The sequence below is a fragment of the Solanum lycopersicum genome, chromosome 12, assembly GCF_036512215.1.
Source record: "Solanum lycopersicum chromosome 12, SLM_r2.1".
NCBI lineage: Eukaryota > Viridiplantae > Streptophyta > Magnoliopsida > Solanales > Solanaceae > Solanum > Solanum lycopersicum.
In genome coordinates, this window is record NC_090811.1 from 30,282,103 (window position 1) to 30,351,464 (window position 69,362).

General features: G+C 37.3%; 2 protein-coding genes and 2 long non-coding RNA genes across 4 annotated transcripts; 1 reads left to right on the forward strand and 3 right to left on the reverse strand.

The window, feature by feature from the left end:
• Nucleotides 1–33,395: 33,395 nt before the first annotated feature.
• On the reverse strand, nucleotides 33,396–34,762 carry LOC138340296 (uncharacterized). Its single transcript, XM_069292009.1, has 4 exons — nucleotides 34,535–34,762; nucleotides 34,267–34,390; nucleotides 34,060–34,158; nucleotides 33,396–33,661 (listed from the first exon to the last, which is right to left on the reverse strand). The coding sequence occupies exons 1-4, from the start codon at nucleotides 34,760–34,762 to the stop codon at nucleotides 33,396–33,398; spliced, it is 717 nt and encodes a 238-aa protein (XP_069148110.1).
• Nucleotides 34,763–46,433: 11,671 nt separating this feature from the next.
• On the forward strand, nucleotides 46,434–48,555 carry LOC101259224 (uncharacterized). Its single transcript, XR_183373.5, has 4 exons — nucleotides 46,434–46,964; nucleotides 47,926–47,988; nucleotides 48,081–48,121; nucleotides 48,234–48,555. It is a non-coding gene; the product is annotated as an uncharacterized lncRNA (long non-coding RNA).
• A 2,500-nt stretch (nucleotides 48,556–51,055) lies between these two features.
• Nucleotides 51,056–53,735, reverse strand: LOC112940433 (uncharacterized). The gene is made up of 2 exons (XM_026028620.2): nucleotides 51,389–53,735; nucleotides 51,056–51,291 (listed from the first exon to the last, which is right to left on the reverse strand). Exon 1 carries the CDS (start codon nucleotides 52,959–52,961, stop codon nucleotides 51,756–51,758), a length of 1,206 nt encoding a protein of 401 aa, XP_025884405.2. The 5' UTR covers nucleotides 52,962–53,735; the 3' UTR covers nucleotides 51,056–51,291; nucleotides 51,389–51,755.
• Nucleotides 53,736–59,491: 5,756 nt separating this feature from the next.
• Nucleotides 59,492–60,372, reverse strand: LOC104645178 (uncharacterized). Its single transcript, XR_002026338.3, has 3 exons — nucleotides 60,162–60,372; nucleotides 59,943–60,071; nucleotides 59,492–59,772 (listed from the first exon to the last, which is right to left on the reverse strand). It is a non-coding gene; the product is annotated as an uncharacterized lncRNA (long non-coding RNA).
• Nucleotides 60,373–69,362: the final 8,990 nt, after the last annotated feature.

Sequence of the window (69,362 nt, forward strand, 5' to 3'; positions counted from 1 at the left end):
CCTAATAACATCATGACACAAATGGTAGGCTCTAGCTTCACCTACTTCATTTTAGAGGTGTTACAGACATGCATTCTTGATACCAACCAAGTGAAACTTGAAACCTCGTGAGGGATCTTGATTTTCCAAATTAGTTTCCAAGGCCATTCCATTTTCATAGTCTGATAAGAATCTTAACTCTAGTAACAAGACTTTACAATGAAAATCCCTTTCTTTTGCATTTTCCAGATTTGAGTGTCAGGACCTTTAGTGACACCTGTAAATGCATTTAGTGTTTGTAGTTATTTCTACTTTGTCAATATCTTAGTCATTTGTAGTCCTCGTAAATATCAAATAGCAACCTTGAGGGCTCACACCTGTGCCAAATATCTATCTGTTGTAGACTCAATATATAAAGATCTGGGAACATGATCTTCAAGTTCTCTTCTACTAACCAATTCATTCCAAAAACTTGTTTTCACCCCATTTCTAGGGATAAATATGGTCACAGTCTTCTTTGTCTTCCAAGCGGAGCATCCAAAAGTACCATTTGCTACTTCAATGATCTAATTGTTTTGGAGACATATTTATTTGATATGAATATCCTCCAAAAAGCCAAAACTTCAAAATAGAACCTCCTTAGCCATTTCTTCCATAAACTAACATTTTACCTACTCAACTTTTTTATACCCAAACCACCCTGCATTTTATTTAGTGTCACTGCATCCCATTTAACAAGATTATACCCAAGCTTCTCTTTATTCCCTACCACAAGAAGATTGTTCCTGTTTTATTGATTTTCTTTTATATACTTCTTGGCATTGAGAATAAGCTCATCATATAAGTAGGGAGTGAATCCATCACTCATTTTATAAGAGTTATTCTACCACCCAAGGATAGATACTGGCTTTTTCATTTTGGCAGCTTCCTCTCACATCTTTCTAGTACTTCATTCCAGACTTCCACCTCTTTGTTATTTTTACCAAGGGAATTCAAGATATTTTGTCTGGAGGAAGGCTACCTGACAGCCTAATTTATTAGCAAACACCTGCATATTTTCCACCTGATGAACTGGTATAAACAACTATTATGCCAATTGACATGCAATCCTGATATTCCTTCAAAGCTAGTTAAGATGGCCCTCAAGTGTCTTATTTGATTATGTTCATCTCCATAGAAAACTAATATGTCATCTGCATATACCCGCTGTGAGATCTCCACAACCTCTCCCCTATTTGCATTTGCACAAAAACCTTGCATCCATATGTTCTCACTTGCTTTCCTAATCATGGAGTTGAATCCCTCTATATCTAAGATAAATAGGACTGGTGACATAGGGTCACCTTGTTTCAAACCTCTTTGTGATGAAAAAACCCTTCATGATTTCCATTGATAATAAGGGAAAACTTCACAGTAGATATATAAATCATAATCTAGTTGATCAATTTATTTCCAGACCCCATATCTCTCAAAATCTTCAGGAGGAAGAACCAATTTACATGGTCATAAGCCTTCACCATGCGCAGCTTGTATAAGACTCTAGGTAGATTTTACTTCACCCTATAGTCCACTAATTCATTTGCTAGAATTGATAAATCTATTATCTGCCTACCCTTCAAAAAAGCCATTTGGTGCTCATCCACCAATACCCCAATGACATTCTTAATTCTTTCTATGAGAGCTTTTCTATGATTTGTATACTCCACTAATCAGACTTATTTCTATGAAGTCATTCAACTCTTCTGCTCCATGTTTTTAGGAATTAAAGCTACAAAAGTGGAATTAAATGATTTCTCAAGAGTTTAGTTTAGGTGAAATTTATAAATTATCTATATGAAGTCCTCCTTCAAAGTCTCCAAGCAGACTTTGAAGAAACTCATGGTGAATTCATTAGGCTTAGGTGTCTTGTCACCATCACAGCGTTTGACAATATTTAGAACTTCATCTTCACGGTCTTTGCAACCACTCTTGTTACTCTTGGGATATTCTAGGACAATTCACATACTCAAAAGAAGGCCTCCATTGCTCTGTTTCGGTATATAGTTTTTTTTATAAAACTCGATCATATTCAATGTCATGTGTCTCTTTGACCTCTTCTTCATTGATTATTAGTCTGTATATATTATTATATCTCTTATGAGCAGTAGCCATCCTTTGGGACAACTTAGTATTGTTGTCTCCATGTTTCAACCATGGAATCTTAGATTTTTGTCTCCACCTAGACTCCTCAGTTTTCGCCATTTCTTACAACTCTACCAATATTGTATCCCTACAACATCAGCTGATCCCTCTATGAAAAGTTTTGAATCTTGTGCCAGATGAATGTCAGCTAATTCAGATAACAACTTGTTTTTAGTGCGTAGATCCGCAATTACTTTCTTACTCCATTCTTTGAGTTTGTGTTTCAGGAACTTCGGTTTCATACTGAGTATCTAGTCAGGGTAGCCTTCAACTACAAACTCACTTCACCAACTATTAACTAGCCCCTTGAAACCATCCACTTTGAGCCACCAATATTCAAACTTGAAATAGGACTTATTCTTCCACCAATCCCCACATTGTACCATAATAGGGCTATGATCAGATTTCACTCTAGGCATTATTGTTTCCTAATATTTTATTAAGGTTTCCTCCTATTCCCTTGAATATAAGAACATTTCTGCATTGTGGTGGTTTTCCCCGCTATACCTTGTAAAATTCAAACCTTTTAACTGAGGGTCGTGTAATTCCATATCTTCAGTCCAGTTAGAAAAATATTTCATCACATTTGTGATCCTACTACATCCTCTTCTCTCTGCCACGACTCTAATTGTGTTAAAGTCTCCACATGTGACACATGGACCATCACAAATAGTTCGAAGTGCATCTATTTTCTCCAAGCAAAGTAGTCTCTCATCCCTCGTGTAGGGAGCATACAATTCTATGAGGTACACGGTATAAAGGTTTTGAGTTGATACAAATTCATAAGTGATAGAGAATTGAAAATTTTAAACTAAAGTCCCTCTCCAACTTTTTTTATCCCATATCATAAGGAAACCCCCAAAGATACTCTCGGCTTTCAGGTAGCCACATTTCATCCATCGATAAAACCATAATTGCTTAGACATTGCTTCAACTTCCTTGTTGATGTTTGTTTCTTGAAAGTAGTAGACATCCGCTTTCCATTTTTGCATTAGACTCTTCATTATTTTTCTCTTCTTTTGATCATTTAGACCACTTACATTTTATGTCAATAGTTTGAATTTCATTTAAAATTTAAACTTAAATTCCTCCCCTTGCTCCTGTTGCCTTCCACTTCTTCATTAAGGCTAGATTTTTAAAATTTTCAGTTAATTTTTCCCAAATTCCTCTGCTCTTGGAGTATACACTACCTGACCAGACCCCTTATTATCCAACATTGATTTTCGCTCATCGATTCTCATTAAAAGGGTTATGATTTTTTTTAAGCCTTCAAAAGCTACCCCATAGATATTTCTCAGCTCTGGGATATAAGAATCAACCCAATTTGATGCTTTTGTCTTGATAATTTCTTTAGAAATTTGGAATTGAATATTGATTAACCCAAATATGACGATATATGTATAATGAATCTATTGTATCTACAAGTTTTATTTTGCCTCTTGCAGGATATAAGTTGTTCTTATTTTTTTATTCTTTTTATTTCTTGGAGCATTCACGATTACGAGTCATATCCTGGTGGGAAAAATTTTCACATCCCTTTTTTTTATTTCCCTTCGTGTCTTCCTCCACCTCGTATTCTTTTTGCCATGTCTTTAATTTCTCTAAGATCTTTCTTCCCCATGTGAGAAGTCATTTAGACTTTAAGGATTTTTCGTATTATCAGTCGGATTTGTATGTTTATGATGTTGAATGTGTTTTGAGAATTGATTTCATAAGGGCCAGAGACGGACCAAATTTTCCATCAAAATTTGAATTATAAGTGGGACCAGGCCCTTTGTCCTTTATAGCCACCCCATGTTTAAAACTAGCAGCCCCATCCGTCCATCTATTAGCCAGTGGATAATTCCTCAATAAATGCGGGATAATAGGGGGCGACTCACTTTCTTCTCCAATAACACATCTCGCGGGCAACTCTATTCACAATTGCATAGAGAAGGAAGTTTCGGCATTAAGGATTGTCACCTCCTTTAGGATCCTCAAATTGTCGCTGTCAACCCTAATTCTTACCACATTTAAGGTGAAATCTTAGTTGTATCTCTTCCTCTGTTTTTACCCAACCCCCACAAAAATGCCTGATGGATCTAAAGATTGTCTATGGCCATAGATGTAGTGGGAGGCGTACAATACTAATCCAGCTCGAGTTTGGCCCATTCTCTCGATTTGAGGCCACTTTTGTTGGTGTACATTAATGCTTATCGTGATCAACGACACTAACCTACGGTTTGAGTGTCTACGATCGTTGATAATATAGTAGCCCAACCAAGGGTTAGGGTCATATCCCAAAGGAGCGATTTTGAGAATATGTAGTTAATTAGAATTTCATTGTAATTAGTTGTAGGTACGGAGATTTACAAATAAAAACATTATAAATTAAAGGGTTAAACAAAAGTATCAAATGTCAATGGGGGTTTTGTCACAAGTGTAGTAAAAACAGTAAAAATTAAGGGAAATCAAGTATGAGGAGAAGTTCTTGAGGTGTGACTGCAATACAAGTTTAGATAAGTCCTTGGGTATATGCTTTTGATAGGAAATTTGCAAGATAGTAGTGATTATGCTAAGATTTAGATGTAAATAATTTCTCTCTCAAGTAACTTACCCCATTTCAATTGTGTTCCTCTCAGAAACCCATTTTCCGCATGAAGGTCAGCTTATGTCTTACCCGACAAACTATTTCGATATGAGTGTTAGGATATAGGACTAAGGTTCACCCTCTCAGGCTGAACCTCATGTCGACCCACTCATTAGGCCATCAGTCTAGCGGTCTTAGTTATGTGACCTCCCTCTCAGGCAAGATGAAAACACTTGGGTGGTTTTGTATTTGCAACTACAAACCCATAAAATTAAACCACAATCACTAGGGGAAATCACCATTAAAATACATTTAACCTATTAGTAAGCAAAACTAAACAGTAATATCAACACATATTTACTAAATCATATCCCAAAATGGGGGGAGGGGGGTTAGCCGTACATAAAGAAAATACAAATTACACCCAAATAATATTTAAATCAAATGGGTATAAGAAATTAAACCTTGATTTAAGCAAAAGAAAAACAATGGAGAAGACCCACTTCCAACTTGGGGAAGATGTCTCCTTCTTTCTTCAAGTCTTCCACAAAACCTCCCAAAATTTGAGAGAAAATACAAGAAAAATAATATGCTAAGGTAAAAACTATAGAAATGTTCAGTTATTTTAAAATGAAAACTAAGACTAGTATTTATAGTTTTTAAAATTGGTGTTGTGGTGGATCTTCTACGAGGTTAGTCAAGGTCGCCAAATGACTCAGTGACTTGTCTATCTTCTATATCATTGCCATTTTGTGCTTTCCTTCATCATTTTCATGATCTGAACCACTGTGCGGTATAGCACTGCTTCACGGAACTGTTCGCAATGCACCAACTACTCTTTTCATCCCCTTTTTGATCCTCTTCCTTCAGGGCTTCGCGTACTAGAACAAAGGTCTGAGAATATCCCTTCGGCGACTCCCAAAGTCTTTGGAAATGCTCAGACTCCAATTTCTTCCTTCTTTTCAGCCCTTTGTTCTTTTTTGTGCGTAAGTATCTTTTCTTTCACTCAAACTTCAAATACCTGAAAATTAAGAGTTTTTCATTAGATATTGAGACAACATAAGCATTTGATGACACTATTTATACAAAAATAAATCCCTAAATGAGTCCAATATGTGGACTTATCAACACCCCCAACTTAAACTATTTCTTGTCCTTAAGTAAAACTCATGTTCAGCTATTCAGTTAGGATGTCTAAAACAGTGTTACAAAAATTAATCATGACTATACATATTAAGATTCATACTACTTATTGTGACACACCATTATCAAAGATTCTCATGCTCACAATACTTTCTACGAATACAAGTTCAAGCTAAACAACGGTATTGGTATGCCCTCACACGAAGAATGATTCCATATTTACGTACAAGGTTAATCAATTTAAGATTTGGAATCAAATGCAACGCCCACACTAAAAAAGAGGAGTGTAGTGTATGTTTTCACCCATAGGTTTTCCCTTATTTTCCAGTCAACAATCATTTCAGCTTTCTCTAGATAAAAAAGGTGTTTTCAAGTCTTGTATTGGGGCTGAGTGAAAAGATATGGTCATTTAGGGTTAATAACTAAAGATCCTCACGAATTGTGGAGCTCACAACAATTCCTTTTCTTCACCTTCTTCTATCATTTTTCTTCTAAGTCATCCCATTATTCACTTCCATGGATCTCTCGGAAACCCAATTTCTTTTGTACTTTTATTTTTCATTCTTTTTTTTTTCTCTTTTTTTATATAAAGGGTTTCTATTCCGTTGAAATATCATGGGTTAAGGGAGGCTTTTTTTTTTTGCACTTCTGAACTTCTCTTTTTCCTTTTCATTGCTTATGTTGGCTATTCACTAATCCATAACTCATGAGGATTATAGATAGTGGATGAACAAAGACTTAGGTTTTATGCAGTTTGTTCCAAAGAAAGGTAAAGTCCAAGGGGTGTTCTAGGGATGTTGACTCACTCACAAGGGTGGTCAGAAATGAGGTACATGTCAAATTGGCTCACACTCACAAAAAATGCCTATGATTAGTTTAAGCGAAAGCATTACTTAATTGACTGGACTAACGGGAAAAATTCTAGGTTTACTCACGCGTGGTTCGTAGTAAGCTCATCACACAAGGCATCATTACTAAACCGAAATAAGACTATACACTTTTGCTAGTGTGCAATGATGATCACAAGAAAATCAATTAGATATATGGATAATCACAACAAGATGCTAAAAGTTCACATATTGTCTATGTAACTTCATTTGGTCCCATTGTAGTTGCGAATTCATGTTTGTTCGATTGCGATCACTATTCAAGTCATTGGTATTGATTGAAACCGAGACATAAATTTGTACAAGAATAGCCATTTTTCACACAAACAGGTAGCAAAATGTTTTGAAAAATAAAATACTTTCAAAAGGAAGGGTCAATTTTATAATAAAATTGAAATAAAGGAGTCGTAAGCTCAAAAATCGCACAAGAAGAATAAAACTCAAAGAAAATAGAGACGACCCAAATATATACACAAAAAATAAGTATCAACACAAAAGTTTTGGCCTTCACCCCACCACAAATAAAGTTCTTTTGTTCTCAAATGCATGTATCATAAATATCCAAAAGTGTACTCAAAGTAAGACAGGAATAGAGGTAAAGAATCATCATGTCTATGTAGTCTAACCTCCTATTGGGATATCAACACTTTTTCAGTTGTCTGTGTGTGGGAATTAGTGCCTGGGTAGACTTAGGAAGAATAAAATTTCCAGATCCACTAGTAGGTTTTTTTGGTGTCATATCCGTCGGTGTCTAGATCACCTGTTTCTCAACATTTTCCACCAGGCTCAATAAGTTGCTGAAAATTTACTCCTCCTCGTCTCTCTTCTATGCTACTTCCAAATCCTTACCAGTCTCTGGATTTGAAGCTCTATCTACTAGATATCCCATTTGTACATCCTAGTGGTAGTTGGAGGAATCTCCAAAGTCGCAGGGGCACCTCAATCCTCAACCATCTTCATCAGATCATTGAAGCCAGACTTCAGATAATCTACATTCTACTGCAGGCCTACGATGTCAGTTTTTATAGCTGGTATCTCCTATGGTCTTTTTTGTCTTCTCTCGCAAGCTGTAACCCTTAAGGTCAATGAATCGACAAAGGCATGGAGTGGGACAAGTGCAACAGACATGACACTCTTTATCATCCCTGGGACTGATCTCTACAGTCTTGTCGCCCTGGCCTCGACTGATTAGGAGAGACACCCTATATTTAGGTCCATGGCATGAGTGATCCCGATCGGCTCTCCAGAGAAAGAAAGACTTAGATCCTGTGAAGAAGAAGCAAGAAATGTAGTACCTGATGATCCAGGGACCACAGTGGGTGCGGATTCGTGTGTAGATAACAATTCGACATCAATCTCTGGAGAAGTATCTGCTGGAGCTAGTCTTCTCTTGTCAGTCTCCTTGCTCATGTAATCGTCCTCAATACACCGGATGTCAATAGAGGAAAATGGCATCACCTGGATATCCTAGTAATGTCCAATGGCACTTTAGCTCGTAGGTACAACTCTGTGATTAGGACAGGAAATGGCAAGGAAGTTTGCTTCAATTTGTCCCTTGTGGCCATCTCTTGTGATGTCAACAACCCAAAGTTGATACACCTTCTTGACATGATACAACCAAGGAAATCTGCCCTAGGAAGGCGCAAGATTGACTCCTTCTGCGATGGCATAATGGTGTTGTTGATGAAACCAAACCAGAATTTTGCAGCAATGTTCAAATCCCATTTCTCAATACGAACGCCAACCTCGATCCATCTCTCGTTTTCCTCAGAAATCAAAGGAGAAAACCACTTATTCAGTTCATCTAAAGATGCAGTAGAAGACAATCCCTCAGAAGGATGTACAAAGTGCTTGTTTTAGCATTCTACCTCCATCCCTCGGACAATAATGACCTCATTATACAGAACTCACTTGCTTTCTTCTTTCTCTTTGGCACCAATGCTTTATAGGTTCCATAGAAATCCCTGACCCAATGAGGAATGTATGGGCCTTAAGTCCTCGTAAATTGCTCGAACTCATGGAAGCATAATGCTTGCAGGACGTCACGGTACTTGACTTCCAGTCCCTCCATGGACAAGAGATTTTCCTCAATGATGGTTTGCTCCCAATACCCTTCAATCTATTTAATAGTCATAGTGAATGAGCTAGAGTGGGCATGGGGACTGCTGGAGGTGTTTGTATTGGTTCAAGAGTAGACTTAGGAATAGATGTGGTTGACTTATCCCTGATGAGACTAGTAGCGTCTGATTAAACTCACGCATCTAGATAATGGTTGAGGAAAATTCAAGAGTCTGCTCAGTCGTTAAATCAGTGGTTGGTCATCTTTAATCTCATTCCACACAGTAGTGGTTTCTTTTCTTTATCATGTTTTCTTTTTTTTGCCTCTGCCTTGTTGGAATTCTTCTCTCCTCTCTTCACAGGATTTGACCCTCCTTCATTTATACGAATGTCTTGTGTTGCCTCTTTTGGGTATGTGTGTTTTGATTGGTCATGTCATATTTGAAAATTTTTCAACTAATCAAAAATTACAATCAAGTTAACACAGAAAATTTATTGCAAGAGACTTCGCCAATCCACTTGGTGAATCGCCAAACCTCATTTGGAGCTAGGTCGAGCTCACAGAAAAGATCTGTTTAGAAATTTAGGTGAGTTGGCGATGGAATTCTCCAATTGATGAGACACCAAATACTTCCGGCGATCATGAACTTATCCGCCGAAAGTTATAGCGCTGGAGAGTCAAGGAGTGACATGCTAAAGTCAATGAAAAATATATTTGGCAAATCGTTGACTACTTTCGGTGATCGTGAATGTGTCTGTCGAAGATTACAGATCCCTCAATACATAAGACATGAAATGAAGGCGGTATATTGCCAGTAGGCAAACTGCCAAACCATTTGGAGAGCTCGACCCAACTCACTGCAGACTCAACGTGCCTATTTTTCAACCCATTATCAAAACCTACCTTACAACTCTGAAAAACAAAATTGAACCATGCATAAATGAAATCCGCACAAGACCCATACTTTTCATCACTACGGCATACTTAGACTTCTTTCAATTTTACAATCTTTGACAATTTAACTACAATTAATCTTAAGAATGTTATCACCCATTCCCTAATTGAGAAATTTTTGTTATATAGCATAAAGGTTAGTTACTTGGAATTCACCCAACCATTCTAGCAACAATCAAGCAACACATGGGGCAATATTAATCAGATAAAAGCATTACTACTAAGGCATTCAAACATTAAGAAATATCAAGCAAAGATTTTGAATTTAAAGCAGCATTACAACAACCTATTACTATTAGAGAGTCCCAAAAAATGTTAACACGATACAAGTATTGCAAATGAATTCAAAATTTTCAAAAAAATAAATTTGGGGTTTAGGAACCAACCTTTTATGCCGATTAAGTTTCCTTTGTACTACTAGGCGGTAACGAATTCTTATACGAAGCACTAATCACCAACTCTAATACTAATAGAAAGTAGAAGATTTGAGAGTGATACTTTGGTTTGAAGTTGGAAGGTTTAAGAGTTAGGGAAAGTGAAGGAATCGAATTATGAGGAGTTTGGTTTTTATAACCATTTCGTTCGCATCCATTCGACAACGTTAGTCGCACACGCCAACCCACTCGGTGCAACGCCGAATGGTAATTTATTCTACCTTTTAGGTAAAATCTTCATTTCTATAGGGATCAATTTGGTGGTCTGTATTGAGGTAGCGAACTATTAGGCGATATGTCGAGATGCTTCCCATGTTCGCCCAATTTTACAGGCTCCATATTGCCTCTACATTGAACCAAACGGTGGATCTAGTTGGGCACGCCAACCTGTTTGGCACCTCACCGAATGGGACTCCTATTAGCCAACTTATAGTCTTCAACATTTTCCTCCTTTTGACCTACAACATCACCACACCATTATTCATAAAAACAAAATTCTAAGTATTTACAACCTTGGGTTGCCTCCCAAGAAGCGACTTGTTTAACATTGTGGAACGATGTAGGTCTTGCCTCACTCTTTGTAACCCCAATGTGTTGTTTCGATAGAGCTAAGGCACTGCAAACATCAGGAGTGATATGATGTGCTAGATTGATCATGAATGAGATCTAATCAATTGATTTAACACTTACACTTTTTTATCTTATTTCGTCCAACACTCGATCCTAATCGATGATCTTTCGAAGAATTATTTGAAGTGTATCCTCAACATGAATTTTTTCATCTTCTCTAGACTTCTTTAGCTTATGAGGAGGCATATACCTCTATTGGTGTTTGCACTGGTTTTCCACCTCAGATATTTTGGTTGTCAAGTCATTTAGTTGATATACTAGCATATTTAACTCGAAGTCACCCTCGAATTCTTAATCTGCCTCAACCGACTTGCAACCCACTCCCTCAGCATGCTTAGAGGACCTGCATACACAAACAACTAAAAAAAACTAAAATTAAAATTAGTAAAACTACACTAAAAAGAACAAAAACATTAATTGAGTACATCTTCACGTGACACCACTCCCCGGCAACCGCACCATTATTATGCTTATCATAGCCAGTGACACTCACCTACAGTTTCAGTGTCTACGATCGTCAATAATGTACTAACCCAACCAAGGGTTGGGGTCATGTCCCGAGGGAGTAGTTTCGAGAATATGTAGTTAATTAGGTTTTTATTCTAGTTAGTTGTATCTAAAGAGATTTATGATTAAAAACATTATAAATTAAAGTGAGTGACACAAAAGTTTCAAATATCGATGGGGCCTTTGTCACAAGTGTAGTAAAAATAGTAAAATTAAGGAAATCAAGTATGGGGAAAATTTCTTGGAGTGTGACCGCAATACAAGTTAAGATAATTCGTCGGGTCAAGAAATAACAAATTAGACCTAGAATGATATTAAAATCAAATGGGTATAAGAAATTAAACCTTGATTTAAGAAAAGAAAGAAGAATGAAGAAGACTTGCTTCCAACTTAGGGAAGATGAACTCCTTCTTCCTTCAAGTCTTCCAAAAAACTTTCTCCAAACTTGACAGAAAACATAAGAAAATTACTATTCCAAGGTAAAAACTACAATAATGTTTGGATCTTTTAAAAGTAATAACAAAGACTAGTATTTATAGTTTTCAGAATAAGTGTTGTGGGGCATCTTCATCGAGGTTAGTCGAGGTCACCAAAAGATTCGGCGACTCGCCCATCTTGTATTTCATCGTTGTTTTGCGATTGCCTTAAAAATTTTCATGTTTTGAACCATTGGGAGGTATAGCACTTCTTCACAGAGTTGTTCGATGATGAGCTGATTGATCTTTTCATCGCCTTTTTGATGTTCTTCCTTTAGGGCTTTGCGTACTAGAATTAAGGGTGGAGAATATCCATTTGACGACTCCCCAAATGTGCTTGGAAATGCTCGGCTTCCATTTCTTCATTCTTTTTAGCCTTTTTTTCCTTTTGCACATAAGTCTCCATGCTTGCACTCAAACTTGAAATACCTGAAACTTAAGAGTTTTCATCATATATTGAGACAAAATAATCATTTAAGGATCTATATCAAAATAAATACCTAAATGAGTCCAATCTTTGGACTGATCATTCACCTGTCCAAATGGACTTTTGTTTTACACCAGATCCAATCTAGTGCAATCACTTGTTCAGCCGTATCTCTTCTCGCTAACTCGAACAATAATTTACAACCCCCATATCGTAAGTATTCAAACCATAAGTTTGTCTCCAGTTTTATTGGTCAAAACCCTCACTTTCGATAGGGTAGCACAATCATATCCCTTATTTTAGAGCATCAAACTAAGCTTCTATGTAGGAATTCATTATGGGTATTCGGGGCATTATTAATACAAATGATTTCCTTATCCTTCTCCTTGATTAATGTTTTTTTAACATTAACTCCATCTCATTTACTATTTGACCATTTAAAGCTCCTAATTGCTTCTGCAAAAGAGACATTGTTATCCATTAGTCTCTATTAAACTCTATTTTCCTCCACTCTATTTTCTAGCTAGAAAACTCCCTATTTTATTTGCAAAGATGTCCCATTCTATGTTAAAAGACATCTAAGGAATGATTATAATGGACCTCCTTGTACCTCTTATATTTATCAAGCTAAAGTACCTGTCGTGATTGTTGAAATTCCTAGCACTGAAAATTTCCGAAAGGGGGATCTGGTTTCTTCTCCTTTTTCCTTTAAAGATTCCTACAAGATATGGGTGATCCATATCATAGACCTCTTACTAAAGGAGGTTCTTGTGATGACCCTTCTCTCCTTTGTGTCCATTCGTACAATTTCCCATCCATATCGCTTATTCTCTCGATGTCAAAAGATTTGAAATCATCGCAATATAAATATTGTCCTCCATAATAAAGGGAAGTTAAACAAAAAAGGATGGAAATGAGGGTTTCGTATGATCACAAGGACCACAAAAAAAGGGATGATGAGGTGAGTCTAAAACATATTTTGGGAACAGTGTCTGGGAGCCAAATTGTGGAATTAATGTAGTAAGTTCAACTTAAGTTGTTCGAGAAATGATTTAAATTGGTGAAATTTAGGGGCTAAAACGCTTATATAGGGGTTTCGATGAAGGGTAAAATTACATAGTATTAGGCTAGAATAATTAGAAAACACCCAAAAGCCCCTAAAATAATAATTGCCAACCCACTCGACGGTGAGGACCTACAATACGTGGTTCCACCTACAGACCATATCATCCCTATGTTGATCCAGTTTAGAGAATACAGTTTCGGACCCCAAATTACTGGACCCACCCATAGGTCGTCGTTCAATTAATGGGTCGTGGGACCCAGACATTGTGCTTAACTTTTGACCTCAAAATCTCTCTAATCTAGTACTCACCTAAGTCTAGGTCGTGTTGGTGAACATACGCTCAAATTTACTTCTTGAAAAGAAGTATAAGGAGTCATATCAAGTAAAGAACCCAACTATGAGATAAACGTCGATCCCACGAGGAAACTGATTTACACTTAATTTTAACCTACAATTGCTTCTATTTTATCAAGTCCTTTCCAAAAATAGATAATAAAAGGGGGAGGGCCTTAAATAACAAAAGGAATTAAATATTTATAATTAAACAATTAGCAAGTATGAATATTTGAGATTTATCAAGTGATGAGAGTAACTAGGGCATAAGTGTTCCCTACAGGTTCATAACGCGGTAATTCTAGCTATAACAATCTTTTCCTAGTATCTTGCATGAAAAGTGGTAAGTTATGTATCCCTAATTCCTTGGTCCGGCAACTAGGAAATTTCACTCCGCACCTTGGTCTGGCTACGTGTGTATGCTTTACGAAACCTTACCTTTAACTCATATTAAGCATCAAAATCGACGTATCGCTTAGTTGTTACTTTGCACCAATCGACACTAGCCTATTAGATAGTGTATACTTAATCTATGTTGATAATTCTTTCCTTATTATCTACCTCCTTGGTCCAGCAAGTAGCAACAGGGTGAGTTCTAACGTGTGTTGTTAAAAAGACTTCTAAATGAAAGAATTACCAATACATGCAAGACAGTATTCTAGATTTGTTATTTTAGCTAGTTTTTACCTTGTTATTTACTCATGGTTCGCACAACCCTGGTTATGGATTTAGTTACCCATGTTCATAATTACACAACTCATATTGGTTAGACAAGAATTCATGTACTTACTTTGATGAGATTCAAGAAAAATAAAAAAAAATCACTTGAATTCGAGAAAATAATGCAATAAACGATTCCACAAAAATGAATTATTTTCAAAAACCCAATATTCAACAACAAATATTACAAATCAGAAAAATAATCAGGAGTCTAACCTCAAAAATGAGTTTTTTACCAGTATTTATAGTAAAGAATTCCTAACATAAAAAGGAAATCTATATAAGGAAAATATCCCCAAAAAACGGGTCTGGGTTGACGACCGGATCGACGGGTCGTCGAGGCCACGACGAACTGTCGAGGCCCCCCGTTGTTCCTCACTTAGCTTCTTTTTCAATTGCTTTCTTCTCCAATTCACTATTACCATCGAAGAACAAGGATGACGGTCTGCTAAGAATACAACGATCCGTCGATGTCTTCCATTTCTCCACACTTAGAATCTTTTCAAGTCGGGTACTGAAGCTACTTTCTGTTAACGATGACGGATGTGCGGGATGGTCCATCATGGATATAACAGTCCATCAATAACTTCCGTAGACCCACACTTTGTCATAATTCCCCGATCTTCCTTCAGCATCATTTTTTTCAGACGACGGTTACCACCTACGGACCGTCGAAGGGTTGACGGACCGTCGATGGCCCCGTAGGTCATCACCTCTATAATTTCAACAGAGTTCTACTGTGTTTTCCTTCTGGACAGTTTTCCTGCAAACAACGAGAAAAATACATTAAAACTACTAAAAAGGCCTTAGACACACACTAATCTTAAGGAAAAAGCATTAAAAAGAAACCACGTACATCAATACCCTCAACTTAAATTCTTTGTTTATCGTCAAGTGATGCACTATGACTCACCATAAAACCTTTGTACAATAGTATTCTTATTTTAACTTTCGCAATCATCAGGGTATCAATTTCGATTATTTTCATTATGTTTATGCATGTGATCACTATTAGGCTCGCTCATGTGGATAAGACAATGAAACCAACTCACCACACACCGACACCTATCCTCTTTGATCTCTCACTAAGGTACCAATTTTCCGACATTGCAACTAGTGTCCTCACTTCAAAACAACATCCTCATTTTTCACACAATGATTTCAGTTTGAATATAAGGATTTTTTTAACACTCGCTCTTAGAATAATTTCACACCTTATTTATACTTGTTGTCATAGGCTTGCCCTTATTTTCATTGCTTTAAGTTCACCATAATAGACTCTTAGGATCACGATAGGACTTCCATAACTTGTAACTTAGGCTCAGGGTAAGGTAGGGTATATTTGGATGTATTTTAGTGACTTATTGCCCTCCTTGACATAACGGCTAAGCGTCCTACCTTTTCATCATTTTATTCTGCCCTATTTCTTAATTTTTTTATATTATTTCACCTTACTTTTCTCCTTTATTTCTCCTTTTGTGTTAGTGATTTTTTTTAAGTTTTCACTTTGCTTTCAACTTTTCTTGAGTCACTTTTATTTTGTTCTTTCTCTTTCTTTATTCTTACAACCCCGCTCTCTAGAGCATTCCTCAACTAGCCACCCTGAACTCATGATTTTGCCATGATTCAAGGTACACAATACCCAAGGTTGGGTCAGGGCCACGACAAGGTTGTTTTCTACATTATCCACCCTCTACTTATGCTTTTGGTATAAGCTGAGGTGCACATGTCCATGGAGGGACCAAGGCCAGCACATTGTTCCCAGAAAAGATCAATTGGAGTGAAAAGGAAAGGTTTATTTTAAGCTCAAATCATTTGGATCAAGAAGACATTAATTTCATTCGATTTTTAGTTATCTAGGCTAAAGATTATATATCTTGAACAAGGGCCTATGATCCTTTCCTAATTGTCTATCACAACTTACTTTTAGCAGGACTAACCAGACAAGTTCTAGCTCAGTACCAATGGTGGACTATTCAAATTTTCCTCACACTCACTTGACATCTCATTACTCTACAAGATTATCAGACACCTAATTCGAGTTTTAGATTTAGGGTCATGCCGTGGTGTATCTCTATATAATGCTTAGAGCCACAAATTCGTCAGTTACTATGCCTAGTTATGTAGTATTTTCTTTAAATCAGGATATCATTTTGTTTAGCCATCATTCTTCAGATTCCATTTCTATACTATGTACAAGAGATACCAGCATGCTGGTTCAACAATAAAATAACCAGTCTCTTGGGGGAAAAGAACACAGGCAAGAAAACCCCAAGAGAGGATCGTGAGTTGGGCTACTCAAACTTCACCCTAGCACTCACTTTCCATTTACCCCACCCCCAACAAAAATACATGCAATTGTCCCCAATGCATAAAAGTATATAAAATGGTGTAGTAGGTTTAAGAAAACCTGAGGAGCAAAGCACCGACGATCAACATGCTGACGGTTCCGGTTTCCTGGAACTCGCTCCCTCTATAGTAGGGACACCATCATAGGTGTCCTCATCAATAACAGCACCATCATTAGTGATCGTCTTAGCCTCAAAGCCTCTGGAGCTAGACACCCCAATAACCACTTCTAAAACCCTCAATCGGCGGGCCTCCTAATCAATCAATGAGGCTATCCTCGTGGGCTCCAACTCATTGCACTCCTTCTTCCGTGCCCGAGACTCATTCTTATATCTAACTCGGTGCCTCTTGGTACGATCTCATGGGGGAGGTGGTGGAACAGCAGTGGTGAAGAACAGGGCAGCCAACACCGTGTCCTCATCAGGATCTGTAGAAGGGGCCTCAGACCCAAGTACCTGAGCCTCCAGAATAGTATCCAAATATGCTCTCGGACTCTCCACAGCAGCCTGGAGAGTTGTCAAATCCACTATAGGGGATGGCTGGGCGAGAACCTGCAACTCAAATGCATCCAAACGCTTGTGGACCTCCATTATATGCCTATCAGTATGATGGGCCATCTTCTTCTCTATACGCTCCCCCTCCTATGCAATGGACCTCTACATCCAAGGCTGGATGGGATGCAGAAGTGTGGCCATTTGGGCCTCTAATTTCTGGACCCTAGCAAGCGGGATCAGTGTAGTAGGATGAATTGAGCAGGAGGAGCTCGGAGTAGTGATAGTACCCCCGATAGACTCAACTTGGGTGGTGTCGGTATGCTCAGATATAGTCGTATTATCCAATTGGGCTTGCTTTACTGTGGCAGCCAGGTTTTCACCGAGCGGCTGCACCTATAGACGGGGCCCTCTGTGGGGAGCCAACTCATTGGCCTCATCCCAAATTAGGCCAATATCCACTATGCTGGGCGGGTTCTTGATGTAGTAGTGCCCTTAAAGTCCCTCTCATGCATCACTGCCTTCAATAGCCACGTGAAGTCCACCTCGAACCCCACAACCATGGCAGCCATCAGCACTGCACGATCCCAAGTGACAATGTTATCAGTAGCAGTGGGGGAAAGGGAGTGTCAAACTAGTAGCCATAAGAATTTGGTTGTGAAGGTGAGGTTAGCCTTCTTGATGCTCCCCTTAGGCTCCAAAACCCAATCAGCAGCCTCACCATCCACAGAGAGGTGATGTGTTATATACCACTTGGTGGTCTCTCTCATATTCGGCTCACGCTGGAATCGGCCGTCCTTGATCAACTTCCACCGATAGTCAAACTCGGCAGTGAGGGGGGTCCTGGTGGTATCAACATCCACGCTAGAGACACCAGTGAATGGCTAGCAAAGAAATATCAACCCGCTTGTCGCGGACTCGAACGTACTCTAGAGGTGCATGTCTAGCTGGATTGGCCCGCCTGTCCAACTTAGACTGGAGAGTCGCCACATAGGAGGCATAGAACTCTCGCACCATTTATTCTCTATAGCGGCTCATATACCGAGTCATCCACCCCAGCCGATGTCTGGTGAATATAGCATAGATTGCCGGCATAGTGGGAAGACTACCAGTGAGAACCCACCGCTCAACTGTCAGTGTCAGTGCCATGACCCACTTGTCATTGGACACCATAGCATCAGCATATACTTGATATTGGCCCTTGACACACCACCGGTTGGGCTAATCAGCAACCAGAGCGGGGACACCAGTCTATCGTGCTATAGTGGAGTCAGAACTATCAGCCTCATCAGACGAGGCATTTGCAAAAGTCTCCTTAGATCGGAAGTCTCCACAGAGCCGGAAGCTTCCTCAGAACCGAATGCCTCCACAGAGCAATATGCTCCCTTGAATATGCAGTTGATCCAGAAGGTGTGTCGGTAAGTATGCACTCCTCCTCATACTGGGACACAGTGACTACGATAGGTGCCACCCTCGTAAGCATGGCTCTGGTAGGGCAGGCAGCATGGGTAGGAGTGTGAGTGCCTGGTGGCACGTACTCTGGGTCACGCTCATTGTCTGAGCCTATGACCAGTCGGTTTGACAGGGCGAAAAACTTGGAATGACCTCGTAAGTAGACACGATCGTGTTTAGGTTGCCATTTTTACCTACAAAGAGAAGAAGTTGGTACCAGTGGAAGCCTGCAACACATGCAAAAGCAGAAAACACAAGAGAAGAACACAGAAAATGAGCGCCAGTGCAGAAGTACAAAGTGCAGGACGGATCCATCAATGGTCCGTCGAAAGAATGACGGTCCGTCATGGGGGTCCATCGATGGACACTTAGAATTAATTTTAAAAATATCAAAAACAAAGGTTCTGACAGTGGCGACGGTTATGTAGGACGGACCATCGCGGGAATGATGGTCCGTCATGGGGGTACGTCGAGGGATACTTAGAATAAATTTTAAAAATGTCATAAACAAAGGTTTTGGCATCGTCGATAGTTGTGTAGGACGAACCTTCGAAGGGACGATGGTCCGTAAAAGTGGTCCGTCGAGGGACGCTTAGAGTAAACATGGGAAGTTGGGGTTGACAGACGCCAATGACGGTCCTCGACGGGGTCTCGTACTGTCCTTCAGGGACAGAGTGTTGCAGCCAATTTAGTTCCCCTATCTTACTAATTCCAAGTATCTTTATAAGCCTAAGTTTCCCAACCAATTACCCAGCATCCCATCATTCGTCGGGCATGAATTTTCCTAGTTTTAATATGCATTTTTTACAACCTATCATACCCTAGGTAAGGAACACAATCATGCAAACACATGCTAATTGTTAATAATACACCCCATCCCTTTCAATTTTAGTTGTTCTAATGGACATAGAACTTTTGGGTGTAAGTTTTAGCATGCATAAGGGTCAAAAATTAAGTACCTACACAGTTAGACATCAAGGTAATCAGGAAAATTAACAATAAATAATCTTAGAAGATCAGAACAGCATACCTGACAACTGTAGTGTAGGAAAAGTGGTATGCAAACTTGTACTTGAACAGCAGCAACACCAACCACAACACCGACCGGCAAGGAGACAGAAGAAGATGGAAGAATGGATTTTGTGGAAGTAAGGGAAGTGCGGGTATCTGATGATGGAATGGGAGTTAATGGGTGAGGAAGTGGGGGGAAATGAGAGGAAATAGGGATGGAAACGGTTATGGGGGTTATGTGAAGAGGTGGGTAAATTAAAAGCTTAAAAACTTTTAATATGTAGCCGAACGGGTCGGGTCGGTGGGTGAGGGATTGAAGATTCCCCATCGACGGTGCCCTATCTTAGAAAAATTTTAAAAACATACCTGGGCATGACGGATCCTATTGACGATCCGTGAAGGGACAGCGATCCGTCGGTGGGTCCGTTGATGGGTGCACCACACCAATTTTCTGCAGATTTCTGGTGATTTGGTCCCTGCACATTTAACACCCATTAAGCTAATCTTTTTGTGTTTTCTGGACATTTTTTTTGGACACGAACCCCACTCTACGCTCTAGCCAACACTTCTAAAGAAAAATAAAGGAACATTCAGACGTGACATAAGTAATAAAAGAAAAAATAATGCAAATATGCCTAGAAAATCATGAAAAGCCTATAGTTGGATAGAGGATACATATTGGGTTGCCTCCCAATCAGCGCTTGATTTAACATCGTGGCACGACAGAGGACTCTTGATTACTTAGACTTCATCAAGATGATATGCCTCGATCACTTCATTCGCCGTTTCAGCATGCCCTAGATAGATTTTTATTCGCTGCCCATAAGGTGAACCTCACACCCTCCTTGTTCTCCAACTCAACCGCACCATGTGGGAATAGTTGGGTGATCAAATACGGACCAGTCCATTTGGACTTGAGTTTGCCCGAAACCAAATGCAACCTAGAACTGAAACAAAGAACCAAATCCCTAACCAAAAAATCGCGCTTCTCAATCTTTTGGTCATGGTACTTCTTCATCTTCTCTTTGTAGAGGGTAGAACTTTCATATGCCTTCAAGTGAAACTCATCAAGCTCATTCAACCCGTTTAACCTCTGTTCTGCAGCCTCAATCAAATCCATTATTAACTTCTTCATTGCCTACATGGCCTTATCCTCTAATTCAACCGATAAGTGACAAGCCTTCTGATACGCTCAAACTTACTTCTCAAATAAGAAGTAAAGCGGTCGTGTCAAGTAAATAACCCAACTAGTGAGGTTGGGATCGTTCCCACGAGGAAAATAGTTTAGAGTTAACTTCAATTTATTACTACTATTGTTCAGTCAATTACTTCCTTGGAAAGCAAAAATGATAAAAAAAAAGGGGGGGGGGGTTCTATTCCTAAATAAATGAAAATAACTAGCAAAATAAAAGGGGACAACTAACAGCTTCGATTGTTGGAGTTAAATCAATTAATTAAAGTAACTAGGGTTTACGTGTTCCCTACAGGTTCATAACTTGATAAGTCTAACTATAACAGTTCTTTCCTAGTATCTTGCATGCAAAGTGATAAGTTATGTATTTCTAAATTCTTGGTCCGGCATCTAGAAAATTTCACTCCGCACCTTGGTCTGGCTACATGTGTTGCTATCCTAACCCTTATCTTTACCTCATATTAAGCATCGTATTCGATATTTGACTAAGTTATTACCTCGTACCAATAAATACTAGCCTATTAGATAATATACACTAAATCTATGTTGATAATTATTTTCCTATTATCTACCTCCTTGGTCCCGCAAGTAGCATTAAGGCAAGTTCGAACGTTGGCCATCCGTTAAAAAGACTTCTAAAAGAAAGAATTATCAATACGTGCAAGACACTATTCTAGATCTGTTATTTTAGTTAGGTTTTACCTCATTATTAGCCTATGGTTCCCACAACCCTAGTTATGGAGTTTATTTACCCATAGTCATAATTACAATATTCAAATATGTGATATAAGAATTCATGCACTTATCGATGAGAAAGAGTAAAATCCGAAAGTTCACTCGATTAATCAGCAAAAATCACCAACAATCAATGATAAAATTCTCAAGATAATCAAGAATCTCTCAAAGAGTCTACAAAATAATCAAGAGTCTCCCAATATTCAAAGGTTTAACAATGAGCCAGAGTCTAACCTCAAAAACGAGGTTTTTCGAACTATTAAAAAAAATAAAAACCTAATTAAACAAGGACTCTATTTGCTGGAAATATGTCAAAAACGCGGATGGATCGACGGACATCGCGACAGATCGTCGTGGTCACGATCGACCGTCATGGACTCCGTCGTCCCATACTTGTTGAAATTTCTTCTGCTGCTCTCTTCATTACCCTCGACGGCAAGTATGACGGATCGTTACTAGCATGACGGTCCGTCGAGGGTCTCCGTTCCAAAACACTTGAACTCTTGGAATATGGGTACTGGGGCTACTTCTCTGATCTTCATGACAAACCTGCAAAATGGACCATCATAGCTACGACGGTCCGTCAAGTTTTCCGTAACCCCACACTTGGTCAGACTTCCCCATCTTCCTTCAGCAGCTGCACTATGCTGCCACCTACGGACCATCACAACCATGACGGACCGTCACAAGCTCCGTAGGTGGTCTCTTCTGTATTTCTTTGCTCAAAAACCTCTGCATTCATCATTGGACAGATTTCCTGCAAATGAGGAGAAAATTATATAAAAATTAGCACAAAAAGGCTTTTGGACACACTAAACTTAAGGAAAAAGTATAAATGATACCGTGAAACCACGGTATATCAACACCCTTAACTTAAATTCGTTGTTTGTCCTCAAGCGACGCACTATGACTCAATACACAATCATTGTACAATAGTATCCAAGTTTTACCCTTTGCAATCATTTGGCTATCAATCCCGATTAATCTTATCATATTTATGCCTGCTATCACTATAAGGCTTGAATTATGTGGAATCAGACCATGACACAGACTCACCATGAACTAACACTTATCCTCTTCAACTTCTCACCGAGGTGCTAATATTTCCGGTAATGCAACTAGTGTCCTCACTTAAAAAAATCCTCATTTTTCACACAATGATTTCAGTTTGATCATAAGGATTACTTTTTAACACTCACTCTCATAACAAAGTCACACTCATTCATACCTATTGCCATAAGCTTTCCCTTATTTTCACTGCTTTAAGTTCGCTATACAACCCTTAGGATCACGATAGGACTTTCTTAGCTTGTAACATAGGCTCAGGGTCAGGTAGGGTATATTTAGGTATACTTTAGTGACTTTTTGTCCTCCTTGAAATATCGGCTAAACATACCATTTTCTATCATTTTATTTTGCTCAGTTTCCCACATTCTTTCACCTTGCTATTTTCCCTTTTTTTCTTCATTTGTGTAACTGACTCTCTTCTTTTCTTGCTTGTATATTTTATTTTTAATTTTTTTTTCATTTTTACTTTTCTTTCAACTAATTTTTGAGTCACTTTACTTTTGTTCTTTCTCTCTCTTTATTCTTTCAACCCCACTTTCCAGAGCATTCCTCATAATAGCCACCCTCAACTCATGGCTTTGCCATGAGTCAAAGTACACAATACCCAAAGTTGGGTCAGGGCCATAAAAGTTGTTTACTGCATTTTCCACCCTCGACTTATGCTTTTGACATAAGCTGAGGTGCACATGTCCAAGGAGGGACCAGGGCCAACACAATATTCCCAAAAAATATCAGTTGGGGTGAGAAAGAAAGGTCTAATTTAAGATCAAATCATTTGGATCAAAGAAGGATAAATTTCATTTGGTTTTATTTTATTTAGGCTAAAAATGGGATATATTGAATAATGGCTTATGATCCTTTCCTAATTGTCTATTACAACTTACTTTTAGCAAGACTAAACTAGGCATGTTCTAGCTCAGTACAAATAGTGGACTATTCAAATCTTCCTCACACTCACTTGACATCTCATCACTCTACCAGATTATCAGACACCTAGTTCGAATTTTAGACTTAGGGTCATGCAGTGGTGTACCTCTATGTCATGCTTAGAGCCACACATTTATCAATTACTATTCCTAGTCATGCATCATTTTCCATTTTATCAGGATATCATTTTAGCCATAATGCTTCAGAATTAAACTATGTACACAAGATATAGACATGCCAGTTCAACGAAAAAAGTAATCAGTCTTTCAAGGAAAAAGAACACAGGCAAGAGAACTCCAAAAGAGGATAGTGAGTTGGGCTACTCAGACTTCACACTAGCACTCACTTTCCATTTACTCCACCCCCAACAAAAGACATGCAATTGTCCCCAATGCATAAAAAATTTAAATACTAGAGTGGTAAGTGAAGAAAACCTGGGGCGCAAAGCGCCGACGATCAGCAAGATGGTGGGTCCGGTTGCCCGGAACCCACTACCTCTGTAATCTGGACACCCTCAGTGGTGTCCTCAGCCTCAACACCACTATCAGCAGTGCCTCCCGCTATCTCCACAGTTCTGGAGCTAGACGCCCCAGCACCTAACTCTTCTGCTCTCAGCTGACGCGCCTTCTCTTCAGCAAGTGAGGCTCTCCTCGCAGCCTTAATCTCACGGCGCTCCTTCTTCCGTGTTCACGCCCCATCCTTCTCTCAACCCATGCGCCTCTTGGCATGCTCTTGAGGGGGAGGTGGTGGAATCTCTGAAGTGGCGAATAGGGCCGCCATCACTGTGTCTTCAGCAGTCTCTACAGAAGGGACCTCAGACTCAGGCACCCTAGCCTCTAAGATCATATCAATATCTGCACGAAGACTGTCGACCGTAGCCTAAAAGGTCGACACATCCATCGGAGGGGCTGGATGGGCTAGCACTCGCAACTCAAAGGCGTCCAAGTGCTGACGAACCTCGGCAATCTTCCAATCTATGTGCTGGACCATTCTCCGCTCCAAGCGCTCTTCTGCCTCAGCAATAGACTTCTGCATTCAAGGCTGGATGTGATGCAGAAGTGTGGCCATCTGTGCCTCTAGTTTCTTGACCCTAGCAAGCGGGACCAGAGCGGAGAAAAAGGGTTGAGCAAGAGGAGCTCGAGGCAATGATACTACCCGGGATAGACTCGACCAGTGTAGTGTCAGTGGAAGCCACCTGCGTAGCCGTGCGGGCCTGTGCTACCGTCATAGCCATATTGTCACCAAGAGGATGCAACTCTGGACGGGGCCCTCTGCGTGGAGCCAACTCATTGGCCTCATCCCTGATGATGTCGATATCAACTGTGCCCAGCGGGGTATTGATTTGATCAACGTGCCATGTAGACACACTGGCATACCTGCATAGAGAAAATATCATGCATGGGAAAGGGTAAGTAGTTGTGACTTTAAAAGCCCTCTCGTGCATCACTTCCTATAGAAGCCACGCAAAATCCACCTCGAACCCGTCTATCATTGCCGCCATTAGTACTACTCGATCCCATGTGACGATATTATCAGCGGCTTTAGGGTAAAGGCAGTGGCGGACAATCAACCACAAAAACGTCATCGTGAAAGTTAGGTTGGCCTTCTTGATGGCCCCCTTCAGCTCAGTCACCCAGTCGGCACCCTCTCCATCAACGGACAAGTGCAGGGCCATCCACCTCTTGGTGGTATCTTTCAGCGATGGCTCACGCAGAAATTGTCCATCTTTGACAATCTGTCATCGGTAGTCAAACTCGGCAGTGAGAGGGGTCCGATTAGCATCAACATTCTCGCTGTATAGAAACCAGCAGATAGCAGGCAGGGAGATATCAACTGGAATGCCACGTACTTGAACCTGCTCTAGTGGGGCCTGTTTGGCGGGGGCATCCCACCTATCAATCTGCAATCGGAGAGTCGCTACATAGGATGCGTAGATATCTCGGACCAGTTCTTCACTATAACGTCCCAACGGACGTGCTGTCCACTCCAGTCGATATCTGGTGAAGAGATTGTGGATCTTAGGCATCATCGAGAAACTTCCCATGAGGACCCGCCGCTCTAATGTAAGTGTCTGATTCATAACTCCTTTGTCATTCAGGAACTTTGCATCGGAATAGACTTGTAACTACCCGTCGACACACCACCGGTTGGGCTGATTAGTAACCGGGGTGAGAGCACGAGCTGGTGAACCGGGTGTGGATTCCGAACTGTCAGCCTCATCAGACGAGGTCGACGCTGCAGCGGTGGCGGGTGCGGAGCCTCAGCAAATTTGGAGGCTTCCTCTGACCACAAAACTCCTAAGGAGCCAGATGCTCCTTCTTCATTAGTGGGTGACCCAGAAGGTGTGCCGGCCAGTGTTCGCTCCTCATCAGACTGGGAGGCAGTGACTACGCCGGACACCACCTTTTTAGGTATGGACCTGGAAGCACGTGCAGCACGGGATGGGGTGGAAGTGCCTGGGGACACGTACTCGGGGTCACGCTCATCATCAGAGCCAATGACCAGGCGGGCAAATGTGGCGACAGACTTTGATCGCCCGCGTGCATAGACTCGATCTTGTTTTGGTTCCATAGTAGATGGTACCTATAAAGGATCAATATTAGTACTTGAAGGATCAAACAAGACAAGCAAAACCACAAAAAATAAATAAAAAAATTTAAAATAAAATGACATTGCTATAGTAACAGTGAAATACAACGGACCAGGTGACGGTTCGTCGTGAGTACGACGGACCGTCATGGGGTCCGTCATGTCTTACTTAGACTATGTTTATATGGAGAACCCTGAAGGAGAGTCTCTGACAAGTATGACGGTATGTGCAGGACGGACCGTCACAAGGACGACGGTCCGTCGTAGGTGTCCGTCAGAGGACACTTGGAAAAAAATATGGAGACCCTTAAGAGAGGGGTCTCTGACCATCGAAATGGTCATGCTGGACGGACCGTCACAGGTACAACGGTCTGTCGTAGGTGTCCGTCAGGGGACACTTGAAAGAAATATGGAGACCCTAGAAAAGGGGTCTCTGACCGTCATGATGGTCATGTAGGACGGATCGTTGGGGGTATGAGGCTCCATCATAGTTGTCTGTTTGAGGACACTTACAAAAATAAAGAGAGGCCCTTAGAAAAAGGGTCTCTGACATTCAGAACAGTTGTGCAGGAAAAACCGTCGTAGATATGACGGTCCGTCGCATGTATCCGTTAAACGACACTTAGAAAAAGTGAGAGACCCTTAAGAATAGATCTCTGAGAACCAAAACAGTTGTGCAGGATGGACCGTCGTGGGAACAACGGTCCGTTGCATGTGGTCGTTGGTTGACACTTGGAGAAAAATTGGACAGTGGAGTATTAGGGCGGTTGGAACGAACCCAATGACGGTCCGTCGTGAATATGACGATCCGTCATCGAGGTCTCGTTCTGTAACTCGGTGACAGAACTAGACATGTCCCATTTATCACCTATGACCCAAATCGAATTGGTAGTGTTTTGACCTACATTTGTCTAACCCAAATACCTAGTAAACTAGCAATGCTAAGGCACTTATTTCAAGGGTTTTAACACGGCAATTTCGTAAATTTTTTTTAACCTAGGTCAGATAAAATTTGATAAAGAATGAACGTATCAAAAAGAACTAGACTACCTCTAATTGATAAACAAAAATGCAATATATAAATGAGTAAAAATTAGACATACATACCTGAGATTTTGAGAAAAACAAGAGGAAAATTTACTTTATGATCAAGTAGACACCCATAGCAGCAGCTCTCCAACTAGTAGATGATGGCTTTTAGGATTTTGGAAAATATGGGGAAAATGATTGGTTGAAGAGAGAGATGGTTTTGGAAGTTGAAAAGGGAGGGAAATAGGAGGAAGAGTGAAGGAATGGGGTGAAATGAAGGGTTGGGGGTTTTAAATGTTGAATTTATTTTTATAAAAAACCCAGTCGCGTCGAGTCGGGTATGCCTCATTAAGGACGCGACGATTCCACGACGACGGTCCGTCTCATATGTGACGATCCTTCGTTGGTTCCGTCGCGTGTGCCCTAGTTTGAAAGTAACAGAAAGACGTACCTAGCACGACAGATTCATGCGACGGTCCGTCACAGTTGAAATGGTCCGTCGCTGTATACTTCAATGACTGCTGCTGAGTAATTTTCTGCAGAATTTCCTAGTGATGTGCTTGCAAATTAAAAACCCATGAGTAGAAAATTCTACCATTACTAGAAAGAAAAACAATAAGTATTGGGTTTCCTCCCAACAAGCGCCTGATTTAACGTCGCAGCACGACTAAGGACATTTGATTACTCAGCCTTCATCAGGATGGTATGCCTCTATCATTTCATTCACCGATGCAGTATGCCCAAAATAGAATTTTATTCGTTCTCTATTCACCTTAAACTGAACTCACTCCTTGGTTATTAACTCAAATGCTCCATAAGGGAATACTTGGGTAATCAAGTAAGGGCCAGTCCGTTTGGACTTGAGATTGCCCAAAAGACAAGGCAACACAGAACTATCTAAAAGCACCAAATCCCCAACCATAAACTCTTGTTTTGCACTTTTTTGTTCATTATCCTTCTTCATATTTTCGTTGTGGGATATGGCGGATATTGATTGGAGCTCACCACTCTGCCTCATTGTCCTACAAATATTGAAGGTCACCTCTTCAGTGTTCAACCAAAATTTCATCTGCCCCTTTTTCATATCAACTAAGGCTCTACCTATAGCAAGAAATGGCCTCCCAAGAATAATAGGCACTTCAAAATCGACTTCACAATCAAGAATTACAAAATCTGCCGGAAATATGAATGACTCCACTTTTACTAGCACATCATGGAGTATCCCTATAGGCCTTTTCACCGTTCGATCAGCCATCAGTAGCCGCATCGCAGTGGGTTTTGGGTCACCCAAACCCAACTTCTTGTAAATCGAGAGGGGCATGAGATTTATGCTTGCCCCCAGATCACATAATGCTTTCGCAGAATGTAATGACCCAACTGTACAAGGAATAGTGAACACACCCGGATCTTCTTTCTTTTGTACGAGAGATCTTGAAGCAATAGCACTACAATGCTGCAGTCTATCATCATCCTTGAAAGTGATCGATATTTTCTTTGTAACCAGATTTTACATAAACTTGGCATAACCCGGGCGTTTGTTCTAGAGCTTCTACCAAAGGGACATTGATAGAAAGCTGCTTCAGCATTGTTATAAAACGCCGATATTTACCATCCTCGGTCTTTTTCACTTATCTCTGAGGGAAGGGAGGTGGTGGTCTAGGCATGGGAATTACATTCATAGGGACTTCTACATCTTTTCCAGTTCTCTCTTCTGCTTCATCACTACCCTTTACCACCTAATCATCATCATTTCTCACATTTTCCTCATTAGACGGCATAGGTGGGTCAATGGTTTTCTTACCACCCCGAGTAGTGATTGCATACAGTGTACATCATTTTTCGGATTTTAGACAGTTTTGGTAGGAAGAGTGCCCGGTTGCCGTGTGTTCACAGTCGCAGATAATTGGTCAATTTTCAACTCAATCTGCTTAATCGATATTGCATGTGTATCGACTTTTTGCCCAATACCTGCTAAATCACACCTTAACTCTTTAATTTTCTCATCACTAGCATCGAACCTCCTCATCATTTTGTGCAACATATCCTCAACTTGTGCCATACTATCTCCATCATCCCTAGAAGTAACTTCACGATTTTGAGGAGGGATATATGGCCCATTCCTATCATTTTTGTTACTGTAGTTACCCCAGTTGAAGTTGTTGTCGCGGTTTTAGTTTCCATCTCGGACATAATGACCCTCACGGTTATAGTTACCATAGATCCGACTTTGGTTCCCTTGACCTTGGCGCCAATTATCCTGATTTGAGCCTTGGGCGCTCGGTCGGAAACCCCCCGTCTACTCATTTACTGCATAGGAGTCCTCCGCATAATAACATTCATCATTAGGAGGTGGTGGTTTAAGCAAGTAGTTAACTGCATTTATCTTTTCTGCACCCCCAGTGATATGTTTTAGTACCAACCCATTCTCAGTTCTCATCTGAGCCATTTCTTCACGAATCTCATCTGTGGCTGGGTTGTGAGTGGACTGCACTGCGAAGGTATTTCTCCCGGTATCTGATTTCCTAGTACTCCAAGCTTTATTGTTCCGGGAGATTTTCTCTAATTTTTCAGCAATCGCAACATAAGGACACTCCCCATAACATCCACCTGCTATAGTGTCCAACACTGCTTTGTTATTATCATCCTGTCCCCAATAGAAGTATCCCTTTAGTGACTCATCATCTATACGGTGATTTGGGATGCTTCTAATAAACGAGGTGAATCTATCCCAAGAACTACTTACTGACTCACCTGGTAGTGCCACAAAGTTGTTTACTCTATCTTTGTAGTTTAGTTTCTTGGAGACCGGATAGTAGTGTGCTAAGAAAACATCCCTTGGTTGATTCCAAGTGAAAATTGAGTTATAAGGGAGCTCAGTTGAACCATATAGCAGCCTCTCCCGTTAGTAAGAGGGGAAACACTCTAAGCCCTATTACATCGAAGTCCAAGTCAGGCCTCCCTACATAGCTTTTACACACTGCCCTTACCTTATCTATATGGGCATGTGGATCCTCAGAAGGTAGCCCTGAAAACAAACCTCTGGCAGTGAGCAATTGCATCAGGCTACTAGTTACCAAAAAAGTATGGCCTGGTGGTAAAAGAGGCAAGACAAGTGGCCCATCGGAGTCTGCTATGTTGTCATAGCCGCTGTAGTATGCTTGGTGCCGTGGAGCGGGATTTTGTCCCCTCTGTTGGTGTTCACCCGAAGCATCGGGTAACAAATGACCATGAACATCAACCGGAGCTTGGATGTTCTGGTTTGGATCATCATCATTAATTCCCAAGTTTCTATTCATGTTGCGTAGTGTATGCTCTAATTCATGATCGTAAGGAAACAGGGGTTCTCTTCCTCTCCGTGTATTTGGCATACAAAGAGGATGGTTCTGCACCAATCAAAAACAATAAAACAAAGTAAAATCAATAAAATATCAACTAAACTATAGTAATAAGTTTAAGTTAATCTAAAAGCTACTTTCCCCGGCAGCGGCGCCGAAATTTGATACGCTCAAACTTACTTCTCAAATAAGAAGTAAAGCGGTCGTGTCAAGTAAATAACCAAACTAGTGAGGTTGGGATCGTTCCCACGAGGAAAATAGTCTAGACTTAACTTCAATTTATTACTACTATTGTTCAGTCAGTTACTTCCTTGGAAAGCAAAATTGATAAAAAAAAAGCGGGGGGGGGGGGGGGGGGGTGGGGTGGTTTCTATGCCTAATTAAATGAAAATAACTAGCGAAATAAACGGGGACAACTAACAGCTTCGAATGTTGGAGTTAAATCAATTAATCAAAGTAACTAGGGTTAATGTGTTCCCCACAGGTTCATAACTTGATAAGTCTAACTATAACAATTTTTTCCTAGTATTTTGCATGCAAAGTGATAAGCTATGTATTTCTAAATCCTTGGTCCGGCATCTAGAAAATTTCACTCCGCACCTTGGTCCGGCTACGTGTGTTGCTATCCTAACCCTTATCTTTACCTCATATTAAGCATCGTATTCGATATTTGACTAAGTTATTACCTCGTACCAATCAATACTAGCCTATTAGATAGTATACACTAAATGTATGTTGATAATTCTTTTCCTATTATCTACCTCCTTGGTCCGGCAAGTAGCAAAAAAGCAAGTTCAAACGTTGGCCATCCGTTAAAAAGGCATCTAAACGAAAGAATTATCAATACATGCAAGACACTATTCTAGAATTGCTATTTTAGTTAGGTTTTACCTCATTATTAGCCTATGGTTCCCACAACCCTAGTTATGGAGTTTAGTTACCTATAGTCATAATTACAATATTCAAATATGTGATATAAGAATACATGCACTTACTTCGATGAGAAAGAGTAAATCTAAAAGTTCACTTGATTAATCAGCAAAAGTCACCAACAATCAATGATAAAAGTCTCAAGATAATCAATAATCTCTCAAAGAGTCTAAAAAATAATCAAGAGTCTCCCAATATTCAAAGGTCTAACAATGATCCAGAGTCTAACCTCAAAAACGAGGTTTTTCGAACTATTTATAGAAAATAAAAACCTAATTAAACAAGGACTCTATTTGCTGGAAATCTGTCAAAAACGCGGCTGGATCGACGGACATCACGACGGATCGTCATGGTCACGACCGACCGTCATGGACTCCGTCGTCCCATACTTGATGAAATTTCTTCTGCTGCTCTCTTTATTACCCTCGACGGCAAGTATGACGGATCGTTACGAGCACGACGGTCCGTCGAGGGTCTCCGTTCCAAAACACTTGAACTCTTGGAATATGGGTACTGTGCTACTTATCTAATCTTCATGACAAACCAACAGGACGGACCGTCACAGCTACGATGATCCGTCACGTTTTCTGTAACCCCACACTTGGTCAAACTTCCCTATCTTCCTTCAGCAGCTTCACTACGCTGCCACCTACGGACCGTCACAAGCATGACGGATCGTCACAAGCTCTGTAGGTGGTCTCTTCTGCATTTCTTCGCTCAAAAACCTCTGCATTCATCATTGGACAGATTTCCTGCAAATAAGGAGAAACTTATATAAAAATTAGCACAAAAAATCTTTTGAACACACTAAACTTAAGGAAAAAGTATTAATAATACCGTGAAACCACGGTATATCACCTTCCCATATATACGTTGGTATTTGGACATACCTATGGAAGTCTTCTATGTTGTCTGGTAGTCCAAAAGAGAATCATCAAGTCTCCTTGACCAATCCGTTCTACTAGCATTCACTGTTTTTGCCAAAATCTGTTTAGTTTTCTGTTTGACACCTCAACTTACCCACTTGTTTGAGGATGGTACGGAGTGGCCACATTATAGCGAACCCCTTATTTTTCCAATAATCCCTTAAATAGATTGTTGCAAAAGTGGTATCCCCCTTCACTGATAATAGCCCTTGCGGTGCCAAATCTAGAAAATATGTTCTTTTTCAAGAACGCAATGACACTCTTCCCTTAATTATTCGCAAGTGTGATAGCTTATACCCATTTTGACACATAATCGACTGCCACAAGAATGTACTTCATCCAATGAGAACTCACAAAAAGGCCTATAAAGTCAATGCCCCGCATATCAAACAATTCAATCACAAGAATGGGATTTAAAGGAAGCTCTTGCTTTCTCGAAATGCCACCAACTCTTTGGCATCTATCACATGCCTTTGTGAACTCATGAGTATCTTGGTGGATGGTTGACCAATATTAGCCACATTGCAAGGTCTTATGAGTAGTCTGGACATCACTATGATGTCCATATACAAGCGAAAAATGGCATGCCTCAAAAACACTCAACATCTGAACTTCCGGCATAAAACACCGAATAAGCCCATCGACACAACTCATATATAAGTATGGCTCATCCCAAAAAAACTTTTTTACATCATGCATGAACTTTTTCCTTTGATGAAAGGACAAGTGCGGTGGGGCGATATCACTAGCCTTATTAATTCGCAAAATCTGTGAACCATGGAATCAGGTCTTGGGAGGCAGCCGGTACCTGCTCATCAAGGAAAGTATCATCAATTTCAGCCTTTTCACCTAACTCCCTTATTGTTTCATCTTCTAATCAGGACAAGTGATCAGCAACTTGATTTTCGGTCTCTTTTCTATCTTTCATCTCAAAGTCAAATTCTTGCAATAGTAATACCCAATGAATCAACCTCGGTTTCGCATCTTTCTTTGCCATCAATATCTCAGATCAGATTGATCAGGGTGCACTATAATCGTCGTGCCAAGCAAATAAGAGCGAAATTTCTCAAAAGCAAAGACAAATGCAGGGAGCTCTTGTTCAGTCATGGTGTAATTCTTTTGGGCTTCATTAAGGGCTTTACTAGCATAGAAAATGGGATGAAAGATTTTGTCCCTTCTTTGTTCCAATACCACATCAAGATCAAACCCACTCGCATCACACATCACCTCAAATGGCTTACTCCAATCCGGAGAAACTTTTCCTTCAACTCACCAAATGCCTTAAGACAAGATTCCTCAAAATTAAACTTACACTCTTTCTCAAGAAACTTGCACAAAGGATGTGCAATCTTTGAAAAATCCTTGATGAACCTCCAATAAAAGCCTTCATGCCCAAGAAAACTTCTCATACCTTTTACAGAGATGGGTGGAGGAAGTTTCTCTATCACCTCAACTTTAGCTCAATCAACATCTATACCCTTCTCTGAAATGCGATAACCCAATACAATACCTTTTTTCACCATAAATTGACATTTTTACCAATTTAGCACAAGGTTGCAACACTCTTTCTCAAGCAACTTGCACAAAGGATGTGCAATCTTTGAAAAATCCTTGATAAACCTCCGATAAAAGCCTGCATGCCCAAGAAAACTTCTCACACCTTTTACAGAGATGGGTGGAGGAAGTTTCTCTATCACCTTAACTTTAGCTCGATCAGCATCTATACCCATCTCTGAAAGGTGACTACCCAATGCAATACCTTTTTTCACCATAAAGTGACATTTTTACCAATTTAGCACAAGGTTGCAATCTTCACACCTCTTAAGTACCTCGGACAAATGACTCAAACACCGCTAAAAGAAGTCACCAATCATTGAAAAATCATCCATAAACACCTCAATAGTGTCCTCCACCATATCAGAGAATATCGACATCATAGATCTTAAACGCGAAGGTTTCATAAGGACAAGTAAAAGTGGTTTTCTCTTGATCTTCCAATGCAATAGAAATCAGATTATAACCTGAATAACCATCAAGAAAACAGTACCACCCCTTTCCTACAAGTCTATCAACAAGGACATAGGAAAATGCCCCTTCTCGGTCCATGGATTTAATTTCTGATAATTCATCCATACCCTCCATCTTGTCACCGGCCTTATCGGAACAAGCTCATTTTTCGCATAAGGGACCATAGTCATTCCCCCTATATTAGGTACACACTGAATAGGGCATACCCAACTACTATTGGTGATTGGATATATCACTCCAACGTCCAACAACTTAATGATTTCCTTCTTCACCACCATTTGTAGAGGTGGATTTAAACGTCTCTGGTGCTCAATACTTGGCTTATTATCGCGCATCAGTTGGATTTTATGTGAAAAAATCCCAGGAGGGATCCCGATAACATCTGCAATGGTCCACCCAATAGCTCTTTTTAACCTTTTTAACACCTCCACTTAACTCTCAACTTGATGCACATTCAAATCTGATGCAATAATTACCAGCAAAGTGTCACCTTTTCCAAGAATACATAACTCAGATGAGGTGGTAGAGCCTTAAGTTCTACTTTTGGAGCCTCTTCTATAGATGGTTTTGCGGGTGGAGACTCGCGATGCTTCATGTCTAACTCTAACTTCTTTGGTTTATACCGAAAATAACCTCAATCAAGTGCCGCAACCAATGACCCATACTCTTCAATGCAATCACTATCAAAATTCATGATCACTGTCGCTAGTGCTTCTACACCCAGATGCACTTCTATTTTTACCTCAGATGACTTTTCAACCCTGTAAGATATGGAAGATACCGATTGGTTCTCGCCACTCTACCTCATAGACCTACAAATGTTGAAAGTCACTTTTTCATTATTTAACTGAAATTTCATTTGCTCTTTCTCCATATCAAACCAAGGCTCTACTCTTAGCAAGGAATGGCCTCCCAAGAATAATAGGTTCCTCGAAATTAACCTCACAATCTTGAATCACAAAATCAGCCAAAAAAATGAATGACTCCACCTTTCCTAACACATCGTGGAGTATCGCAATAGACCTCTTCACCGTTTGATAGGCTATCAGTAGTCGCATCGCAGTGGGCTTTAGGTCACCCGAACCCAACTTCTTCTAAATAGAGAGAGGCATGAGATTTATGCTTGCCCTAAGATCACATAATGCTTTAGCAAAGTGTAATTACCCGATTGTACATGGAATAGTGAAAGCACCGGGATCTTATTTCTTTTGCACTAGAGACCTTGTAGCAATAGCACTACAATGCTACATTCTATCATCATCCTCAAAACTGACTGATCTTTTCTTAGTGACCATATCTTTCATGAAATTGGCATAACCAAGCATTTGTTCTAGAGTTTCTATCAAAGGGACATTGATGGAAAGTTGTTTGAGCGTAGTGATAAAACATCAGTTTTTACCATCCTTGGTCTTTTTCACTAACCTCTGTGGGAATGGAGGTGGTGGTTTAGGAATGGGGGTCACCTTTTGGGATACCTCAGCTTCTTTTCCTGTTTTGTCTCCCACAAACCTCCACTACCTCATCATCGCCTATTATACCATTTTCTACACCAGACTGCATCAGTGGGTCAATGGTTTGCTTACCACCTCGAGTTGTGATTGCCATACAATGTCCATCATTTTTTGGATTTTGAACAGTATTGCTAGGAAGAGTGCCCAGTTGTTGTGGGTTCATAGTCGAAGATAATTGGGTCATTTGCAACTCAAGATGCTTGATCGAGATTGCATGTGCATTGACTTTTTTCCCAATACTTGCTAAGCCATACCTCAACTCTTTAGTGTGCTCATCGCTAGCATCAAACATCCTCATCATTTTCTGCAACATATCCTCAACTCGCATCATACTACCTCCACCATCCCTAGGAGCAACTTCACGATTTTGAGGTTTAACATAGGGCCCACTCCTATCATTTCTGTTACCATAGTTACCCCAATTGAAGTTGTTTTCGCTGTTGTAATTCCCATCTCGGACATAATGACCCACTCGATTGTAATTACCACAGTTTCGACTTTGATTTCCTTGACCTGGGTGCCAATTCTCATGATTGGAGCCTTTGCGTCTAGTTAAAAACACCTCGTCTGCTCATTTACCGCATAAGAGTCTTCCTCATAGTAATATTCATCAGTCGGTGGTGGTGGTTTGGACAAGTAGCTCACCGCATTTACCTTTTCTGCACCCCTAGTGACCTGTTTCAACACCAAACCAATCTCAGTTCTCATTTGATCCATTTCTTCACGAATATCATCTGTGGCTAGGTTATGTGCGGATTGCACTACAAAAGTGTTTCTCCCAATATCTAACTTCCTAGTTCTCCAAGCTTTATTATTTTGGGAGATTTCTCTAACTTCTAAGCGATCTCAGCATAAGAATACCCCCCATAAGAACCACCCGCTATCGTATCCAGTACTGCTTTATTATTATCATCTTGTCCCCGATAGAAGTACTCTTTCAGTGACTAATCATCGATGCAGTGATTGGGGACACTTCTCAAGAACGAAGTGAACCTGTCCGAAGAACTACTGACTGATTCTCTCGGTAGTACCGCAAAGTTGTTCACCCTATCTTTCTGGTCTAGATTCTTAGACACCGAGTAGTAACGTGCTAAGAACACATCCCTCAATTGATTTCAAGTGTAGATTGAGTTATAGGGGAGCTCTGTAAACCATATAGTGGCCTCTCTCGTCATTGAGAGAGGAAACACTCTCAACCCAATTACGTCCATATTCAAATCAGGCCTCCCTACACAACTCTTACACACCTACCTCACCTTGGCGATGTGAGCATAAGAATACTCAAAAGGTATCCCTGAAAATAAAACTTTAGCGGTGAGCATTTGTATCACACTACTAGTTACCACGAAAGTATAGTTGTGTGGTAGGGGAGGCTAGACAAGTGGCCCGTCAAAGTCAGTAATATTATCATATCCCCTATAATACTCTTGAGGGCGTGGAGCGGGAGGTTGCCTCCGTATTTCACCTTCCCCATGATTTTCAGGTAATAATTGATCATGAGCATCAACCGGTGGTGGAATTTTAGGGTTGTGATCATCATCGAGAATACCCAAATTTCGGTTTATTCTGCGCAGTGTACACTCCACTTCGGGGTCGGGTGAGAGTATGTAATTCTTCTCTACTCCGCGTACTTGGAATACACGAAAGTTAGATCTGCAGGAGACAACGACAACGAGAAAAAGTAAAATTAGGAAAATGTTGACTAAACTTCGGTGATGTGCTTAAAGTTAATCTAAAAAACACTTTCCCCGGCAGCAACGCCAAAATTTGATACGCTCAAATTTACTTCTCGAAAAGAAGTATGTCGTATCAAGTAAAGAAACCAACATGAGGTTGGGGTTGATCCCACGAGGAAAATAATTTAAACTTAACTTTAACCTACAATTACTTCTATTTGATCATGTCCTTTCCGAAAACAAATAAAAGGGGGGTTTTAAATAACAAAAGGAATTAAATATTTCTAATTAAACAAGTAGCAAGTATGAATATTTGAGATTTATCAAGTGATGAGAGTAACTAGGAAATAAGTGTTCCCCACAGGTTCATAACACGGTAATTCTAGCTATAACAATCCTTTCCTAGTATCTTGTATGCAAAGTGGTAAGTTATGTATCCTTAATTCCTTGGTCTGGCAACTAGGGAATTTCACTCTGCACCTTTGTCCGGCTACGTGTGTATTCTTTACTAAACCTTACCTTTACCTCATATAAAGCATCATAATTGATGTATGGCTTAGTTGTTACTTCGCACCAATCGACACTAGCCTATTAGATAGTGTATACTAAATCTACGTTGATAATTCTTTTCTTATTATCTACCTCCTTGGTCCATTAAGTAGCAATAAGGCGAGTTCTAAGGTGTGCACTCGTTAAAAAGACTTCTAACGAAAGAATTATCAATACATGCAAGACATTATTCTAGATTTGTTATTTTAGCTAATTTTACCTTTTTATTCACCCATGGATCCCACAACCCTAGTTATGCATTTGGTTACCCATGTTCATAATTACACAACTCATATTAATTAGACAAGAATTCATGTACTTAATTTGATGAGATTGAAGAAAATCCAGAAAATTACATGAATTCGAGAAAATAATGCAATAAATGATTCCAAAAAATGAAGTATTTTCAAAAATCCAATATTCAACAACCATATTACAAATCAGAATAATAACCAAGAGTCTAACCTCAAAAATGAGGTTTTTACCAGTATTTATAATAAAGAAGTCCTAACATAAAAAGGAAATCTATTTAAGAAAAATCTGCCCAAAAAACAAGTTTGAGTCTACGACCGAACCGACGGACCGTCGAGGCCACAACAGACTGTCGAGGCCCCCCGTCGTTCCACTTAGCTTCTTTTTCTGCTGCTTTCTTCTCCAACTCAATGTTACCATCAACGGACAAGGATAATAGTCCGTTGAGAGCACGATAGTCCGTCGATGGCTTCCATTTCTTTACACTTAGAATCTTTTCAAGTCGGTACTAGAGCTACTTTCTATTAACGATGACGGATGTGCAGGATGGTGTGTCGTGGATATGATGGTCCGTCGATAGCTTCCGTATACCTACACTTAGTAACAATTCCCCTATCTTCCTTCAGCATCATTTTTCTTCAGACGACGGTTGCCACCTACGGACCGTCGATGGCTCCGTAGGTCATCACTTCTGCAATTTCAGCACAGTTCTTCCGCATTTTCCTTCTGGACAGTTTTCCTGTAAATAAAGAGAAAAATACATTAAAACTACTATAAAAAGGCTTTATACACACACTAAACTTAAGGAAAAAACATAGAAAGTACCGTGAAACCATGGTGCATCTATAAACCTTCATCAAGGTAATGTAACATGAAATTTATGGATAATCCGACCGCTAACCACGAACCTGAACTACAGTCTATGCATCAAACGATGAATTATCAGTTGCGTTCATCGATCCTGGCACCAGATTTCTCGAAAGCTAAAATCTTTCCACTTTCTTAAATTTGAGGTGTTACACTCTTCTCACATTTTGGCTTGACTTCTGCATCCAATTATTCTGTAAGATTTGGAGCGCTAGGTCGTAATCATCATTCCATTCAGTGTATCACCAAAGTGTCTTTTCACTCGCTGAATTGGTTTAGTTCATGGGCTACTTAGCTACAATGTTTGGCGAGCTGGAGGCTCACTCGACGAGTCACTAAGTGGCTTTTGCAAGCTCCTACTCTTTAATTTTTCAGCTTTTCCAACTTTTTTGCTTTTTTCGCATCACAATGTCCTTGCCTTGTTCTTAAGCCTCTTTTCTACACATAAACAAATCAACATCAGTTATGCACACAAAATAAGTGTTTAAGACACTAATTCATTACAAACATTTTCTAAATGAGTCAAAATTCCTGACGCATCAACGTACTACATTTATAATTCAATGACATCTCTAACGTTGTTATTGCTTCTGCAGGGTGTGCAATTGTTTATCAACAATTGGATAGTGATTTTTCCCTCCAACATATTTTTTCTTGGTTAAAATAAATAATAAAATTTTGTGTACAAACAGCTCAATGTTGGGTATATATATAGTAGATCCAGTTTAGTTGCACGTAGGTACTAATCAAATCATATGTAATTCAAGACAACATTGACCAATGAAAGTCAAATATACATTGAAAATGGAGAAGGCCTAAATTTCTAATCTACAAATTAGAAGAGTTCAAAAATATGAATTTTAGGGCAACAAAAAATTCATCTAGCTAGTACTTAGAAGCTACACTAGAAGTTTATCTTTGTCTCAATACAAATTTCTTGTTAGTGATTGGCAGCCCTTGATATCTATTCCTACACAATGATATTGACAATAGCTCAATCTGCGAGGAAGATGTTGTGGATTGTTTATTATTGATCGAGAAATCGACTCAAGGTTCAGTTTGTACAAATTTGTGATCGGGGACACTATAAATCTTTTTTAAAAACATAATTACCAAAAATAATGTTTGAGCTGAATTATTTTCTAGTGGAGTCAAAGATCATGACATTTGTGAGAATTTGAAACGTTTAAGGTGAATTTTATCCATGCTCTTTTGGGTTCTTTTGTTGTTCTTTATTGTTTTTTAAATATCTCTTTCTTTCTCCGAGATCGTCATAGATAGATTCTTTTGGTGAGTGAAGTAAAAACAAAGATGAAGAGGCGTTTTTCTCGGTGTTTGGTCATAATATTATCAAGCTTTTGTTTGGATAAAAAATTTTATTTTTTCGTTTTTGGACCTGGTCGTTAGATAGACCTGCTATACGATATTAAGGATGAACAAAAAATCACTTATAGTTACTAATTTACCTATCATTAATGATTTTTAAATTAGTAACTATAACTACACTTTTTATTCATCCTCATTTCAATAAAATGAAAATATCGTTAATATCCTAAATCAAGTCCAATCTAATGACCAGATCCAAAATCAACAAAATAAAAACTTGACCAAACAAAAGTTTGATAAAATCTTGACCAAACGCCTTTTCATCTTTGTTTGTACTTCAATCACTAGAAGAATCTAGCTATAATGATCTCGAATAAGGAAAGATATATTAAAATTCAATCAAGAAAAACAAAATAAATTGAAAGAGCAACAAGAAACTTACCTTAGACATTTCAAATTCTCACAAATTCCATGAATTTCCGACTCAAATAGAAAACAATGTAACTCAAACTGTGTTTGGTAATTAATTTTCAAAAAATGATTATAGTGTCCCGAGTCACAAATTTGAAGAACCTAAACCTTGAGTTGGTTTATCTATTAAATAATAAACCATTCTCAACATTTCATGATAATAGATTGTATTTATGTCAATACCACTATGTAGCAATAAATATCAAGTGCGGTCAATCACCGACAAGAAACCCATATTGATTCAAAAATAAGCTTCTAGTGTTGCTTCAGATTACTTGCTAGATGAATTAATTTATTGCCCTGAAATCCATATTTTGGAATCTTCTAATTCATAGATTAGGAATTTGGATCTTCTACATTTTCAATATAGATTTAACTTTCGTTAGTAGATCTTGTCTTGAATTATATATGATATGATTAGTACCTACATGCAACTAAACTTGATCTACTATCAGTTTAACTAAGAAAAAAGAATGAAAATCACAAAGTAGGAACAAATTCATTCCTTTCCATTAGAGTGAATTGAGAAATTGCTACAACAATGAATAGTGTAAAGAATGAGCTAATACTCTCCTTTATATACATGCCCTATCTGAAAGTTATACACTAACTAAACTAATCTTCTAACTAACAATTATTTATTGGTTGTTGTAGCTGACAATTAATAGATAAGGGTGGGCATTCAGTATTTCGATTTAGTTTCGGTTTTTTATTCTTGTAAAATGTATACTGAATGTCGAACTAAAATATTTCAATTTGGTTCAATTTTTGTTATTTTGGTTCTATTTTTATTAATTCGATTCGATTTTTTTATTTTAAATTTTCAATGGGCATGTTTATTGGGATTTTTAAAATTCAGACTAACTAGTAATAAAAATAAAAATTAGAAAAAAAATGAAAGAACAGAAGAAAATTAGAAAAACAAACCTGATTAGTCGACGATCGGCTGGCCGCCGGTCGCCGGTCTCTGCCCATCTGAAGTCGTTAACCGTCTGAAGTCATTGCCCGTCTGATTTCTGAAATAGCTGGCGGCTGCTAGGAAGGATGAAGAATGAAGAAACTTGAAAGGAACTAATATGGAACTTGTAAGAATGAATTGAGGAAGAGGAAGAGCAGGGTGAATTAGGGTTTCCTACTTTCTATAAAGTAAAAATAGTAAAGTATAAAAGACAAAAAGACAAAAGTTAAAAAAGTTACTTTTTACTTTTCAGATTTTGTTTTCTTTTTTTAAATAATTATTTTACATAAATAATATATATATATATATATATATATATATATAAATTTAATATAATATTTTGGTTTAAATCGAAATACAGAAAAACAAAAAAATACGTACCGAAAAACGAATCGAAATACCAAAAAGTACAATAATGTAAACCGAATACCAAAACGAAAACCGAAATATCAAAACTAAAATACCAAAAAAATTTGATTCGGTTCGATGTTTTGGTTTTCCGATGTTCATGCCTACCCCTATTAACAGATTCCTTTATATATAAACAATATGATCAAGTTACAACACCTACTTCGTTACTCCCCCTTAAGCGGGTGGGTATAAAAACATCTAAGACTCCCAACTTGGATACAATATTTATACAGATGGAATAAACAAAATCGAGGTGATCATTGATGTCACCTACCCAATTAACATATGCTTAGGTACAATGAGTAGTTAATTTCTTTGGGAAAATATGAATACAATACTGGAATGTTTCTTTAAGTTATTGTAGGATGTTCTTGAAAGACTTCTAGTGAATCACAAAAAGAGAAGTATTAAACTGAGTAAGCTTGTTGACTGAGTAAGTGATATCAGGTCGAGTAAATCAAAGGTAGTAAAGCTTACCAAGAACACTTTTATTCGCATTGCCATCAGTTTTAGATGCTCCATCATCAACTAGTAAGGTCTCGGACGTGCTCATAGGTGACTGAATACCTTTGCAATATTGCACCTGAGTGTCATCTAAAATCTCTTGTATATGCTTGGATTGACTAAGAAACAACTCATCTCATCAGCATCTTTGTGTACTTCAATGCCCAAGAAATAGTGCAATAAACCAAGGTACTTGAGAGAAAATATTTTTGAAAGAAAGGTAACAACAATGTGAAGGAGAGTTTCATCACTGTCTGTTATTATGAGGTCATCCACATATATCAAAATATAAATAGTGACCCATGTTGTGAATAACAAAGCGAGAGTGAGCACACTCAAATATATTGAACCCCATTCGATTCAAAGAACTAGTTAGTGTATCATGCTTAACCTTAGAAGCTTGCTAGAGTCCATAGAGTGCCTTGTTAGGATGATTAATGTCTTCGAGGAGGTTGAGACACATACACATCTTCTTGAATCGTTTCGTGAAGAAAAATATGTTGACATCTAGTTGACGAAGTGGTCAATTCATCTATACAACAAGTGTAAGAACCGTTTGAATTGTGCTTGGTTTAACCACTAGACCAAAGATTTTGTGATAATTAACTACAGGCCTTTGAGTGAACTCTTTTTCCACTAACACAACTACTTGCAAGGGAGATTATTCTAGGCATAATCTAGTGTAACCAAGTCCCAAGTTTGGTTTTTCTTAGTTCATCAAATTCAGCCTTCATAGCGTCTCTCCAATATGGAAATTTTTGTGCTTGCATGTGGGTTACGGGGATAGATAGTGCAAGTTGGTTTATTTAGTCAGTGTAGTCAATGATTTTTCATTTCTTGAAGATGTTGTTTTGCGACCTCGTTACCGCACGTTGTTCTATGGGTGGAATGTTAAAAATAGGTTCAGACGGGGGAGGTAAACTGAGAGATGGGGGTGGTAGAGCAGATGATGAGGGTGCTCGACGCCGATAGAAGTGAGTAATTAGTGGACGACGATTTATGTAGATAGGACAAGTAGAGGGGACATGGAGTTGGCCCCGGAAAACAAAATAAAGCAAGGGTAACCAACAGGGGATTGTATATATCTATTAGAAGAAGAAGGCGGAACCCATCTATGACCCCCTAAAATTGGCACAAATTTTTACTTAAACACCTCAACTAAGATCTGTTTATTCTAAACACCCAATGTAAGATTCTATTGTGTCATTTTGACACTTTGTAAACAATCAACAAATTATTTAAGGAGTGTAATATGTCAACATGATGAATCAAATAAAGACATGTGACATTAGTCCCAAAAAATATTGTGAACAAGAATTTATTTTTAAGACTATTTGATTAGTTACAAAATAAAAAGTATATTTTAATAATTGAAATAAACAAAAAGTAGCAGCAACCTTCCTCTTTCTTCTCACACCATTTTCGTATCTCTCCTTAAATCACCATGACCCTTTATTTATATCTACCATTAATGGAAGCCAATCATTCTCCACTGCAAGAATCCATCCCCCATCTTCCTCTTTTTTTAAGTACTTTTCATCTCAGTCTTTCCTACTTTTTTTTCTCCTCCTACTCTCCTTTAAGATTGGTGTCGGCATATATATATATATATATATATATATATATGTTCAATATAATTTGAAATTGCGAAGAAAATAAATTAAAAGAAGTGTCAGATTTGGAATGGTTATTTAAGAAAATAGATCGGAAAGAAAAAGAATACACAAAAATGAGAAGAAAAGCGGTGAATTCATTCTTTAATAATGACAAAGACTCCATTTTCATGACATCACTCATTTTTTTTATATGAAAACTTTAATTTTTTTATTGGGATAGTGCACAAGTGCCCCCTCAACCTATGCCCGAAATCCCAGAGGCACACTTATACTATACGTAGGTCCTATTACCCCCCTTAACTTATTTTATAAGTAATTTTCTACCCCTTTTTAGCCTACGTGGCACTGGTTTGGAAAAAAAAGTCAATCATCGTTGGGCCCACAAGATAGTGCCACGTAGGCCGAAAAGGGGTAAAAAATTATTAATAAAATAAGTTCAGGGGGGTAATAGGACCTTAGTATAGTATAAGTGTGTCTCTAAGATTTCGGGCATAGGTTGAGGGGGTACTTGGGCATTATCCCTTTTTTATTTATAATTTTGTGTTTGGTTGTGAAATTTGATGTTTCTAAGTGAAGATTAAAGGTATTTTGTCTGTTTCATTTATTTTGATGGTTTATAATGAAGAGATTGTCGAATTTTATGGTAAAATGGTGAGAAGAATTAATCGACCAACTTGATATTTGTTTGAAAAGGTGGAGAAGATGAATTATATTTTGAAGTATTTGTATTTTCTTATTTAAATAAAAAGAATAATTTTTTTCAATAAAATTTAGATGACGCGCTAAAAATGAGTGCATTCTACACAAAATGTCAATTCAATGAAAAGTGCCGAACTGCACGGGTTACCCCGAAGAATACTGTAAGGAAGTGGTGGGAGTATTACCTAGTTCTGAGTATTCCACTACAAAAAGACGCTTACATTGTGGGCAGAAGATCGGTTGCTTTAATTTTGAGTTACAATTCGAGTTTTTGATTTATTTTTTTGATAAATAAATCGATCAAATATGCATGTTAGTAATATTTTATTTTTAGATATTTTGTGATTAGAGATAACTAAAAAATTCAATTTTTATTTCCTTTTCGAAATTAGATATCTTATTTGCTGAAACTTTGAGGGAAAAAAAGATTTTTCACATTAAAATTTGAGCTTGTATAAACCATCTAATAGTATCAACATAATATATTCATCTTTTATTGACTTTATGTATTGTTGGAGATACATAGTAGGAAAAGAATAAAAATTGTATTTTAAGTGTAGTCATCTTACTTAGGTAGAACGTCGGTGAAGATCGAAAGAACCTTTCAATTTTAAAAAATCTAACTAATATTCATCATTTTTAAAACTTATGTTTTTTTTAAAACTACCATTTATATATATTCTTAATAATATTTGTTTGACGCTCATAATTTAATACTCGCTAATTAATTAAAAAATAAACATGTTGCACACATATCAAAAACATTATAATTAGTACAAGAGCAAGTAAAAAAAAATTAATCATAAAAGGGATCAATTTGAATTAATAAAGATAAGTAAATAAATAAGAATAATTGGTGAAAAAGAAAATTAGTACAAGAGAAAGTAAAAAAAAATTAAAAATTAATTATGGAAAGGGTCAATTTGAATTAATAAAGAATAGTAAATAAATAAAAATAATTGGAGAAATAGAAAAGAAAAGCGAAAAAGGAACAACAAAACACAATAGATGTTGTTGGTGTGATTTGAACTATAGTTGCATAGATGGCAGATCCCTGCCTTTGGCACTTGAGTTATTCTGATTTCTAATTATTGGGTGGCAAAAATAATATTGAATAATAATAATAATTATATATATATATATCTTTTGAGATGACTAAGTGTCGTGGTACCCATCTCTAAACATAAATTCGCCTCTAATTACGGAGGTTTAATAGCATAAATTAGCTGCAACCTTCCCAAATTATATTAAATAATTGGGGTTTTATAGTTGTCAGAAAATAAAAGCAAATGGCAGGGGTTTGAAACCTCTTCAGATAGAAAGAGAAAAATTTAAGTAAATGGGAACACCTGCCTTCATAAAAAAAGTAAAAACATTCTCATTTGAATACACATGCATCTACATATTTTTATGGAATATCTTTATTCCGTATTCTTAATTCCAAAATACAAAAGCTTATACTTTTCTTACTCTCACTTCTCACTTTCTCTCACTAGTTACTGCTGCAACGCCACTGTCCTCCACTTCTTCGTAACTTCTTCGCCGCTTATTTGTCACTTCGTTAACTTCAGCTACCTCATCAGATTGAATATGGATCATATTTTGAGGTACTTTCCACTCCTCTCGCGTCTTTGAATTTCCTCAGCTCAGTCTTCACAGATTCAATCTCGGAATGAAAAGCTCTGGAGAAATTACAGGTAAGTTCAATTTTTTTTTTGTTTGTATAGATTTATGGACAAATCTGGTACTTTTTGCGGATGAAAATCTGAAATTGCCAAATTTGAACTGCATTAGCTTATTGTATCTGCTAGGGCTACTTGCTTCGGGAGAAGAGAAAGACGGTATAAGAAAAGGAGAATAGTTCAAGGGGAAAGAGAAATAAAGGAGTTGTGAGTTGCTTTAGTATAACTTGATTCGTAACACCACATATATACAATTTAAAACAGGGTTGACAGAGCCTGCAGGATACTGCGACATTGCGTAGGTTACACTATCTGTTTAGGGCTTAAAACTCAGCCATGCTAACTTTTGTCACCTTGAATTTTCAGATGGTAGAGCTCCGATTAGTCCCCTTAGATCTGAGATAATTGAGTCTATGCCAGTCACAGAAGCTTTAGGATGATTCTCATATCGTGTAGGTAAGGTTGCAAGTCAAGTTTAAACTATGACATCACATATAATGAATTTTGTGCCCTAGAAAATGCAAATATTAAGTTTAAGTGTTTTAATGCAATCAACATTTTTCAATTTTTCGCTTCTTAGGTGCCGAAATTTTCCGTTTGATACATGTCAGCCTTGTGCTCGTCTTGAATGTAGTTGGCAAGCTGCTAACTTCTGAAAGTGTAACTAATTAGTTGATATTCAGAAAAAAAAGAAGCAAACTCAACAAAGTGTGAAGGGTTTGAGAAGGTACTATAGTCTGTGTGTGTCTCTTTAGCTTTATATCCATGTTTAGGTTTGTCAAGTTCAACTTTTGAAGTTCGTTTTCTATTCAAGGACGATGATAACGTGAAAGAGAATTTTTCCATTTTTGTCAGGTTCTGATATTGTTTTATTTGTGTTATACAATCTAAATATACATACACCTATATCTTATATCTGGCTACCTATAATTTATTATTCACCTGGTGCTGAATTTCTGTGTGCCTTGATTTCCAGGTAGAAAGCATCATCAATCTTTATGATGCCTCAAACATTTGGCGTGTTCTTTTGATTTAAAGAGTGAGTAGTGTTGGTACTCTTATTTTGATGTATTTGCATGAATTTTTCACTGCGAGTATTACAAAAATTATCTTTTTTTTTTGTTGGACCAGGATCAAAATGCCCATGAAGCGATTCTGGAAGTTCTTAAAGGGTAAGCCGGATGAACTCCTGTAATCTTCAATCTTCACACTTAGTCTTTCAGTTTCATCACTTTGTGTGACATTTCGTGTATAGTAACATATTTTGATTTTTTTCATTTATAGAGTTGTTCGGAAGCTTGTCTTTGGAGAATGGACATCCCGAACGAAACTTCATGACAGGCTACATGAGCCTATCTTTTGTTGTGTTTCGTTGATAAACGGATACTGATAGTCTACTCTCACTTGTAATATCGAGTAATATTGCGTAGGGGTCACTACACAGTGGTCTATCTTCATCTCTAGTTGATATTCGGATACATGTTGCTAATGGCGAATCTAGAGTATAACTTAAGGTGTCGCAGGAACCTAGTACATTTTACCCAAACCTTGTATAAAATCAACTAAATATCTATAAATATATAACTGCAGTCCAATTATTAACGCATATCAACCTTGTCCTCATGTAGCATTTAGTAATCTTTGATCTTTTTCCAATGTCTAGGAAAACATCCCTTGAGTACATACATCATGTGATAAAACTAGAAGACACTCTTGTTGGTTTACTATCAGAAACTCTCGGGCTTAAGCCAAACCACTTGCAAGCTACCCAATGTGATCAGGGACAAACATTGCTATGCCATTACTACCCATCCTGCCCACAACCAGAGGATTTTGGGTGTACCGTGTACGGACCACACAAAACCTCGGTGTTGAAGGTTAATATCTAAATCATATGATCTTGTTGTTGCAGGAGGATCTCTATTACCGTTATCCATTGGTTCAAGATTTAATGGGGGTACCTAACTTCTCAATGAAATAAGATTTCAACTTCTTGTATTTGCTGTAAAATGGTACTACGATAGTTAGTGTTATAGATGAGAAGTATGAAACCAGAATTATGGCAGAAAGGGCACATAGAGAGTTGGCTTCTAATGGCAAAACTCCTGAAAGTTGAAAGGGACTGGCTCATTTCTCATGAAAGTGTTTGTCCTTGCTGGAATGGATCAAAATTTAGTTTAAGCTCAGAACAGTACACTTGTGTAAAAGTGTTACAAGAAGCACTGAAACTGCATGCATTTTCGATTTTGAAGAGTTTCCTCTTAGGGATAAGGTTACTTACAAGTAATATACTGGAACGGTTGAAAGTGTACATTGAACATAATTCCACTGCGGGTCATAAGCTATCATATGCTCAAGCCAAGTGCAAGGTCAGTAGTTATTTACGCGCTTCCTCCAGAGGGGCGTTTGTCTCCAGATAACAAACACAATTTATCAAGTGATCAAACATACTAAATGAGAATACGACTTTGACAAACCATTGGCAACCTAAATTTTTTACCTTCTTTGAAATTGCAAGTGCTATGAGTTCTGCTATACCAGTTCCAGCCTGTGATCACGGAGAGATCAACATGAAGCACAATGTAATGACTTTAAGATTGTTTCAATATGTTTTAATGAAAACAATCCATCCATATCTGCTATCGAACACGAGTAGAGGCAAAAAGATTATATGATTTCAGATGCATACTTGTATATCATCATTGAATACCAAATGTGTAGTACCATATTTCCAACAGCTCAAAAGTGTTGTGATTCGCAAAATCTTCGTACTGCAGATGTAGTTGCCTATATCAGACTTAGACGTTACATGAAAGGCGATTGGGTCCTTAACAAGTTTCAAATTACTAACCTGTACAAGAACTTTTTCGCCGTAGTTTTGCTTCACAAGAAAGTTGTAGTATTCCTACAAGAAGCAAAAAAATAGAACATTTCTTAAGAACATGCTGCAAATCTCAATTTAAAATATTTTTATCACCATAAAGAGAAAAAAAGAGTTTGTTCGGATCGGTTGATTTTTGGTGTTCTTAAGCCAAAATAGCTTTTACACAGTTCAATAAACAATTTACGTTATAGAGAAGTAGAAAGTTCATAACTTGCATGTTTAGTCAAAGAAATAAAACAAGAAGCTAAGTGGAAAATAAAAGGAGATCAAGATTTCGTGTTCAAGTCCTAAAAATAAAGAATTTCGAAGTAGGGAACATTTATCCTAAATAGGTACTAATATAATTTGAATTAATCATCCTAATAGTAGGATTCAGACATCGGACGATTTAAAACAGTGAGAACCATTTTAATATATCAACCTAGCTGTGAAATATTCCTCGCTCTCTAAAGTTCTCCATTCTTGATAAATTTTAAATTTGATCAAATTTGAAACCAGATTGAATTTTATAGTACCCTTTTTCTTGAATAGGAATCTGTGCATTTTTATTATATTACACCTATTACTCCAACTGATCTAAAGAGTCCAATGTGTCATGCACAAGTCAATTATAGGAAGCTGCTCTTCTAACAAACACCTACCACAAAATTGAGCAAGAAAAATAACTAAGATGTGAAAAATATACATAAACCATTTTTACAATTCACGTGAAGGAGCAATTTGTCTGGTTCTCATCTAAGTTGCTCGGACTCGGGTGCGGATATCCGAGACGGATGCGAATCCGAGTATGGATACGGGTGCGGGGATACGGCTAAAAAATTCAATATTATAAAAATATAGTTATGAAAATATTCTAAATTTGAGAGATATATTGTGATAAACTTACATGTATTTTGTAGAATACTATCTTTTGTTCTTCAAGATGAGATTACTCTTCTACTCTTCCTACAAAGACACAACAAAATAGAAACTAAACATTAAAAGAATTTACAAATGACAATAGAATAAATATAACTAAAAGAATCAATAAAAATTGGAAAGAAGAACTAACCTTAGAACATGGATAGTAATAACTCTTGAAAGTTGAAACAAAGTGAAAAGTGAAGAAAACACTACAATTATTAAAATTCAAAAGATACACAACGATATTTTATCCATAAATTAGATATTCATAATTACTAATCAATATTCAATACACCAAGTAAAAGTGTAAAACATACTATTGAACAAAAAACAAGAGATTGTCTCAACTTAATTCATAACTTAAAATTAACATAACAACAAAATATTGTCAATTATCAAGTTATTTAATTAAGTTAGCTATCTCTTCCACATCTTCTTCAACTTCTTCCAAATCTTCAAACTCTTCCTCAAATATCACACCATCAATTTGAGGGTCATCTATTGAAAGCTCGGTTAGATCATTAGTTGTCTCATCAATATCAAACCGATCTCCACCTAAAATAAATTTAAAAGAATAAATATATTAGAAGATCTTGTATAAAAAGAAAAGAACACCATTTAAACTAAATAATTGAAGAAAATATACACATACCAACATCCCAATATTTGCTTGGCCCATTTATATATTTCTCTTTCTTGCGAGACAACAATCGGAGATTATAATGTACAAACACTAAATCTTCGGCTCTTGAAGTTGCTAACTTATTTCTCTTGATATTGTGAATCAAAGAATATGTATTCCAATTTCTTTCACAACAAGAGGAAGAAACCGGTTGAATAAGCAACTTGTAAGCTAATTGTTGCAAAAGTGGAGCCGAGACCCCATGATTTGCCCACCAAGAAAGAGAATCTTCATACATCATAGCGTCAATCACATGAGGCTCACTAAAATAGCCATTTCCGCTACAAAAGGCTCCATACTCCGATGAGGCTAGTTTCATTTCATTAGAATTTTTAAACTACCTTTGAAAGCACTTGACTCTATTCAATGAAATTTCACTATCTTCATTGGGAGCTAGCTTTCGAATTCCATTCTCTCCTTCAAGCCATGATTCATGATAATATTTGGGAACCAAAGAATGTGCCATACAATGTAGAGGTGTGTTACTTTTGTTCCACCTAGCCACAAGAATATCATGAATAGTATCAAAAAATATTGATTGACCGGAAATGAGATCTTTTCCCTCATGCTCAAAGATGACTTTCTTGACTTTCTCAATCATTGAGTCCCACATATCATAAATGAGATGTAATTTTGGACCATCAATATCGGCTCTTCTTAGCATATCAACAATTGGTTCCGTAAATTTCAAGAAATAGTCAATACTATCCCATTTTTCATCATTCATTATGAGCGATTTTATTTCACGTGTCTTGGCTTCAATTTCCTTATCCCCCTTATAATTCTTCCATTCATCATCCATGACCATTTTCTCCAAAGAAGATTTTACTATGCGAATTCGGGTGGTCATAATGATGTGTGAGGCAAATCTTGTTTCACCAACCTTCAACAAATACAAATCCGAATGTTTTTTAGAAAGTGCATGTGCCATGTCATGGTTCAAAACAAAATTCTTTAAATTGCTCACTTCACTAAGTAACTCTAAAATCCAATTACAATTAGTAAAGTGAGGTGATTTTTCCGAAGGTTGGCACATACTTTTCAAAGCTAGATTCAAACAATGAACAACGCAAGGAGTCCAAAATATATGAGGATATTTTTGCTCCACTATAGTACCTGCAAGTTTCATATTACTTGCATTATCCGTAATAACTTGAACAACATTGTTTGAACCTACATTTTCTATTGCTTCAATAAATAAGTTAGCAATATATTCACCATCTTTTCCGATTCCACTAGAATTGATTGAATTCAAAAACATTGGGCCTCCACTAGATGATGCCATTATATTGATCAAAGGTCGTTTTTTAGTATCGGACCATCCATCCGAACAAATCGCCAATCCTTTCTTTTTCCATGTACCTTTTATTGGTTGCAACTTTCTATCAATATGTGTTTTTTCTTGAGCTAAAAGAGTTGACCTCAATCTATTATATGATGAGGGAATATAAACGGGAATGGAATTTTCGGCTAGAAACTTAGAATACTTTTTAAAATAAGGAGAGTTGACAAAGTTGAATGATAAACCTGATGCGTAGAACATCCTAGCGACTAATTTGTCGGCCGTATTCCTCTCATCAATGCCGAATGATTTTCCTATAGCTCCACTACTCGAACTCTTTCGTTTTTTTTTGTTGAATTAGATCAGTCCCCTCCGGAAGTGATGTATAATCATCTTTTTTTCTTGCATCAACTTGAACATTGGTTCGTTTTCTTTCCGCTTGTTCATGCTCCATCTTCAAAAGCGCATATATATCACCACTATTTTCTTTACATATTTGAACACAATGACCCGATAATCTCAAAAAATGTGCTTTCACCCTATTATATGATCCCGTAACTATATTATTACAATAGTTACAAGACCATGTCCTATTCCCACCCCCATTTGGAGCCATCAAAATAACTTTAACATGATTCCATAGAGGTTTATCATCAAAATCTATTCCTACACTTTTTGTAGGTCTCATAAAATCTTTTTTTTACTACTTGATGTTATCTTGCTAAAGAAAGGAAGATGCGTTTTTTTTTTTTTTTTTTTTGCTTACAATAAACTTGAATGAAAAACAAAGAAGAAACAATGGTGTTTTTGGTTTTGGGAGGAAAAAGTAGATGAGGATGATTTTTTTTTTACTAGATGATGATTGATGTGATATTTTTCTTTACTCCTACTCTACTTACTTGGAAGACTTTTGAGGTTTCTTTTTCCATCATTAAGAGGAGTGTATGTATATTGTATACACATATTTTTACTATTAATATTTGAATTGTTTTTATAGTTCTAATAGAAAAAATTATGTTATCTAATTTTTATTTGTTGAGAACGTTTGGGTATAATCCTTTATCTAAGAATTAAGTAATTTTAATATTTCTTATACTTATATTTTTAGTATTTCGATAGTTCGAAGCTTGTAGTGATAGAAAGAATCAAAAGATCTAATCAGACGAGATTGTTAAAGTGCTTGAATTGATAGGAAGAATTAACTGATCTAGCGAGACATGATCCTTGATCTATATATATATATATATATATATATATATATATATATATATATATATTTCGATAGTTCGAAACTTATAATGATAGAAAGAATCAAAAGATCTAGTAAGATAGGATCCTTAAAGCGTTTGTATTGATATGAGGAATTAAGTGATTAGTGAGTAATGAGACATGATCTCGATAAATTATTAGCATGTATTTAGGAATATTTACATAATAATAGTAATATTAATCATTAATTATTTCATGTAAGTAATTTTTTTATGCATAAAGCAATTTTGAAATAAAAGTCTCTATAATATTGTTAGATCCCATTTTTCAATCCAATTTGTCCTATTTATATGGACAGAATATTTACCTTTCGAAATATTGTTCCTTTCTCTCCTTTTCTAATATTTATATTTCTATTTTCTTTATACACGTAAATTGTAATATTTGTTCATTTTTCAAGATGACAACAAGTTTTATAAAAAGTTTATTTAATTTTTTAATACTATAAATTATATTAATTAATAATTTTAAATTTTTAAAAAATATATTAAAAATTGAGCTGATTTGCTAAATTTGATTTACTATGTAAATGGAAAAAGGATGCAAATATATATATATATATATATATATATATATATATATATATATATATATTTCTAATCCATTACTTATTATGTCTTGATAAATTCTAGTCAATCCAACTTTATGAGAGATAAAAAAATGTTTATGTATTTTGAATTATTTAACTATTTGATTAAGTTTTTTTTTTTTGAAAGAAAATAAATATTTATGAAAAATAATATAAATTATTTTTGAAAAGCTAAAAAGTTGACTTTTTTTCTAAAAGTATTTTTAAAAAGTTTGACAAAACACTTATAACTATTGAAATAATATTTTTAATGTTGATTGGCAAAATGTAAATTATTCATCACCAAAATATTAATATAGTATTATTTTTTCTATAAATATATATATTTTATAATAAGGTGAACAAATAAATTAGAGGAATTGTACCTCACATTTTTTTAACTCAAAATCAAACCAATTAAAAAGCACCACAAATGAGTAGCTAATTTGAATGATTTATAGTATTTGAGACCGTAATTAAATTTAGATTTATGTGATATTTATATAGATATTAATATGATTAAATTTGAATTTGAATCTTCGAAGATAAATTTCAAATATTCTATCATAATTCATCTTGTCTTTGTGCATTCCCTTTGTTTTTTCTTCTCTTTAAAAGCTATACTCTCTTAATATTAATCATTAATATAGAAATTCGATAATTTTGATTAATTATATAAAGTTTATTCAAAAAATTTAACTAAAATTGATTAATTTAAATTCATAAACGTAAAATCTCTTTAAAAACAGTGAAAGGATGTATTTCATCCCATTATAATTTCATAGTAAAACTATAATTTCATAGATATTTTTTTCATAAATTAAATGAATTATATTCTTGTTACATGATTTATATCCTCAACTTTCCTTAAAATAAAAATAAAAGCTGTATTGATTTTATTAACTTTAAAATGGAGTGAATAAAATAAAAGCTGTATTGATTTTATATGTGGCTCTTCCACACTCCAAATAACAAGTCAATATTAAAAAAAAAATTAATATTTAAACTTTTTCCAATTTCTAAGAAAAAAACTGGTTCCTAGAAAAAAGGCTTTTGAAACTTTCAATAAAAGTACATCTCTGTTCTCAACTCTTCTTCTTCCTCTTCTCAATTCTTCTTCTTCTCTCTTCTCAAATGTCAACTCTTCTTCTCTTTCGCCGGCGACTTGCCGGCGTTGTCTCCACAAAAATAATTTTCTCTTCTCTCTTCTCTGTACTTTTTTCAAGCTTTGTACTCTTTACGTCGTCGGAAATTGTTTTTTTCTTCCCCAATCTTTTCTCGACTGCGGTCAAAGCGTCCGGATTAGATTGATCGAATCTGACAGCACCCCGCACCCGCACCAGAGTCGTGTCGAGATGGGTTCTCCTGCAAAAATAAAGAGTCCGCGCAACTTAGGTTTCATAGGCAATGACATAAAGGGCTTCAAAAGCCCAAGCTGATTCCCAGTTGTTGAACTCTTGAGTAATTGCATTTGCAGCTTTTTCAATAGCCTAGTAAGATTCAACCAAGTTTTTGAGTCGATAACTTTGTAAGGCACGGAATAGAGAGAGTAGTATATCTGCATACAGAGAGTATCTATAAGGCTTTCTGATTACTCTTCTAGCATTCTAGAAAGTGATGAGCGCATCGAGTAGAGAGAGGAGAAAAGATGAAAAGATGAATTTGAAGAGATAGAGAAAATAAGGCATAGAGACTTGGTGTCTTGAGATGAAACAACATCGGAGAAGTGATTTAGGAAGTCAGTAATACATCTGTGAGCTTCTCCCATGCTTAAATAGGCTGAGGCCATTCTTTCGTCTTCAATCCAATTGAAGCTTTTGGTTTTGAGCAGAAACCCGCAGGGGTTTATGTCTTTCTCCGCGACTCACAACAATGACAACACCCTCTTTCTAAGGCTAAAGTTATCTTATTCAATACCCATTTATTGTGTATTTTCTTTTGAATCCAGGTGATGTTCTGTGAACTGTTGTAGGTCATTTCTTGAGTTTGGATGCTAGTGAAGAGATGTCAGGTGATGTATCGTGAACTGTTGTAGTCCATTTCTTGAGTTTGGATGCTAGTGAAGACTTTTCATCAATAAAAGCAAGATTAACCAACAGTTTCCGTAGTGATTTCTAGTTCCTTCTAATAGTAATGGTTGGGGTGAACCACATATTTCATCATAGCTTGTAAAACTAATATATTTTTGTTTGAAATATGTTTTATTTCTTAATCCTAATATGTCCTTTTAGCTTACATAGTCATTAATATTTAAAATTGAATATAACTAGTAGAATGTTGGAAAAATTTACATGTTCATGAATTGTAGGGGTTGAAAACTCATGTTAATTTTAATGTGAAATGCATAAATTGCAGGGGTTTTGGACTCCCACACTCACCAATTGTTGAGGTTCTGATTCCCAGAATATGAAGTGTTGGTTTATTGATATTAATTTTCGGGGTTCAAAACCCCCGCTAATACCCCCTGCTACGGGTAACAAGGGTCGGTGAAAAACCCGTGTGACTTAATTGTGACAGACCTAACAGCAGGGTTTCTTGCAATTGTCATAACAACAAACAAGGGGGGGGGGTTACTGACCGCCACAATATATAATTTTAACTCCTGCAATTTGAATACTTTTTTGTAGTGTTAGAGTGATCTGCCTTTAGGTAGTTCTCCTGTGCGGCACGAATTGAGCATGCTTATTTGCGTGTATTGTCCACTAGTGGAATAGTAGGGGGCAACTGGGTGGTATTAGTATCAAGGGTAGGGTTTGGATGAGCGACAAGGTTAGACTCATTTGGAGAAGAGATGTTTTCCCCTTGTTAAAGAAGAAGTTTTTTGATTCAAGTGAGAAAACGTATTTCCAAATAGAAAAACATTTTCACAACTTTACATCTCAGAGAGAAAAAAAAATTGGAACATGGGAATGATGAGTACTGGTGAAACTTAGATACACACAAGGTTTGAAGCACGCTTCTAATTTATTTTGGGCATATGGTCGAAGCCACGGGTAGCACAAATAACAAAAAATACGAAGATATGCGTAAGCTAGTTTGTCATTAAAAATAACTTCAAATGGTGACTTTTTATTAAGGGTGTTGGTGGGTATATAGTTCATGAGATATGTGGCATGATGAAAGGGAAACTACCAAATATCAGATGGTAAAGCAACTTGATGAAGTAGTGTTTTAGCTGTCTCAACTAGGTGACGATTGCGTCTTTCAGCCATGGCAACCCGTTGAGGTATGTATGGAGGAGTTTAAGGTGTTGTATGCCTTTAGAATTAAGATATGAGTCAAGTATTTGATATTCACCTCCTCTATCACCGTAAAGGGCGAGTGTTTGTGTATCAAAATGTTTTTCAAGAACAGGATGTAAGTGGTGAAAGTTTTGTTGAACTTCAGTTTTCTTTTTCAGTGTGTATAACCGGATGTACTTGCTATACTAATTAACAAAAATACAATAATAACATTTTTTTATCAATTGAAAGCACTAGGAAGGGTCCCAACAGATTACTGTAAGTATTTCTAATGGTGATTTGCTGGTCAATGTGTTTGAAGAAAATGGAAATTTGTGGGCTTTATTACAACAACACTACAGTAAGTGAATTTATCTTTCAAAGAATAAGAAAGACTGAAATTATTTAAAATGCAAAATAACACTTGAGAATGGGGGTGACGAATCTTTTGATGTCATAGTTGTAAGGAAGATTAAGGAAGGGTTGGTAACAACAATATTGATGGTTGGGCGAGATAGTGGCGGCCATTCATAGGGTCCAATTTATTCGGGCCGCAGATAAAGGGAGTCCTTGTAGTGAGATCCTTCACAAGAAAGTAGGGAGTCCTTGTAGTGAGATCCTTCACAACAAAATCGAAGGACAAAACTCTGTTGAGGTTATGTTGTCTTGGCAAAATTCATAAACTGAAAGAAGCTTACGCTTGATAGCAGGAGCATATAATACAGTAGAGAGTTTAAAGACATTTTTGCGCAAATATGAGTTACCATTTTGAGTAATTGGAATCACATTACTATTACCCATCATCACGTTCTCCATCCATTCTAAGTTTGGGCATCGGAGATGATGTGGTGAGATGCACTCGACTCGGCAATTCAGGGTCATGCGCCGCTGTATTGGGCAACAGAATTAGCCTTTGTTTCAAAGTTGTTATGGGATTAGGACCTACAAACATTTGTCGTATGTCCAAATTTGTAACAAAGCTGATAGTGGACTCGTGAGGGTTGTTGTGGGAAATTCCGCCATTGAGAACTATTGTCCAAATCTTGGGGAGTGGTGTCTTGAGTGGGTTGTCTAGTAGGGGGACGCCAGTTGTTGTTCGGTGGACATCGAGTATTGCGTGAGGCTGATTGGGAATATTTTCGTGTTGAGCAACATCAACAATAACCTGAGTGGTGGTCTTTTTTTTGTCCTCTTGTTTGAGGAAAACTTGATGATCAGGAAGTTCATCAAAAAGTTCAGTGTAGCTAATGGCAAAATCGAATGCTCGTATTGTCGCTGAAATTTTGAGGAACTCCAGGCAAGACTACTAAATATTCTCACCACAAGTTCTTCCTTATTGACCGGTGAAACGGCTGTAGTGAGTTAATCAAATAGAGATCAAATCTCAAGCAAGTAGTCAACAATAGTTTTGTTATCCTTGCTGACCCGAGTTGGATGGTGACAGAGGCTGAAGCTGCTAATTTGAGATTTTTTCTCAAAAGAGGTGTGAAGAATCATAGAATAATGATAATATCCATGGAAAAGTGAATTTTTACCGAATACCTGGTGTCCTTGAGAATTTTTTGAATATCTCGATTATTAGCATTTCTTCTCGAGGGCAAATACCACCGCAATTAACCTTATTTTAGCAATTATTTTCAGAACTCGAACAACCTTTACGTAACAACGGCTAATAACATGAGCTAACTTTTTGAAAACTTATACTGTTTGTAGGAGAATTTTCTGACAAGAAATTGGCCAGGGTGAAAAAAGGAAAAAATATTGAAGTAATAACAAAAATATAAGTTAGAATGATATAGTTCTACCTCCATTTGTCTATGATCATTGTAAGAGTACTTTTGGCCATATATTCAAGAAATATCAGTGATACAAGAAATCATTGAAATTTTGATATCTTCGTTGGTATGCCCCAAAAACTCGTCCCTAACCAACACTTTCATTAAAGGTTGTATTGCACTTGTGGTCGAATCAAATGGGTCCTGACTAACCGCTTTCAGTAAAAAGACTCAACTTTCTGGCAAAAAGAAAAGGGGAAAACTGTAAGCCATAACTTATATGAATTTAACACAATAAAGGATTATCGGTTCATTTTTTCAGTCCACAATCGTTATAGTAGAACAAAAATTCACACTTCCATCTCATTTTTTTGTGATTTTTTTTTCAAATAAAAAAAAAGATTCTTACCTAAAGAATTTTGAAGCGCTCATCAATGGAAGGAGGATTCATGAGGCTCAGCCCATAAGCTGTGAACTCTTTTTCCATCTTTTTCCAGTGAGCACAGGAGGAGCCGAAATAGCCATTGCCAGAAGAACTCTGTTTCAAAAACAAGAACTCTAGAAAAAATACACTTCAACAAAGAAATGCGGAGTAGCAAAATAACTAGAAGTGTAGCAGGTTGCTTACCTGTATGCAATGGGAATGTTAGTACCTATGCAAAAGTGCAAACAGAGCAAATTTCCAAATGGGGAGTTTCCACTTTCAACTTTAATGTTGAAGTGATAAGATGAATTGACAGTTTTATCCTTTAAATGTTATTTGGATTTTAGAACATTTTTAGGTAATATCTGAGATATGATATTGGAAAGTATCACGATGTGCATCTTATAACTTTTTAAAAAATATTCATGTGACTTACACTTGTCTTACATTAAAATTCATGTGATATGCTTGTCCTTTATAACAATTTATTTATGTGGGTTTTCTTGACCTAATATGAAAATTCACATGAGATACTTTTGTCCTAACATGACAATTCATGCAAGATACTCTTGTCCTAATATGTCAATTCATGTGAGATATTATTGTCCTAGTATGATAATTTACGTGAAATAGTCTTGTCTTAACATGATAATTCACATGAAATAGTCTTGTCCTAATATGACAATTCATGTGATATACACTCTTCGTACATGACAACTCATGTGAGATACTCTTGTCCTAACATGATAATTCACGTGAGATAGATCCATCCTACACGCAATTCATCGGAGATACTATTGTCCTGACATGACAATTCACGTGCGATGCACTTATCTTAAATGAAAATCCACATGAAATACACTCATCCTAAGTGACAATTCATATGAAATTCACTCGTCCTATATGCAATTCACATGAGGTACACTTGTGCTACAACAATTGATTTAGATTATTTACATAGGTCTTGTGTATTTAATAGTTTAACTTTATACAAATTTAAATATATTTATCTACATTCAAATTTAAAATACATAAAAATCAATTTGTCAATTAAAATCATGTTTATATTAATTTATATCACCAAACATGTAATTTGTTTATTTTCGTTGCCTCAGAATTTATGCATCTTTTGTTTGCACAACTTCTAAGGCAGTGGAAACAAATCAATTACCTACACAACTTCCAAGGCAGCAGAAACAAACCAATAACCTGCAATACGGACAAAAGATGCACAATTTCTGAGGGAGCAGAAACAAACAAATTACATGCACAACTTCTAAGGTTGTGGAGATATAGGAGGATATGAAATCAGATATGAGATTGAGGAGACAGAAAAAGAAGACCGTAAAAGGAGACTGACATCAACAATAGTAGCACGAGAACAATTTCGTTTCCCAAAATTGAAGTTTTAGATCCGACTCGGAGAATTGGCTTAGGAATTTTCTGTGCATTGTTCTCCTTAGACATGATTTTTGCTGTTGTTTCTGCTGGCTAATGAAACTTCTGTTGACTGGTGGAGCTTCGATTGTAATTCGGTTACGAGTTTGAATTCTGACCTAAGCGGAATATTTATTTCCCGATTTGATGATCCAATAGGCCTAACTCGTAAGACACGTAGGATCCGAGAAGCTAGTAGGTGACATGTCATTTTGATGAGTTGGTCTGTTCTCAACAACCTGGTGACCCAGAAGATGTGCACGTAATTGGTTTATTTCCAGTGCCTCGAAAGTTGTGCATACAAAAGATGCACAATTTCTGAGGCAGCGTAGGCATACAAGTTACATGTTTGGTGATATAAAATAATATGAACATACTCTTAATTTGCAAATTGATGTGTATGTCTTTAACTTCAAAAGTAGATAAATATACTTAAACTTGTATGATATTGAACTTGAAAATACACAAGTTGTTGGGTTTTATTTGCCCTGATTTCTTACCATAAATAGGTTTTCCTTTTAGGAAAAGGTTTTGAATTGACTAATCCTTTTTTTGGTAGGAAAATGTTTAGGACTCTATAAATAGAGGCATGTTCCTTCTAACTTAATCAGCATTCACAATGTAGTCGTAAGGGCTTTGAGAGTTTTGGTTAGGGGAAGAATTTATGGGTCACAAGCTTGATACGTTATTACTTGTGTGAACCTCCCATGTATTCTGAGTGAATTGGTTGAGGTTGTTTCTCTCTGTATTTTGTACTCTCATATTTATAGTGAATTGCTCATCTCCTTTGTGGACGTAGGTCGATTGACCGAACCACATTAAATCTTTATGTCTTTTGGTATATTTCTCATTGTCTTCTTACTCGTCGTCTTTCGAGGTTTACTTTGCTAGCTTCCGCATTTACACCTGCTTATTTTCGGTCCTAACACAAGTCCTATGTAAATAATATATAGCACTTGTTGTAGGACAAGTGTACCTTATATGAATTGTCATATACGACGAGTGTTTCATATGAATTGTCATTTAGGATAATTATATTTCACGTGAATCGTCATTAAGGACAAGTGTACCTCACGTGAATTGTCATGTTAGGACAAGAGTATTTTCAATGAATAGTCGTGTAGGACGAGTGTATCTCATGTGAATTCTCATGTTAGGACAAGAGTATGTCACATGAATTATCGTGTAGGAAGAGTGTATGTCATGTTAGGACAAGAATATTTCACCTGAATTGTCATGTTAAGACAAGAATATTTCATGTGAATTATTATATTAGGACAAGAGTATCTTACCTGAATTGACATATTATGACAAGAGTATCTCGCATGAATTGTCATGTTAGTATAAAAGCATCTCACGTGAATTGTCATGTTAGGACAAAAATATCTCACAAAAATAAATTGTTATAAAGGAAAAAAGTATATCCCATGAATTGTCACGTAGGACAAGTGTAAGTCACATGAATATGAATATTTTTAAAGAAGTTATAATGCGCCACAACGTGGTACTTTTCCAATATTATACCTTTGACATTACTCAAAATTTTCAAATTTCAAATTACATTTAGAGGATAAAACTGTCAATTTCTCTCATTACTTCAACATTAAAGTTAAAAGTGGAAACTCCTTATTTGGCAATTTGTTTGCACTTTTGCATAGGTACTAACGTTTCCATTGCATACAGATAAGCAAATTGTTATACTTCTTGGTGTAAGTGTTATTTTGCAACTCTGCATTTCTTTTTTGAAGTGTTAATTTTTGCTTTAGTTCTTATTTTTGAAACAGAGTTCTTCTGGCAATGGCTAGTTCTGTCTCCTCATGTGCTGACTAAAAAAAGATGGAAGAAGAGTTCACAGCTTATGGGATAAGTCTCATGAATACTCCCTCTTCCATTGATGAGCTCTTCAAAATTCTTCAATTAAAAATATTTTTTTATTTGAATGAGATGAAATCAGACATACAAGTGTAAAATCCTTACTATAGTGATATTTGTTGCTCCTCTCGGGTCGTGGTTTTTCCCTTATTTAGGAGGGTTTCCACGTAAAATCTTGGTGTCATTATTTCTCTTTTATTCTCGTTGATTAACCGTATTGTTGTGTTCCGCATTTGTTGCCTTTATTACCACAAATATTATTTCTGTTATGGATTTATTCCCAACAATTGGTATCAGAGCACATGTTCTGCTCATTTACAGAAATATTGTTTGCAGCTTATTGTACTATACTCAATAAAAAAAATGTCTGGAGTAAAGTACGAGGTAGCAAAATTCAACGGTGATAGCGGTTTCTCAACGTGGCAGAGAAGGATGAAAGACTTGCTCATCCAACAGGGTTCGCACAAGGCACTAGGCGCAAATCCAAAAAGCCCGAATCCATGAAACTTGAGGATTGGGAAGAAATGGATGAAAAGGCTGCTAGTGCAATCAGATTGCACTTAACAGATGATGTAGTTAATAACATCATCGATGAAGAGAGTGCATGTGGCATTTGGACAAAGTTAGAAAATTTATACATGTCCAAAACGCTGACAAATAAATTGTACCTAAAGAAGCAGTTATATGCGCTACATATGGGTGAAGGTAAAATTTTTTTGTCTCATTTAAATGTACTTAATGGACTAATCACGCAGCTAGCAAACCTCGATTAAAGATCGAGGATGAAGATAAAGCCATAGTGCTCCTAAACTCGTTGCCATCTTCCTACGATACTTTAGCAACAACCATTTTACATGGTAAGGACTCTATTGAGTTGAAGGATGTCACATCAGCCCATTTTCTTAATGAGAAGATGAGAAAAAAGCCTGAAAATCACGGACAGGCTCTCATCACGAAAAGTAGAGGCAGAAGTTACCAAAGGAGCTCAAGTAACTATGGTAGATCCGGAGCTCGTGGAAAGTCCAAGGTCCGATCAAAATCGAAGGCCAGAAATTGCTACAATTGCGATCAACCAGGACACTTCAAAAGAGATTGTCCAAATCTAAAAGGGGCAAAGGGGAAAGCAGCGGCCAGAAGAATGATGACAACACAACTGCCATGGTGCAAAATAACGACGATGTTGTTCTCCGCATAAATGAGGAAGAAGAATGCATGCACTTGGTAGGTATAGAGTCGGAAAGGGTGGTTGACACAGCAGCATCTTATCATGCCACACCGATAAGAGATCTTTTTTGCAGATATGTAGCCGGTGATTATGGCAATGTGAAAATGGGTAACACAAGTTACTCAAAGATTGCGGGGATCGGAGACATTTGCTTAAAAACAAATGTTGGATGCACATTAGTGTTGAAAGATGTGCGCCACGTACCTTATTTACGGATGAACTTGATCTCGGGAATTGCTTTGGACCAAGATGGATATGAGAACTACTTTGCAAATAAAAAATGGAGACTCACCAAAGGGTCATTGGTGATTGCAAAAGGAGTTGCTCGTGGCACATTATACAGGACAAATGCAGAAATATGCCAAGGTGAATTAAATGCGGCTCACGAAGAAAATTCTGCAGATTTATGGCATAAAAGAATGGGTCATATGAGCGAGAAAGGATGGCAAATTCTTTCCAAAAAGTCACTCATCTCTTTTGCCAAAGGTACAACGATAAAATCGTGTAACTACTGCTTATTTGGTAAACAACATAGAGTGTCATTTAAGACATCATCTGAAAGAAAGTCGAATATACTTGATTTGGTATATTCTGATGTTTGTGGTCCAATGGAGATAGAATCGATAGGAGGTAATAAATACTTTGTTACCTTTATTTGATGACGCTTCTCGAAAATTGTGGGTTTATATCTTGAGAACCAAAGATCAGGTGTTTCAAGTATTTCAAAAGTTTCATGCTCTGATAGAAAGAGAGACAGGTCGAAAGCTAATACGTCTCCAAACCGACAATGGAGGTGAGTACACTTCAAGAGAATTTGAAGAGTACTGTTCAAACCATGGAATCAGACATGAAAAGACAGTTCCTGGAACCCCACAACACAATGGTGTAGCTGAGAGAATGAATCGCACCATTGTTGAGAAGGTGAGAAGCATGCTCAGAATGGCTAAATTACCCAAGACATTCTGGGGTGAAGCAGTTCGGACAGCGTGTTATCTTATCAATCGTAGTCCATCAGTTCCGTTGGAGTTTGACATTTCGGAGAGAGTTTGGACCAACAAAGAGTTGTCTTACTTGCACCTAAAGGTGTTCGGTTGCAAAACTTTTGCACATGTACCGAAAGAGCAAAGAACCAAGCTAGATGATAAATCAGTTCCTTGCATATTCATCGGATATGGAGATGAAGAGTTCGGGTATAGTCTATGGAATCTTGTAAAGAAGAAGGTCATCAGAAGTAGAGATGTAATCTTTTAAGAAAGTGAAGATGGAACTGCTGATGATCTATCCGAGAAGGCCAAGAAAAAGAATGGTATAGTTCCTAATCTTGTTACCATTCCTTCTTCTTCTAACCATCCCATAAGTGCAGAAAGTATGATTGATGAAGTTGCTGAGCATGAAGAGCAACCTGATGAGACTGTCGAGCAGAGGGAGCAACTTGGTGATAATACCAAGCAAATGGAGTACCCAGAAGAAGAACAATCTCAACCTCTGAGGAGATCAGAAAGACAAAGGGTAGAATCAACCAAATACCCTTCCTCAGAGTATGTCCTTATCAATGATGAAGGTGAGCCATAAAGTCTTAAGGAGGTATTGTCTCATCCAGAAAAGAGCCAATGAATGAAAGCCATGCACGAAGAGATGGGATCTCTACAGAAAAATGGCACATACCAACTAGTTAAACTTCCAAAAGGAAAAAGACAACTTAAGTGCAAGTGGGTTTTTAAAGTCAAGAAAGATGGAAATGGCAAGTTGGTGAGGTACAAAGCTCGATTGGTTGTAAAAGCCTTCGAACAAAAGAAAGGTATTGATTTCATTAAATTTTTTCACCTGTTGTCAAAATGACTTCTATTCGAACTATTTTGAGCATAGCAGCTAGTCTAGATCTTGAAGTGGAGCAATTGGACGTGAAAACTGCATTTCTTCACGGAGATTTGGAAGAAGAGATTTATATGGAGCAACCAGAGGGATTTGAAGTATCTGGAAAGAAACACATAGTGTGCAAATTGAATAAGAGTCTTTATGTGTTGAAACAGGCCCCAAGACAATAGTACAAAAAGTTTGACTCTTTCATGAAAAGTCAAACGTACACAAAGACCTATTCTGATCCATGTGTATACTTCAAAAGATTTTCTGACAACAATTTTATTATTTTGTTGTTATATGTGGATGACATGCTAATTGTAGGACAAGACAAAGAGCTGATTGAAAAATTGAAGAAAGATTTGTCCAAGTCATTTGACATGAAAGACTTGGGCCCAGCACAACAAATTCTAGGGATGAAGATTGTTCGAGAACGAACAAAAAGAAAGTTGTGGCTATCTCAAGAGAAGTACATTGAACGTGTACTAGAACGCTTCAACATGAAGAGTGCTAAACCTGTTACCACGCCTCTTGTGAGTCATCTGAAGTTGAGCAAACAGATGTGTCCGACCACGAAAGAGGAGAAAGAGGGAATGGCTAAAGTTCCTTATTCTTCAGCAGTGGGGAGTTTGATGTATGTGATGGTGTGTACAAGACCTGATATTGCTCATGCAGTTGGTGTTGTTAGCAGATTCCTTGAAAATCCTGGAAAAGAACACTGGGAGGCAGTTAAGTGGATACTCAAGTATCTAAGAGGTACCACAAGAGATTGCTTGTGTTTTAAAGGATCTGATCCAATCTTGAAGGGCTATACTGATGCTGATATGGCAGGTGACATCGATAATAGAAAATCCACTACTAGATATTTGTCTACATTTTCAGGGGGAGCTATATCATGGAAATCAAAGTTGCAGAAGTGTGTCGCACTCTCTACAACTGAGGAAGAATATATCGCAGCTACTGAAGCTGGGAAAGAGATGGTATGGCTGAAACGATTTCTTCAAGAACTTGGATTGCATCAGATTGAGTATGTCGTCTATTGTGACAGTCAGAGTGCAATAGATTTGAGCAAGAACACCATATACCATGCAAGGACGAAGCATATTGACGTGAGATATCACTGGATTCGTGAAAAGATAGAGGATGGATCTATGCAGGTCATGAAGATCCCTACTAGTGAAAACCCTTCAGATATGCTGACCAAGGTGGTATCAAGGGACAAGTTTGAGCTATGCAAAGAACTTGTCGGCATGTACTCAAGCTAGAAACCTAGAGCTACCTCCTTCAGGGTGAATGGGTCTGGAGGGGGAGATTTGTAGAGTCCATACCCATTGTAGATAACATAGAAAAAATGGTTGAATTTTGTTTGTTGATTATTGTTAAAGTCAACAAATGTTGCAACAAAATTCAAAGCTCACCATTTCTTTTTTCAACTAAAATCTTAGCAAGATTTCTACATAGGTGAAAATGTTGAAATTTTGTGTTTCTTGTGATGTCATTGGTGACATCAGTAGGAGTAGATTTTTCTATAAATAGAGAGCTCTTGTTCACTTCAAAATACACCAACAAAAAAGGAATTACAAAGGAGAGAAAAGAAGAGTGAGGCATCACAGAAGAAAATAATCTGTGAGGAAAAATAGAGAGTGTGAGCGGTATTGTAGTGAGGTGGAAAAATCAAAAGAGTGTTATTTCTTTTCAATGTGTAGTGGTATTTTGAGTTTTACTCAGACATACAAGTGTAAAATCCTTACTATAGTGAAATTTGTTGCTCCTCTCGGGTCGTGGTTTTTCCCTTATTTAGGAGGGTTTCCACGTAAAATCTTGGTGTCATTATTTCTCTTTTATTCTCGTTGATTAACCGTATTGTTGTGTTCCGCTTTTGTTGCCTTTATTACCGCAAATATTATTTCTGTTACGGATTTATTCCCAACAAATGGAACCGATAATCTTTTTTTTTTCTTTTAAACTCATGCAATCTATGTCTTACTTTTTTCCCCTTTTCTTTTTGTTAGAAAGTCGAGTCTTTATTGAAAATGGTTAGTCATGACTCATTTGATTCGACCACAAGTACAATTCAAACTGTAATAAATGCATTGGTTAGGGACGAACTTTTGGGGCATACCGACAAAGATATCAAAGTTTCAGTGAATACTTAAATCACTGTAATTTCTTGAATATATGCCCCAAAGTACCCTCACAATGATCATAGACAAATGGAGGTAGAACTATATCATTCTAACTTATTTTTCAATCATTTCTTTAATATCTTTTCCTTTTTTCATCCTGACCAATTTCTTGTTACGAAATTATCCGGCAAACTGTAAATGCTTTTAAAAAGTTAGCTCATCTTACTAGATGCTGTTACCGGAAGGTGATCCGAGTTCTGGAAATATTCGCTAAAGTAAGGTTGACTGGGTGATATTGAACCTCGAGAACAAAACTCTAATAATCGAGATATTCAAAAATTTTCTTGAGGTCATCAGGTATTTTGTCAAAGTTCTTTTTTCCATAGATATTATTATTATTGTATGATTTTTCAATGTTATGTAGAGTTGTTTTTTTATTTTTAGCAACAAAGTCAATTACCTTTGGATTAAATTTGGGTGAAATATAAATTTCATGAGGATGTTGCAATGTGTTTTTTGTATTTTTAACTGCTTATCTATTAAAAGTAATTTCATCAACACTATTTGGACAAAGATCTTCCACTGGACAATGACTTGCTTCTAGGAAACTTTGGAGTTGTCGGTGGAAGCGAAAATAGATGTGACTTGTGTCATCAATAGAGGCCATAAGAGCATTTTGAATCAGTTTATCTTGTCAAAACCAATCTTTGTATTGGGGATTGACAGTTTCAGTTGCGTTAGTGATGATTGTTTTCGGAGGAGAGAACGTGGTGCTGTCAAGATGACTATAGAGGTCATGGCCATGAAATAGCATAACAATCTATGATATTGAAACTGTTAACTTGTGGCTAAACAATTAAATGCGATGTTAAGAGGCTGGGTCGAACT

What these genes read in the sequence shown, in the direction of transcription:
- LOC138340296 (XM_069292009.1), bottom strand. Translation starts at nt 34,762, where the DNA reads ATGCGCGATAATAAGCCAAGTATTGAGCACCAGAGACGTTTAAATCCA. An exon ending in GGATGATTTTTCAATGATTG is followed by an intron (nt 34,159 to 34,266) that starts GTGACTTCTTTT and finishes TGGTGAAAAAAG; the next exon opens with GTATTGCATTGGGTAGTCAC. An exon ending in TCCACCCATCTCTGTAAAAG is followed by an intron (nt 33,662 to 34,059) that starts GTGTGAGAAGTT and finishes GGTGAGTTGAAG; the next exon opens with GAAAAGTTTCTCCGGATTGG.
- LOC112940433 (XM_026028620.2), bottom strand. Translation starts at nt 52,961, where the DNA reads ATGTTCTACGCATCAGGTTTATCATTCAACTTTGTCAACTCTCCTTAT.